The sequence below is a fragment of the Hyaena hyaena genome, unplaced genomic scaffold, assembly GCF_003009895.1.
Source record: "Hyaena hyaena isolate Hyena2069 unplaced genomic scaffold, ASM300989v1 scaffold_325, whole genome shotgun sequence".
NCBI classification, from domain to species: domain Eukaryota; kingdom Metazoa; phylum Chordata; class Mammalia; order Carnivora; family Hyaenidae; genus Hyaena; species Hyaena hyaena.
The window spans coordinates 357,126-428,957 of NW_024080957.1; the positions used below are offsets into that span (position 1 = coordinate 357,126).

The 71,832-nt window shown below is 38.2% G+C and overlaps 2 protein-coding genes across 4 annotated transcripts; both read left to right on the forward strand.

The window, feature by feature from the left end:
- Positions 1 to 8,277: 8,277 nt before the first annotated feature.
- Positions 8,278 to 12,067, forward strand: CUNH2orf66 (chromosome unknown C2orf66 homolog). Its single transcript, XM_039248949.1, has 3 exons — positions 8,278 to 8,403; positions 9,633 to 9,831; positions 12,011 to 12,067. Exons 1-2 carry the CDS (start codon positions 8,284 to 8,286, stop codon positions 9,810 to 9,812), a joined length of 300 nt encoding a protein of 99 aa, XP_039104880.1. The 5' UTR covers positions 8,278 to 8,283; the 3' UTR covers positions 9,813 to 9,831; positions 12,011 to 12,067.
- A 5,931-nt stretch (positions 12,068 to 17,998) lies between these two features.
- On the forward strand, positions 17,999 to 56,106 carry GTF3C3 (general transcription factor IIIC subunit 3). 3 transcript variants are annotated; one of them, XM_039248961.1, is made up of 18 exons: positions 17,999 to 18,172; positions 19,026 to 19,137; positions 22,448 to 22,638; positions 23,541 to 23,664; positions 27,075 to 27,266; positions 27,774 to 27,939; positions 30,735 to 30,882; positions 31,423 to 31,495; positions 35,981 to 36,084; positions 37,449 to 37,620; positions 39,872 to 40,074; positions 40,407 to 40,508; positions 41,549 to 41,684; positions 43,983 to 44,220; positions 44,828 to 45,018; positions 47,561 to 47,685; positions 52,640 to 52,792; positions 54,739 to 56,106. In XM_039248961.1, the coding sequence occupies exons 1-18, from the start codon at positions 18,071 to 18,073 to the stop codon at positions 54,859 to 54,861; spliced, it is 2,655 nt and encodes an 884-aa protein (XP_039104892.1). In that variant the 5' UTR covers positions 17,999 to 18,070; the 3' UTR covers positions 54,862 to 56,106. The 3 variants fall into 3 exon arrangements, 2 of the variants coding, with proteins under 2 accessions (XP_039104892.1, XP_039104893.1); XR_005531191.1 differs by lacking the exon at positions 54,739 to 56,106 and having other exon boundaries at positions 44,828 to 44,903; positions 52,640 to 52,727; XM_039248962.1 differs by lacking the exons at positions 52,640 to 52,792; positions 54,739 to 56,106 and adding an exon at positions 47,768 to 48,020.
- Positions 56,107 to 71,832: the final 15,726 nt, after the last annotated feature.

Consider the following 71,832-nt stretch of genomic DNA (forward strand, 5'->3'; position numbering starts at 1 on the left):
GTCGCATAGTCCAACAGAGATCATCGTAAAACCTCCTCCTGCCTCTTGCAATATCCTTTGTTTAGCGTCTTTTCCTCACCTTTAACATCATGTTGAATTCATAATCTATGTAAGCTTATAATTCAATCAGCACATGTTTATTGGATTTCTTTTATGTGTGTAGCCCTGTGCTGAGTACTCTATTTTCTCCTCAGTTTCAAATAGAGAAATGCCAGCAAAGACCTGCATTCAGATGCCTCTGGTTGTGGAAGAGCCTTTTTTGCCTAGAATATTCCAACTGCCTACTTTCATAAATGTTCTGTTTATTGAAGAGTCCAAATGGGATCATTTAGACCTGAAATTAATGGTTTGGGAACCTAGCCTCCGTCTCTCTCTCTCTCTCTCTCTTTCTCTCTCTCACAAAATAAATAAACTCATTGGAAAAAAAAGAAAAAAAACAGAAATAACGTGTTTCAAACAGAGAAAGGTATTTTTTCTTCTTTAAACGTCCCCGGGTTTTTTCTCCTCTCCCAATTGAATTCATTGACCAAATACTTGCAAAATATCTACTTAGTACTGTGCTGATACATTCTAAAGAAAATGCCATCATCAGCTTAATCAATAATGCATTCTGCTCTTAAAAGCAGAGCCTTAGGGATGCCTGGGTGGCTCAGTCAGTTAAACATCCAACTCTTGATTTCAGCTCAGGTCATGATCACATGCTTTATGAGATCTTGCCCCACATCAGGCTCTGCGCCAACAACCCAGAGTCTGCTTGGGATTCTCTCTCTCCCTCTCACACTGCCCCTCCCCTGCCCATGCTCTCTCTCAAAGTAAATAAATTGTAAATAGCTATAAAAATAAAACAAATTTAAAATTAATAAACAATTAAAAACACTAATTTTATTTAAATGTATTATCTCTTTTTTTTTAATGTTTATTTTTGAGAGAGAGAGAGAGACAGTGTGTGAGCCAGGGAAGGGTAGAAAGAGAGGGAGACACAGATTCTGAAGCCAGCTGCAGGCTCCAAGCTATCAACACAGAGCCTGATGCAGAGCTCAAACTCAAGAGCTGTGGGATCATGACCTGAGCCAAAGTCAGTCACTTAACCAAATAAGCCACCCATGCACCCCTATAATTTCTTTAAACAGTCAGGAAACCTCCAATCTTTTTTTTTTTTTTTTGGTAACTTATTTATTTAAAATTTTAAGTTATTATTTATTGTGAGAGAGAGAGCGCAAGCAGGAGATGGGCAGAGAGAGGAGGGAAAGAGAGAGAATCCCAAGCAGATTCCGCACTGTCAGTGCAGAGCCTGATGCAGGGCTCAAACTCACAAAGCCTGAGATCATGACCTGAGCTGAAATCAAGAATCAGACACTCAACCAACTGAGCCACCCAGGCTCCCCTTCCAGTCTTCATGAATAAGATGACAACATGTGTATGTTACCTTTAGTCCATTGCTCTACTGAGAAACTATACAGGCATAGTTCGTCGTGCTGTAATTCACTTTATTACACTTCACAGATACTTTGTTTTTTTACAAATTGTAGGTTTATGCCAATCCTGCATCTAGCAAGTCTATCAGTGCCATTCTCCCAACACATTTGTTCACTTTGTGTCTCTGAGTGACATTTTGGTAATTCTCACAAAATTTCAAACGTTATTATTATATTTGCTACAATGATCTGTGATCAGTGATTTTTGATGTTTCTATTTAATTGTTTTGGCACATCACAAACTGCACCCACATAAGACAGTGAACTCAATAAATGCGTGTGTTCTGATTGTTCAACTAATTGAATGTTCTTCTATCTCTCTCCTTCTTCTCAGGCCTCCTATTCTCTGAGACACAACTATATTGAAATTAGGTCAATTAACAATCTGCAATGGCCCTTAGTATTCAAATGGAAGGATCACATATCTCTCACTTAAAATCTAAAGCTAGAAATGATTAAGCTTAGTGAAGATGGCATGTTTAAAGCCATAAGCTAGGTTTCCTGTGCCAGTTAGCCAAGTTATAAAGGAAAGGAAACATTCTTGAAGGAAATTAAAAGTGCTACTCTAAGTGAACACACAAATGATAAGAAAGCAAAGCAGCCTTATTGCTGATATGGAGAAAGTTTGAGTGGTCTGGATGGAAGATCAAACCAGTCACAACATTGCCTTAAGCCAAAGCCTAACCCAGAGTGGGGTCCTTAATCTTGACAACTTTATGAAGGCTGAGAGAGGTGAGGAAACTGAATAAGAAGTTTGAACCTGGTAGAAGTTGATTCGTATGGTTTAAGGAAAGAAGCCATCTCCAGAGCATAAAACTGTAGGGTGAAGCAGCAAGGGCTGATGTAGAAGCTGCAGCAAGTTATCCAGAAGATCCAGCTAACATAATTAATTGATGGCTGGCTGCACTTAACATTTTTTTTAAATGTAAATGAAATAGCTTCCTATTAGAAGATGATGCTTTCTAGGACTTTCATAGCTAGAGAGAAGTCAATGCCTGGTTTCAAAGCTTCAAAGGACAGGTTGACTCTCTTATTTGGGGCTAAAGCAGCTGGTGACTTTAAGTTGAAGCCAATGCTCATTGAACATTTTGAAAGTCCCAGGACCTTTGAAAATTATGCTAAATCTACTCTTCCTGCATTCTATAAATGGAACCAAAAAGCCTGGATGACAGCACATCTGTTTACAACATGGCCCACTGAATATTTTAAGCCCACTGTTGATACCTACTACTCAGGAAAAAAGCTTCCTTTCAAAATATTACTGCCCATTGACAATGCACCTGGTCTCCCAAAGCTCTGGTAGAGATGTACAATGAGATTAATGTTGTTTTCATGCCTGCTAACACACATCCATTCTGAAGCCCACAGGCCAAGGAAATACCTTTCATAAGGCTATAGCTGCCATAGGTAGCAATTTCTCTGATGGATCTGAGCAAACTAAATTGAAAACCTTCTGGAAAGATCCACCATTCTAAATACCATTAAGAATTTCTGTGATTTATGGGAAGGGATCAAAATATCAACATTCACAGGAATTTGGAAGAAGTTGATTCCATCCCTCATGGTTGACCTTGAGGAGTTTAAGACTGGAGGAAGTTACTGCCGATGTGGTGGAAATAGCAAGAGAACTAGAATTAGAAGTGGAGCCTGAAGATGTGACTGAGCTGCTGCAATCTCATGATAAAACTTGAGAAGTGGGTAAAATGCTATCAAGTAGTGTCACATGCTATAGAGAAATTGTTCATGTTTGTTCACATCATTGATGTGATAAAGTTCATTTTTGTTCTATTTTAAGAAACTGCCACAGCCACCCAGCCTTCAGCAACCACCACCCAGATTGATCAGCAGCCATTGTTGTCAGGGAAAGACCTTCCAACAGCAAAAACATTATGACTCACTGAAAGCTCAGATGATGGTTAGTTGTTGTTTTTGTTGTTTTTTAGCAGTAAAGCATTTTTAAATTAAGGTATGTACATTGGTTTTTTAGACATAATGATCTTGCACACTTAATATACTATAGCATAGTGTAAACATAATTTTTATATGCACTGAGAAATCAATGAATTCACTTGACTCACTTTCTGGTGGTATTCACTTTATTGTCATGGTTTGGAACATAATATAATATCTAACCATAATATCTCTGAGGTAAGCCTATAAATATTTCTTAAATAGGAGCTCTTAAGGGGAGAAATTAGCTGTGTTTTTATACAGATGGGGATAAAGTTTAAAAATATTTACAGATATGGGGAGCCTGGGTGGCTTAGTCGGTTAAGCGTCCGACTTTCGCTTAGGTCATCGCTTAGGTCATGATCTCGCGGTTCATGGGTTCGAGCCCCGCTTCGGGCTCTGTGCTCACTGCCAGCTCAGAGCCTGGAGCCTGTTTCAGTCTGTGACTCCCTCTCTCTCTGACCCTCCCCTGCTCACGCTGTCTCTCTCTCTCTCCTAGAAATAAATAAAACATTAAAAAAAATTTTTAAAAATATTTACAGATAAATGAGTATGAAAGTCCAACTTATTCAATCTTTCTAAATTTAAAAAGTGTATCATCTAAGTATTGGGCCAATGTGCTCAGCATTGGGAATATAAGAGTGAGCACTGTCTTAAGGAGTTTACAATGTAGTGACTTTACTATAATCTCATTAACAATTTAATACTTCAGTATCATTAGGTGCTTTAAGTTCAAAGTCCTGGAATTTTAAGGAGGGACGATGCAATGGAATTCCAGGATATTCATTTTCTCACTTAGCCACTGGTGTTTAAACAAATTCAAGTCTCTCACCCTCAAAACTTGACGTTTTCCTTTCACTGCATTCCCCTTCCCTCTCCAGTTACTGCCTTTTTCTTCCTTCTCTCTCACAACTAAACTTCTCAAGCGCTTGAGGTACCATCATCTCTCCTCTTCATACGCTCGCTCCTAATCTTTTGCCTGCATCTACCAAAACAGCACTAATGTTCCCTGGACCCTTCTCAGTCTTCATTTTGCCCAATGTGTCCTTTCTTAAAAAAATTTTCCTCTCTTGTTTCAATACCATCCTGGTTTCCCCTCTATCTCCAGGGTCTTCTTTGTGTAGATTCCTGCATAGGACTGTTAGGTGTAAAAATTTCTCAAAGCTCAAGTCCTAGGTCACCTTTTCTTCTCATTTTCTAATTTTTAAATTATTTTATGTTTATTTATTTTTGAGAGAGGGATAGACAGAGAGCAAGTGGGTGAGGGGCAGAGAGAGAGGGAGACACAGAATCTGAAGCAGCCTCCAAGCTCTGAGCTGTCAGCACAGAGCCCAATGTGGGACTTGAACCCACGTGACCAGGAGATCATGACCTGAGCCGAAACTGGTTTATCACTAACTGAGCTCCCCAGGCGCTAATTTTCTAAATTTTACTGTGGTAATCTCATCCAACCTACATGGTAACAATTCCCACATTTACATTTTTTACCCAGACCTCCCCTCTGAGCTGCAGACCTATGTATCCAACAGTGTATTTTCCACCCTCCACCCCTTGGAGATTTTTTTTTTTAAGTAGGCTTCATGCCCAGCTCAGAGCCCAATGTGACCTGAGAGTAAGACCTGAGCTGAGGGGCACCTGGGTAACTCCATAGATTAAGCGTCCAACTTCAGCTCAGGTCATGATCTCACGTTTGGTGGGTTCGAGCCCCACATTGGGCTCTGTGCTGACAGCTAACTCAGAGCCTGGAGACTGTTTCAGATTCTTTATCTCCCTCTCTGTCTGACACTTCCCTGCTCACGCTGTCTCTCTCTGTCTCAGAAATAAATAAAAAACATTAAAAAAATTTTTTTTAATTAAAAAAAAAAAAAAAGACCTGAGCTGAGATCAGGACTGGGATGCTTGCTGTGCCTGGATGGCTAAATCAGTTAATCAAGACTATGACTTTTGATTTCAGTTTGGGTCATGATGTCATGGTCATGAGCTCGAGCACCTCTATCGACTCCAAGCTGGGTGTGGAGCTTGCCTGAGATTCTCTCTTTCCTTCCTCCTTTCCCCTCCCGAGCTCACACTTGTGTGTGTGTGCACAGGTGCATGCATACTCTCAAAATAATTAAATAGATAAAAAGAACCGGACACTTAGCTGACTGAGCCACCCAGGTGCCACTCCACCCCTTGGAGATCTTAAAGTCTCTTCAAACACAATATTATTGCCCCGAACAGAACTCATAATCTTTGTCCCTCTATGACAGTGTTTGATATCTCAGTGAATGGCCCTGGCATCCATTCAGCTACACAACCCTGATTGTTCTGGAAATTCTCTTCCCCTGAGCTCTGCCTTCCATAGTATTCAGTACATTGCCAGTACCTTCTAAAAACATCTCTCAGATCCAGCCACATCTCTGTATCTGTGATACTATCCTAATCCAATTTAACATCTTCCTGCCTGGATTACAGCAGTAGGCACCCAACTGGTCTCTCACATCCTTCTTGTCTAGCTCTATCTGTCCTCCTCACTACAATCAGGAAAATCTTTTAAAACTGAAAATCTGAGCAAGCTGTTTAGATACTTAAAACCCTTCAATCAGCATTGCTTGTGGCAGAAAGATCATGATCCAGCCCCATCTCGCAACACAGTCCTCCTCTCTCCCTGGCATACTAATTCATCTTCAGTTGCTCCAGTGTGCCATGTTGCTTTCAGCCAGGGTCTTATTTGAAACTCTTCTGCCTCTGTCCTCCCCAGGTTGCCTAGATAACTTCTACTCACCTACTAGATGTAAGGTCCCTTCTTCACTGAAGCCTTCCCTGACCCCTGAGACTGAATCACATCCCCCTCTTCTACACTCTCACGGCACTCAGTTTCTCTTCATAGATATTATCATCATTTGAGTTTAAACATTTTGTTGTTTAAAAATTTGATTATTCTCTGTCTTGCCCACTAACGTATTAGTTTAGTAAAGGCAGAGCCTATATTCATTATTCTTACCATTTTATCCTCAAAGCCTACTGGAACAGATGGTGACCACGCTCATCGTGGTGAGCATTTCATAATGTATGTACTTGTCAAATCACTGTGTGATACACCTGCAACCAATATAATGTTGTATGTCAACTATACCTTAATTTAAAAAATTTTTAATTTTTCTAACATTTATTCATTTTTGAGAGGGGGGAGGGGCAGAGGGAGAAGGAGACACAGAATCCAAAGCAGGCTCCAGGCTCTGAGCTGTCAGCATAGACCCGAGCTAAAGTTGGATGCTTAACCGACTGAGCCACCCAGGTGCCCCAAAACTTTTTAAAATAAACAAAGTCATTACATTAAAAAAAGACTATTGGAATGCCTGGCACATAGTAGGCACTCAATAAAAGCTATCTGAATTAATGAATAAAAGAATGAATAAATGAAGGTCATTAGTGACTTGCCCAAGGTCAGTATGGCAAGACACACTCTAGCCAGGTATTCTAAATTTTAGTCCATGCTTCTAGCCTTCTCACAATGACCTTGTCCTCTATTGTGAATTATTGCAACCAAAGCAACTTCACAACTCAAGTCCAGTTTCTCAATCCTACTGTTTTCTAAGGACAGCATTAATGCAGCAAGGAGATACGATAGGTATAGCAATATTTTTCCAAGAAATACATGATATCTTTTTACTGTATTTTGAAGGTTTTTTTTTTTATGATAAGCCATGCTGCTATTTAAAACTTGTAAAGCTTTTTTTAAGATTCCAAGAAGAAACATAAGGCGTAGGTCACAAAAAACAGTTTTATCTCTTGCAATAGGATTTCCTGTTCAAAAAATGATCTTAATTTGAAAAGCTGATATCTCCAAAAGAGCATTCTATTAGATGGGTAATCATCATCATATTGCCAGCTGCTGTGTATACCTTTCTCTTAAAAGTGAAAAAGTAAAAAGCCACTTTGCTATGTACAAGTACTTTGCATGTTTTATAAAATCCACATAAAATGGTCAGTAGTTAGAGGAGAGGCTGCTATATTTATAAGACAAATAAGTTCACTGTCACCCCTGAAGGAGCTTGAAGATGTGATTCTCAAGGGTGTTTGGTGCCTTGGATGAAAATGGAATCATTATTTTTCAACTTCCCCTGCTCACGTCATTGACTCCCACCTGCAGCCGGCCCATTGGTTATAAGTAGCCATAAATGGTCTTGCAGATTGTGAGCAAGGTAGCCAACCAGGACCAGCTAGAGCCAAACTCCTGGTAAGCTTTCCTAGCCCTTTCTGTGTTATTTCATTTCCATATCACATCTTGGAGTGAGAGACAATCCATACTTAGGCTGATGTGGTGTGTGTCGCAGATGTGTGTATAAGGTGCATTTCTCATTTTTTGGTATGTCTTTTCTTTTTTTGCCTCCTCTTCCACGTCCTTTGTTTATTGAAGACTGCTGTCTTAACACATACACATACTGTTTTTTTTTGTTTTTTGTTTTAAGGATCGCACTTTCTTTGGAGACAACAAAGTGCATTGTTTTCAAAGATGAAAAGTCATACTCAGACCTTCTGGGTTTTATTCATAATTGCTTTGCTCATCACTGTATAATATTCTCATCATCAGACTCCTTTAAGCTAATCACCTGGACTTGGGGGGCTTCACTTGCAAACGAACGTGAGGAAAAAGGGGCTGCAAAATTCAGGTGAACCAATATACTATTTCTTTCTCCTTGTCTCTCTTTAAAAATGTTTCCTCTTCTCTTTTTACTTTTGCCTTCCCTTCTCTTCTCCTCCCCCTTCCTTCATCTTCTTCCTCCCCTTCTAACTCCTGCTGCTTCTTTCTTTCTCTCTTCTCTCTCAGACCATTGACATCTCCCTGATCCTCCCTTCCCCTGAGCTTCATTCCACCATGCCCACAGCACTCCTGCTGCTGTGTGTTGCCCTAGTGCTACTTGGGCCTGTCCATGGAGCCACAGCGAGAAACGAAGAGAAATGGAAGTCGCTCAACAACCCCCGAAACCGAGAGCTGGTAAGAGCATACACTGGGGCTTGCTGGGCTGCAGGGTGAAATTGGCACATCTCTGGGGTTATGCACACTGCACTCTGCTAGAGCACAGTGGTGAGGAGGCTACCAAGTGCCAAGGAGATTCCTGCCAAGAAATGTGGTCAAGGGCTTCGCTAGTCTCGTGGCTGGTATCCTATTGTTCTTCTGGCCAATTTATATCTGTTCTGTAAGGAGAAACAAATTTATATTTAGAAATGATTTTATGTACACACAACACATAACAGTTGTAAATGATCTTACGTACACGTTGACTTTATAGCCTGGATTTCTCATACATATACAAAATCAAGAGCATGGTGGGGAATTGATTTTTGCATAGCTCAGATTGAACTGATAATAAAACCAATTCTCATATGACCAACCCATGTGAAGCTCAGTTATAAAAACTGAGCTTATCAATTTACCAAACATTCTTTTCTCTTCCTTTTTTTTTTAAGATTTACTTTTAAGTAATCGCTACACCCAATGTGAGGCTGAATCCCACATCCCTGAAACCCAGAGTTGTGTGCTCCACCAATTGAGTCAGCCAGTTGCTCCTCAAGCATTATTTCCAACATAAATTTATCTAGGAAATAGAATTCAAAACATCAGTAAAAATTCTCTTTTAAATATATGCCAAGTACAATAAACATGCTGACATTACTGTTTCAAAATACAGTTTCCCTACAGAAAATGATGTGAAATATAACAATATCGTGTTAAAACAACCAAGCAGCCCTTTGCAAGTTTCTGTGTATCCATTTTGTAAAGGAAAGCTGAAAAACCCATGCCTGAAAGAATCAGGGCAGCAGACAATGGCTAGGATCTCACCTTCAGAGAGGACGTGCAGAACTTGACCACTGTGAAGTTCAGTTTAATCTCCGGCCTAAGTGGTTCAGAGGTTGTTTACAATGAGCCCACTGACCGTGATGCTATTAAATAATTGATGCTCTTCTCTCAATCTCCACCAGGAATGTTGAATTATCTTGTTTAGGGTTGAAATGTCACAAAGAAGGCAGGGTAAAGGACAGTGGAGGGGAAGGAAAAGAAGTAGCCAAAGTTTGTATTTGTATTTCTGGATTTTCTAACTTCTGCCTCATAGATTAGCCCTAAAGTCAATTCATGGAGGAAAAAAGAGGGGGAAAGTATCTGTCTCTGAGTATTTTTTATATTTAATTTACATATCACATTGAACACTTTCTTTCTCGCTTCAGTTTTTCAGAACCCTTCAGGCATATCTTAAGGGAAGAGGTCTTGATGTTGGGAGCTTTCCGAACACTTTCTCCATGAATGAGGATCCTAGACCTCTTTCTTTCCAATCAGAACTTCTTGCTTCTGCATTTGCAGATTATGAAGAACAGAAAAACTCCTTTCCCAATAACCTCAAAGGCTGAATGTTTCCTCTGAACACAGGTAAGTTATCCCTTTATTCTCAGGATCTGTCCAATTGTAACAACTCAGTCATAAAGAGATTTTGAAAGTATTTATTTGAAAAATAATTTGATTTCCTCATTGAAATATGCGTTCCATTTTGATGATACTCATCACTGTTAGTATTTGGATTTGATTCATGTATTTCATTGTCTGGTTTTAAAAAGAAATGACAGTTTGTAATTTTATAAGCATAGTTTTCTGGAAGGAGATATATTAAAATAGAATGATCACTCCTTTTTTAAAATTTATTTAAAGTAATCTGTATGTCCAACTTGGGGCTTGAACTCACCAAGATTAAGAGTCACCTGCTCTACCAACTGAACAACCTAGGTGCCCCTAGAATTACCACTCTTTTTTAAAAATGTTTTATTATCATTTATTTCTGAGAGAGAGAGAAAAAGTATGAGTAGGGGAGGGACAGAGAGAGAAGGAGACACAGAATCTGAAGCAGCTGCAGGCTCTGAGCTGTCAGCACAGAGCTCAGCGCGGGGCGTGAACTCACGAACTGCAATATCATGACCCCAGCCGAAGTCAGAAGCTTAACTGACGGAGCCACTTATCACTCTTAATAGGATTAGTAAATAGAGTGGAAGACCACAAACTTTTACCTATCTTTTTTGAATACCAGGTCATATAGCTAGTTATGTAGAAATCATATAAAAAGAAATACGGTGGGGCACCTGAGTGGCTCAGTCAGTCTAACTGACTAGAGTTAGAGTCAATCTAACTCTTGATTTCAGCTCATTTCTTGATCTCACAGTTCATGAGATGGAGCCTGGAGTCAAGCTTTGAGCTGTCTGCTTGGATTTTCTCTCTCTCCCTCTCTCACTCACCCGTCCCCTCTTCTCTCAAAATAAGTAAATAAACTTAAAAACAGCATGTCAAATTGTGCAGTTGGATTTAATAGAAAGAAAATTTTTTAAAATTGTCTTCTTGGAAAAAAGTAATAAACCTATATTTGAGCTTGAACTTCCTCATCTGGAGGAAAAAAAGGTAAAATATTGTAAAGATGGCATTTTCTTCATGGGAAAAAAAACTGGAAATTTATTTGTGCTTAAAATTTGTGTTTTATTGTTCCTTTTTTTTTCTTTGAGAGAGAGAGTGAGAAAGAGAGAGAGAGTGCATGTGCACTAGCAAGCAGGGAAGGGGAAAAGGGAGAAGGAGACCGAGAATCTCAAGCAGGCTCACATTCAGTGTGGAGCCTGACTTAGGGCTCAATTTCATGACTGTGAGATCATGAACTGAGCTGAAATCAAGAGTTGATCACTTAACCAAAGGAACCCCCATGAGCCCCTATTCTTATTACTTTAGCATTCCTATCAAGTAAATATTTACCATTGGGAAAAAAAAAACAAGTATGGTGCATTCCAAAAAAATACAATGTGATTTCTAGTCTGTTAGCTTTTTGTTTGGCTGAATAATAAAGGGAACTGAATCATGATTAAAATCTACTCCCATTCTTCCAGTAGCTAGGGATGAAATTGTGAGGAAGCATGCATACTATTGCTGCACTTTATTGTTCATGGGAAAGCATTTGATTATTCGTTCCTTTAAATGTGATGACTTTTTAAAAATAATGATTGTTATTCTAAATGGAAGATGCAGTTTACTATGTGGCATACGCGCTTGAAATCTCCTACGATGAAATGAGAAAATAAAATAGAATGAACAGAAAGATGTTACGGGAGGGTTCCCTTGACTAATATTCACACTTGGGCCCTAGGCTATTAAACACTAAAATAGAGAATAGTTATTAATATCACATTAATAGCTGCTTTAGTATGAGAAGAATTGCATGCAAGTTGGCTGTGGGCCTTAGTTTCTTCATTTATAAATTGCAGATGCTGATCTCTAACTCACAGATACTATCAGAGAAAATATTAAATAAATAGTGTCAGGTAAGCATGGAATGGTTCAGGGCAGGAAATGGAGAAAACACCAAGTTGGTAGTATTGTAATGTGATAGGAATTGTTCAACTTTGTGAGAGAAGCTTAGCTTCTATTTGGAGAATATTTCATAATTACATGCACTCCTTTCCTAATATCTCTGATTAGAAAGAAAAAGAGTCTTTGTTGAAATATGTTGCTCTTTGGGTCATTGTGTTGCTTGAAGGGTCTTCACTTTCTATTTCATGATATCATTTTCTTGTTCTTTCAGATGTCTGGCTATTTTAAAAATACAAATGAAACTTCTCATTAGAAAAATTCAATCATGGTCATGGCTAAACCTTTTTCCTCTCCACTTTTGTCAATTTATAATGGTTTTATTCTACATGTCCAGATTTACATATAAGTAGGTTGAGCTTTGGGACATATGTGACTTATGTGCATATTTTTGGAGTCTTTTTTCCAGTCTATAAACCATAAACACCAATGTAGAGCCCCAGACATATTTGTAAAAGTTACAGAAACACTGTAGAGTCCAAAGAGATGATCTTTCAAAGACAAGCTTGTATGTTTATTACGTTTTATCAATAAACACTTTAAAAACTTTTAATGATTATTTATTTTTGAAAGAGAGAGATACAGAGCATGAGTAGGGGAGGGGAGCAAAGAGAGGGAGACACAGAATCCAAAGTAGGCTCCAGGCTCTGAGCTGGATGCGGGGCTCGAACTCATGGACCTCATGGACCACAAGACTATGACCTGAGCAGAAGTCGGATGCTTAACCAACTGAGCCACCTGGGGACCCCATCAATAAACATTTTTATTTGAAAGGGAGTCTGCTCATTTTTAGTATAGTTCATTATATGTAAGAAAGATTTGGGATAAAATTGGTCTTTTTCCTGAAAAGAAGCTGCATTCCCACATTCAGCATATGCCCCTGAAAGACCTCACAGTGTCAGTTTCACGGCAAGGGAGAGGAAGTGATAAATATCCACAGTTAAGCTGAAATGGAAAGTAAAGGCACTGGGAATTGTGGGAGTTGCTAGGGCCTCTAGGAGATGTTCCCTGGCATTGTATTCAGAGGTGGACGTTGTGTTACACCAAATATCCCTGCTGCACTCAGCTCTGGTTCTTCTGCACACAGCTCCTTAAGAAGGGTGAGTAGAAACAGGTGGAACTCCCTTCTCTTACAACCAACCGATCGTCTCATCTCTCCACCATCTCAGGATGAAATATTCTGACTCTCATATTTTCATTTGGAATAGCTGCTTTTCCTGTATCGTTATGGAGAGCCGCATCATTTTCTCTGTGATTCCTGAAAAGCAAACATTATACTAGAAGGCAAACACATTATACTAGAAGACAAACATCGGCGTCCTCGTAACATTAGTCTCTACATTCCATGATAGACTTCTGTGGCTTTTTTGTGGATGATTGATACTGAATATCAATAATAAAATATTTATGCAAAAATAGATTTCTGCATCTGGTTTAATTTGTTCTGTTTTAACTAGTTGTGTGTGTGTGTGTGTGTGTGTGTGTGTGTGTGTGTATGTCTTTTCTCTGGAGGGTCCTGAGGTTTTTGAGAGCAGAGATCATATCTAAGCCATTTTTATTTCTCCAGCACCTCGCACAATGCTCTACATGTAGCAAGTGTTTAATATGTGTTGAACTGAAGGTGTGCTATCCTGCTATATTCATATGGTAACAGAAGCTGCTTCTAGTTAATATCAAGATTATGTGGGGGTTTTTTTACCACTTGAATGTTTTTTTAAAGTTTATTTTTTTATTTTGAGAGAGAGAGAGAATGTGAGCAAGAGAGGGGCAAAGAGAAAGAGTGAGAGAGAGAATCCCAAGCAAATTCTGTCCTGTCAGAGCAGAACCCAATGCGGGGCCTGATCTCACGAACCATGAGGTCGTGACCTGAGCTGAAAAAATCAAAATCTGGGTGCTTAACTGACTGAGCCACCCAGATGCCCCTGGGGTTTTTTTTGCCATTTAAAAGATAGAAGTAGGGACACCTGGGTGGCTCAGTCAGCTAAGCATCCAACTCTTGATTTAGGCTCAGGTCATGATCTCAGGGTGGTGAGATCAAGCTCTGTGTTGGGCTCTGCTCTAGGTGTGCAGCCTGCTTAAGGTTCTCTCTCTCCCTACACCTCTCCCACTTCCGCCCTGTTCACATTCACTCACTAAAAAATAAATAAAAATTAAAGATATAAGTAATTATTGATGATGAACTATTCCTCATAAAAATATAAGGTATTCAAAAATTTTTTTGAATGTTTATTTTTGAGAGAGAGAGAGAGAGAGAGAGACAGTGTGAGCAGGGGAGGGGCAGAGAGAGAGAGGGAGACACGGAATTGGAAGCAGGCTCCGGGGTCTGAGCTGTCAGCACAGGGTCTGATGCGGGGCTTGAATTCACGAGCCTTCAAGCTGTGAGATCATGACCTGAGCCGAAGTCAGACGCTTAACTGACTGAGCCACTCAGGTGCCCCCAAAATAAGGTATTCAAATAAAGGGTCAAGTTATAAGGAGTGTTGTATCACTGTCAGGTTCTACTCAACTGGCAGTGGCTGGTTCTCCCTTCCTTTTTCCAGTCCTCCTCTGGGTGTCAGGACTGCCACAAAGTGAATGCTTATTCATTTCATGGCCTTTGAAAAGGAAGAGCATCCACACGGACTTTTAACTATGAACCTGCAAAGTCTCAGGGCAGGAGCATGCATCCTTCTGCTGGAAAACTCCTCACATCGGCAGAGAGTTGTTGATGGAAGGCCTATACTCCATACTGACAAGAGTTTCTTGGTGGTGATGCTGTTGGCCATTGGGGAAAGGAAAGTCTCCATTTGTATGGCCATTTAGCACATCTGGTGCTCAGACATTGTATGTCAGTCATTTCCCCACCCCTACCCTATTATTTTGACAACGAAAACTTCCCGACACGCATTTCTAAAAGCCCACTTGGGAAGTGGGCTTTTTTTTAGATTTTTTTTTTTTTTTTTGGCCTGAGAACCATAGTGAGGAAAACAACAGAAGTGTGGTGTTTCTTCCAACAAAAATCAATGTTTTACAAGTGATCGAGATTCTCCGGGGGCCCATGGTAATTCTCTACATAGTTTTCTGACAGCCTTTCAACACTGACTCTGCTCCTCTTTGATGAGTATCACATTCCCAGACCATGACCCTGTTGTCCCTACCCCAGAACTAGCGTAGTCAAGAACTGTTAAGAGTGTGGCTTCTAAGTCACACTTACAAGTGTAATTTGTAAGCCACACAGTACCCTCCAGTTTCATAGATTCTGACATGTGAGACTCCTGGGTCGGAGGCAGCAGACTTTATTACTCACGGTGCTGCAGGCATCATGAGTTTTACATCCACACTGATTCTCCTTATCCCCCAAGTATCACGGGAGCCACATGGAGGTGAATCCAAGTATATGCTGTGCACAAAAGGGTTTGTGATGAAGAACCCCAAACAGGATATCCCCACTTTTACACGGGGCTCCTAACAAACATGCCCAATCTTCGCCCCAGAGGGAAGCATTAATATCGATTGTACTGGTCAGAAAACAAATCTGTCCTCTGCCCCAGAGAAAGACAATATGTCTGTCTTTCAAGGTTGTTTGTTCTACAGACATCTTTGGAAATATAGCCCAGATGGAAGGTTGTCACAATCTTTTGCAGAAAAGTGAGGGAACTATGGAAAAATTGTCTCCCCAAAAGGGTCACACCTCATTGTGTTCTCTCCCCTTGAAAAGGAGAGAGGATGGAGTCATTTCCTCCCTGTGTACTCTTAATTCTATTGTCACGGCACACATTCAATGTTCTGCTTCCTTCAAACATTCCATTTTGATTCTCAAAAATCAACTAGAAAGTCTGAAAAGTTTCTTCTTGCTATTTTCATTGTGACTACAACAATTTCACTTCATCTCAAGGTAATGCAGAGACCTTTGACTCACCAGGGTACAAATTACTTTCAAGGAAGTGTTTTTCAAAAAAAAAAAAAACCCAGAAAGATAACAATTTTAAGATATATTGCTACAGTCTGACCTGTAAAAGGACTTTCGTGTCAACAAGGTGTTCCATATCAGTGTTAAAAACCAAATTCAAATTTTAAAGTAGATTTTAAAGATCTTACTGGCTTTATTTAATGAAGCATGAATTGCATATCATCTAACAAATAGAAAGGAGCTCCAAAGAGCTGTACAAAATGAGACACGGTAGCTAGAAGAAGGTGGGACAAGGAAGATACTAGCAGAGAGTGGCTTGTTTGTGGCAAGGTAACTTCCCTTTAGGGGACAGCAGAGGTCTATCATGCAGTAATGTCTATTACCTCACTAGAGCTAACCACATAATTCCAGATTGACTAAGATTCCACTCCTGAGAGAGGTTGAAACTGTACCTAAAGTATGTAGTAAGTCTTGGTTCCTTATGTGGGTGTAGCACAAGTGATTTTGAGTCTGTTGTCTCTTTAATAACGGCATAAAAACTATCCTTCTGTCTCTTGCTGCCTCTTCCCTATTCTCTGCAACATCAATGGATATCTGCACTATTGTTATTCCATATTCCAGGCAGTTAATAATGAAACAACCTAGTCTAAGCCATCTGGGTCTTAGGGGAGAGTTCTCCTTATGAGGTACCATCTTTCCTGCCTTTGATTTTCCCCCTAAGAGACTTAGGACCAGACTTTAGAATTCTCCTTAGATGCAGTTCCCTGACTGCCCGGAGAAATTCAAAGAATTTTTGTGATTTACAAGTGATTTTTGTTGAGTTCCTTAATCCAACCTACCCTACTAGCCCCCATATTTTATACCCAGGTAGAGTCCCGAAGATCCTTCATCACGAGAAAAGGGTAATTTCTAGCTGTGAGATTCCTCCCCCCACTCTTATCTGGAAGTTTTGGGGTCACGGTTCTCATTCTGACATTCTCCTGTACTTATCCTCATCTGGATTGTAACAAAGAGGTACCAATGGCTAAATGATAGTCACCATGTAACTTGCCTCTAACCTTAGCTTTATATCAAGCTGCATTCTCTTGCCCATTTCTAAGGCACTTTCAATTCCACCTAGTTTAATTCATAAATGTGTTTTAAGCACAGATTACTAGAATTCATGAAGATGCATCAGGTACTACTGTTTTCAAGATGTTGAAAGATAGTATCTCTAGAATAGGACAGCAGAGAAATATTTATAATACAAGGTAAAATATAAACCACAGGAGTGTGCAGGAAGTGAAGAATAGTTCCTTTGAGGGGATGCCATATATCATATTAATTTCACACATGGAATTCGGGGTCAAATAGACCAGGGTTCACATCCTGGTTCTGCTACTTATTAGCTATAGGACTTTGGCACTAATAATAGCAACATTCTCAGGTGCTTGGGTGGCTCTTGATCTCAGCTCAGGTAGTGATCTCACAGTTTGTAGGATCCAGCCCCAGGCAGCAGGGGGAGCTTGCTTGGAATTCTCTCTTCCTTTCTCTCTGTCACCCTCCCACTCCCACCCCCACACAAGCACGAGTTCACTCTCTCAAAAAAATAAAAATAAAACCAACATTGGATTTTAAGGATTATTTTGAGCTATGTATGTAGTATGTAAAAACCAGTTCATGACCTATACTAAGTGGGCAAGGGTGTATAGTAACCACATCAAGCATTTGATTCTTTCTAAAAGTTTGACTGTTAAGAAAAGAAAACTTGGGTGGGAGTGATAGGTGCAACATGAAGTCCCAATAAACTTATTTACAGACTGAGAAGGAGCCCTGAGGAAAGGGAGAGTTTGAGGATTTGTGAAGATGGGAAAACTCCACTAATGGTGGAGGTGATGAGATTTAGAGCACAAATTGGGAGAGGACTTTCGCTTTCTGTGGCAGGAGAAAAATGGTAAAAGAAACATGCACGTGGCAGTGCAGTTGGTTAAATCAAGAAAATAATGCACCCCAGCAAAGATCAAATTAATTTAAAGAACAAACATTCAGAAAAGGAAGTGGATTAGGAGAACACTAATAAAGAATTGCGAGAAACGATGTAGATTAAGGGAAATTTGTTTAAAGCTCTTTTTTTTTTTTTTTTTTTTTTTTTTAACTCCCTAATCCTCTTTAACAGCAAGCCTTGAGCCAGGACAGGTCCCGCTCTCTCTGTTTGGAAGGAGGCCGGACCATATGCGCCAGCGGAACCTGAGCGCAGCGGCTGCGGCACCGACCGGACCCGTTTCCCAGGAGGACGCCGGGTCGCTTTTCTCGGCGCCCGGGAGCTGGGTAAAATCTAGGAAGTCTTGCTTTTTCCGGTTCTCTGTCCAGGTTTCTGTTGCTGCGTATCCGCACCTCGAAGCAGACATGTCGGGTTTCAGCCCGGAGCTCATCGACTACCTGGAAGGGAAGATCTCCTTTGAGGAGTTCGAAAGGCGGAGAGAAGAGAGAAAAACCCGCGAGAAGAAAGTGAGGCGACAGCTAGGCCAGGATGCCCCTGTCTTGTCCCCCTAAATAGCTAGATGTGGGGGACCCAGATGACCCCATTCGCTGTGATGGAGGGGGCCAGGAATTCCTAGCAGCTTCTTCCGCTTCTTACCTAAATCTGGGTTCTCACTTCTCAGTCCTGTGCTAAGCTCCTCTTAAGAAATTTCTCCCACCAAAAAGCTTGTCTCGGTGGTAACCCCACCTTCCCCCTTCTTCATTCCCCTTCCTCCTCTACCCTGTCAGAGTTTCTGATTCTAATACTAGTTTTGCCACTAATTCTTTTGTGTGCGGGTGAGCAGTTCACCTCCCTTCCTTAGGCCTCAGTTTCTTTATTTCTAAACCTAGGGGTTGGAGCTCCCATTTTTGAAGAGTCTCCCAGTGGTGTGATGTGCTCTACTTCAGGAAAGCGAGTTTTCTTTTCTGATAACAAAATCTTCACTCACGTATTTTTCATACTTTAGAATATCTGAACTTCACATATCCTCTTACTTATATGAAGTCCGAGGGAAAACAAATATAATCGCACCCTTTTAAATTGATTGGTGGATTCGTTCCTAATTCATACAACTAATAATGACCCATCTCTTTTCATTTAAAAAGCTAGGATATAATGTGTAGATTCATGAAATAATCCAGATGTATTAAATTATTTTTTACAAGTGACTGATTCAGACAGTCGTAAGGGATGAGACCTAAGTACTCTGAAATGCTTTGACAGTTTTCAAACTTGTGCAGAGCTCAGGTTTTATAGAAATAAAAATGAGGCAAATGCCCTGTTCACTACTGTAGAGAACTAAATGTGTCTTATTTTTTGAAATTATTAATTTTCCATCAGAGTATTCAGGAAAAAGGAAAGTTATCAGTTGAAGAAAATCCACATGACAATGAAGTTCCATCATCATCGGGAATTGACTCCACAAAATCGCCTGACAATGAGGCCAATGAAGGTATGTTGAAGTCATTTGCTACTTGCATTACATGTTAAGAATAGCTAGTAATTTAGTGAAAAATTTTTCATTGCAGTGGTGTTCTGTTGTTGATTACCTGGTTTATCAGTAGTGTAATAATAGTGTATGGCATATAATACGTGTTCAATAAATATTTGTTGAGATTTTGAATATGGTGATGGTTAGTTTGTGGGTTATTTTTGTGGAAAAGTATTTCAAATTGAAATCAGTGTTTGGGAGCCTTTTTAGAGTCATTGTTTTTTAAATTGGCCCTTTTGGTTACTAATCAGTTCCAGACTATACTCCCCCGAATTGTAATGGTTTATACTTCTAAACAAAGTGGCTTCCAAACCACTGCCTTACTTACTGGAGATAAGATAAAAAATGCCAGTGTGGAAGTCCAGTTAGCTGCCCCCGACGGTCCTCACACACAGTAGAGGTCTCTTGGTATATTGCCCCATCTAGGATCCAGTCCTCAGCTCTGCAAATGTAGATGCTAGATTTGGTTAGTCCCAACTGATTAAACCTATCAGAGTCTAATTGATGAACTAGAATGCAAATTCATTAATTTCCAGTGATTGATATACCTTCCTAGTGAACAGAATACTGATAACAGTGGATAGTGTCCATTAACTCATGACAAGTTATGTGGGGTACTGAACTGTCAGTTAGAATATAGCTTTGTATATAGTATCTGAAATGAGAACTAAATTAAACATTTTAGTTCTAAGGGGTAGAAGGAGAGGCTGGTTCTTTTCCCTGTGAACAGCTGTCTTTACAAAGAGTTTACATACTAATTGGATAGACAGAAAATAAGCTTTATTCCTGCCTCCTTGGACCCAGTGGAGAAGAAAGGGCAAAGAGGAGCACAAATTGGGGTTACGGTTTCTTACCTTATCAGGCAAGTCAGGTGGAAAAGGGAGCGAAACTTGTTCTAACAACTTGTGGGTCTTTCCTTATCTGCTTAGGGGAGGGGTAGCTCTTCCATCGTCAGATCTTTGAGGTGCATTGTAGTAGCAGGCATCCAGTGGTGCATGGTTGGCTATAGCTTCCCTGGGAGAGGTGGCCATCAGGTCCTCCCTAAAAAAAAAAATAGGATTAACTGAGCAGTCAGGCATACTGGTACTGGATTGCCTCAGCTCAGATAATCCCATCAGTCCATTTGAGAAATAAAACTCCCAATTTCCCAGGAAGCAATCATCCCAGAACTCTACTGAGACCATTGGTTAGTGAGTTTGAACATATATTCAAAACAAAAGGTGGGTCAGTTTTGAACAAGTTTAGCAAAGTCTGCTAATTGGAATATATGGCCACCAGAGTTAATAGTCTTTTTCTTCCTATACATTGTTGAATACCCCTGGCACATTCTTGCTCTTAAGCACCTTTCCTACATGCCATGCAGCTAGGACCTTCTTTTATTTCATTTTTAGTTCATTAGTGCTGGTAGAAAAACTACAATTAATTTTTGTATATTAACCTTGTATCCAGGAACCTTGCTTAATTATGTATTCTGGCAGTACGTATGCACATTTTTTCAGATCTGCTACGTACATATTCTTATATTTATTTTGGATGTTCACAATTCTTGAAGCTGATCATTGTGATTTCATGAGAACGATTATTATTTGTTGCTCAGAGTATGTGGGTTTTTAAAAATTTTTGCCCTTCCTTACATGTATTTAACTATCTTGTTTATCCAGCGTCTTTGGGGTTTGAAGTATTTCACATAAGTGAATAAGCTTGCAAGTTTTGAATACAATTATGTAAAATTATATAAAATATATATAAAGTTTTAACTGTTTCATTGGAGTTTTTCTAAAATATGTTACATGTCTCTGCTTTAACAGAAAATTGGCTTCAGACTTAACCGTTACTTGGTCATTTAAGGTTATCATTATGAACTTGCAAAAATCACTGTACGCTACTGGCATCCTCAGATACAAATAAATTATGTCTTATTATTTTGTTTCTGGAATGATAATACTATTTTAATTTTAATAATAGCATTTATTAAGGTTTTACTATATCCTGAGCATTATTCTAAGTACATGTATATAAAAACTCACCTCGTTCTTAGGGTAAGCCTATAAGGCAGACATTATTATTATACTGTATTTATTTATCTACCTCTTGAAATGGTACAACCACTGTTTATGTATGTTTGTGTGTGTGTATGTATGTAAGCTCTGTGCTCAGTATGGGACTTGAACTTACAACTTCAGGATCAAGAGTTGCATGCTCTTTCCGACCAAGCTAGCCAGGCGCCCTGTTAGACATTATTATTAAAAAAAATTTTTTTAATCCTTATTATTATATTTTAAATGTTTATTTATTTTAGAGAGACACTGAGTGTGAGTGGGGGAGGGGCAGAGAGAGAGGGAGACACAGAATCTGAAGCAGGCTCTAGGCTCTGAGTTGTCAGCACAGAGCCCGATGTGGGGCTTGAACTCACGAACCCCGAGATTGTGACCTGAGCCTAAGTCAGACGTTCAACCAACTGAGCCAACCAGGCGCCCCTAATCTTTATTTCTGAAAGAGAGAGAGAGAGAGGGAGACAGACAGACAAAGTTCAAGCAGGGGAGGAACAGAGAGAGACACACACACAGAATCTGAAGCAGGTTCCAGGCTCTGAGCTGTCAGTACAGAGCCTGACGCGGGACTTGAACTCATGGACTGTGAGATCATGACCTGAGCTGAAGTTGGACACTTAACTGACTGAGCCCCCCAGGTGCCCCTGTCAGATATTATTAACCTCTTTTACAAATGAGGAAACTGAGGTTCAATTTTTTTCTTTCATTTTCCAGATTAGGCAGAGCTAGATTATTTCAATCTACTTTTTGGTAAAAGACATAATTTATACATCATCATTTAGTAATTTACCCAAGGTTACACAGTTAGTGATAATTGGAGATAAAGTTTGAAATCAAACAGCTTGACTCTGGAGGCCTTATCTCTAACCACTATGCTTGCCACCTGGTTTCTGTACCACCAGAATTGTTTAGTTTTCAGGTCTACGTCTTACACTTATTTAATTTTTTTCTCTCTGCTTTTAAATGTTACTATGTACACTTCCGATTTCCCACTTAGTCTTCCTGTATATCTTAAAGAGGCCTAAACGGTGAGTCAGCACTTCCTACAGAGTAAAATACATGACTTTGACAGCTTTCTTCTTTGGGTTGCGTTTTGGAATGTTTGTTGTCTACTTTTACTTTCAGAAAATACTGGATTATTTTTTTTCCTTTTGACTACTGAGTGTTTGTTCTAATGGGTTTTAATTGTTTGTTGGCAACCTCCATGTGTCTTTTTTCAGGAGAAACGTCAGATGGAGTCAGCAAATCAGTTCACAAGGTCTTTGCTTCCATGCTTGGAGAGAATGAAGATGATGAGGAGGAAGAGGAAGAGGAAGAAGAGGAGGAAGAAGAAACACCTGAGCAACCCACTGCAGGCGATGTGTTTGTATTGGAGATGGTTCTCAATCGTGAAACCAAGAAAATGATGAAAGTAAATATTTATTTAGTCCTAATAAACAGAATATAAAAATGTAACATAGTAATTGAAAAAGAAATCTTTAAATTATTCGTATATTCAGAGAGAATCCAAGCTGTAAGAAAGGAAGTATCATGAGACAACTGTTGTTGTTGTTTTTTTTTTTAAATTTTATTTTTAATTTTATTTTTTTGAGAGAGAGAGAGAGAGAGCCTGTAAATACGAGCAGGGGAGGGGCAGAAAGAGAGGATCCCAAGGAGGCCCATGAGATCATGACCTGAGCTGAAACCAAGAGTCAGACACTTACCTGAATGAGCCACCCACTTTCGTGTAGTTCATCTTAGAGATTTATAAAATGTAAAGCCTTAATTATTGCATATATCAAAATGTACTATAGTTTTGCTATTAAAAGATCCATATTATAACTTTTTAACCAATTTTATTCTGAGTTGATAAATTGAAGGAAGAAGGATCTTCAGTAGGTTATATTATAATAAGTTGACTGGCACATAAATCCATTCTGAGCATCAGGTTCTACATTTGTTATTCTAATTATTAATTAGTAATTCTTGACCACTTTGGTTTTTGTTTTCTTTATATATTTCACTGTGGTTTGAACTTTGTACTGTAGGAGGTTTGTTCTTATTTTTTGTCTTAGATTTCTGATGTGTTCCTTTTTGAAAATGTTATAGAATATTTCTTTTTCTTCTTAAGATTAGTTTTAGCCTTTTTCCTGAAATGCAGACTTTAATAATAATGGATCAGAATTAGTCATTTGGTCCTTAGTTCTCAATTTAGAATATTGAGAAGTTTTAAAGGGAAATTTCAGTTTCATTATGTTCTGCATTTATTAATTTGAAATTGAAATCTAAGACGCTACTGTATTTTAGTCTAAATGTCATTTTTTTTCTATACAGGAGAAAAGGCCCCGAAGTAAACTTCCCAGAGCTCTGAGGGGTCTCATGGGTGAAGCCAACATTCGCTTTGCTCGAGGAGAACGGGAAGAGGCGATACTGATGTGCATGGAAATCATAAGACAAGGTGTCTTCTGTGGGGAGTTATTGACAATAGCAGTTTAATAGTGTGTCTTAAAACATTGGAGGAGCACTTCACTGTACTCTTTGGAAAAAATATTCAGAAGCTTGGAGATGATTGTGATAACAGTGATTTGCCACTTTTCATATTCAGTAGAAATCATTACCAAGAAAGTGAAAATCTTAGAGTATGACTTAATGACATATTAATATTTATTGAACTCTTATAGCCATTTTTGTTTGATTTTTAATGTTTCATTTTGGGGTTTTAGACTTTTGTAGCAGTAGTCTTTTTTAAATATGACACCTTGTGTTAAAACCACTTAAAAAGTATTTTTTTATTTCATTTTCCAGCAGAGCTATATTATTTTAATCTACTTTTTGGTAAAAGACACAATTTATACATATCATCTTTCATTAAACTGCAGATCTTGGGCATATTGAAGGATATCTTCAGAAGTGACTTTTTGACTAATCGCTTATATTTATCATTTTGGTTTCCTGACATGTTGCCAAATGATGACCTGCATAGTGGCTTGGATAGTTGTAATACAGTGAACTGTTAATTTAGCTTTTCACTATTTTGGCATTTGATATTATCTGGGCTAGGGTCCTTTTAGTGGTCTTTTTTTTTTTTCTTTGTTAATTTTATTTCTTTCATCATGGTAAATGTACTCTTTAATCCTTATACCCTCTTACTTCCATCCCCTGACCCACTCCTTTCTGGTAACCATCAATTTGTTCTCTACAGTTAAGAGTCTGTTCTTTAATTTCTCTCTCTCTCTCTTTTGCTTATTTGCTTTGTTTCTTAAATTCCACATGTGAGTGAAATCATACGGTATTTTTCTTTTTCTGACTGACTTATTTCACCTAGCATTATATTCTCTAGCTCTATCCGTGTTGCAAATGAAAAGGTTTCATTCTTTTTTATGGCCAAATAATATTCCATTGTGCGCGCGTGTGCACGCGCACACACACACATACACACACACACACCATCTTTATCCAGTCATCTATCGATGGACATTTGGGCTGTTTCCGTGGTTTGGCTGTTATAGATAATGCTGCTATAAACATTGATATGCATGTATCCCTTCAGATTAGTGTTTTTGTATTTTTTGGGTTAATACCCAATAGTATGATTACAGAATTGTAGGTTAGTTCTGCTTTTATTTTTAAAGTTTATTTATTTATTTTGAGAGAATGGGGACGGGCAGAGAGCAAATCCCAAGCAGGCTCTGCACTGTCAACATAGAGCCTGATGGGGGGTTCAAATTCACGAACTGTGAAATCATGATCTGAACTGAAATCAAGAGTCAGACACTTAACTGACTGAGCCACCCAAGCACCCCATCTATTTATATATTTTTTTTAGTGTTTGTTTATTTTTGAGAGAGAGAGTGCAAACAGGGGAGGGACAGAGAGAGAGAGGGGCACACACACACAGAATATGAAGCAGGCTCCAGGCTTTGAGCTATCAGCACAGATCCTGGTGTGGGCTTGAACTCACAAACTGAGATCGTGACCTGAGTCCAAGTTGGACGCCCAACTGATGGAGCCACCTAGGCGCCCCCTTTTTTATTTTATTAAATTTTTTTTTAATGTTTGTTTATTTTTGAGAGAAAGAGAGCATGAGCATGGAAGGGTCAGAGAGAGAGGGAGATACAGAATCTGAAGCAGGCTCCAGGCTCTGAGCTGTCAGCACAGACCCTGATGTGAGGCTCAAACTCACGAACTGAGATCATGACCTTAGCCAAAGTCAGACGCTTAACTAAGCACCAAGGTGCCCCTGTATCAGTTCTTTATGTTTTAGATACTAACCTTTATCAGATATGTCCTTTGCAAATATCTTCTCCCATTGAGTAGGTTACCTTTTAGTTCTGTTGATTATTCCCTTCTCTGTGCAGAAGCTTTTTATTTTGATGTAGTCCCAGTAGTTTGTTTTTGCTTTTATTTCCCTTGCCTCAGAAGACTTACCTAGAAAAAATGTTGCTCCAGCTGATGTCAGAGAGGTTACTGCCTGAGCTTTAAGGATTTTAATGGTTTCAGGTCTCACATTTAGGTGTTTAATTGATTTTGAGTTTATTTTTGCCTATGGTGAAAGTAAGTCGCCAGTTTCATTCTTTTGCATGTAGCTATCCAGTTTTCCCAGTACCATTTGCTAAAGAGACTGTCTTTCTCACACTGTGTATTCATTTCTCCTTTGCTGAAGATTAGTTGACCTTATTATTGTGTTTATTTCTGGGTTTTCTCTCCTATTCAGTTGATCTTTGTGTCTATTTTTATGCAACTATCATACTGTTTTAATTACTAGTGCTTTGTAATATAACCTGAAACCTGTAATTGTAATAGCTCCAGCCTTGTTTTTCTTTTTCAAGATTACTTTGGCCATTTGAGGTCTTTTGTGGTTCCATATAAATTTCAAGATTGTTTGTTCTAGTTCTATGAAAAATGCTGTTGCTATTATTTTTTTAAGTTTATTTATTTATTTCGAGAGCCTGAGTGAGTCGAGGAGGGGCAGAGAGAGAGGGAGAGATAATTGCAAGCAGGCTCCATGCCTAGCGCAGAGCCCTGTGCGGGGTTTGATCCCACAACTGCAAGATCTTGGCCTGAGTCAATAGAGTTGGTTGCCCAACTGACTGAGCCACCCAGGTGCCCGCCCCCTGCTTTCTTTTTTTAAAGTAAGCTCTATACAGATTGGGGAAATTTTCAGCTGTTATACCTTCAAATAAAATTTCTGCCCCCTTGTCTCTATTCTTCTAAGATCACTGTAATGTGCATGTTGATTATAGTTGATGGAGTCACTGAGTTTCCTAATACTTCCCAATTTGCACAGTTTTCTTTCCTGTCCTTTGCTCAGTTTGAGGTTGCTCCTTTTTCTTTTCTTTCCAAGAAACAAGATTAACCACACTTTTTTCTTGAGAATATTTTATTTGGTTTCTACTTTGCAATATTATCTTTTCCTTTGTATCAGTTTATAGTTGTTTATTTTTGACAGTAATCTTTACTGTAATCCCTTGTGATCTTAGAACTTTATTTCAGAAACATTTCAGAAATGCAGATTAACTGTTCACTTTGATACCCTGGATTTAGGTGCAGTCTACTCAGTCCATTCATTCCATACCCTGTGGTTGTCAGATCATGAAGATTCAACACTGATGTGCTGATGCTCATTGGGATGAACTTGCTGAGCTATTAAGCCATGTTTAGCCTTAGCAAAGGGGGATTTTCATGAGGGGCACATGGTGGAGAGTAGAGTTTTTCATGAAATGACACAAGTAGTTTGTATAGTTCTGCTAGAGTGTTTAAAAGAGTTTAATTATTTAAAAAAGGATCTGTAATTTGAACCATGGGATTATATCATCTCATACCTCTTTCCTCAGTCAGTGGAATTTGGTTTTTTTTAATTCATTTTAGCTCCTCTGGCTTATGAGCCATTCTCTACCCTTGCCATGATATATGAGGACCAAGGTGACATGGAGAAATCTCTGCAGTTTGAGTTGATTGCTGCACATTTAAATCCCAGTGACACTGAAGAGTGGGTTAGATTGGCAGAAATGTCTCTGGAGCAAGATAATATTAAGCAGGCTATTTTTTGCTACACAAAAGGTAATTAAAATGTTCTTCTTATTTTGTTTGATAAAATGTTACATAATAGATTCTTTTGATAATTGTACTTACTAGTTTGGGGTGATGTTAGGGGAAATCTATTTATTCCTGATATTCTGTCATCCCAGGGTTAAGTATTTGGGGCCTGTCTGCTTTCATGTTTATCAGCAACTTTATATCGTGAGCTAATATAGCACAAAAGTTGGTAGAACACTACCTTCAGTTTCCTACTGAGAGGTAGGTTGGTTCTAAGCTGTTCCTTGAGGGTTAACATCACACTAGAGTTACCAAATGAAGATTAATGTAGAAATTCAGGTTCTATCTGGTCTCAGAGTAAACCTAGCTAGAGTGAAGGTAGATTTGTTCCAGAATAACCCACTTAGTTCTATTAGACAATTAGTTTAGAGTGTTTATTTAATTTTGTGAAAAGAGAATCAGTCATATCCAAGTATCATGAACCCCTTTTTGTGATAAATCCATAATTTGTATTCTCTTTTTTCTTCTTAGCTCTTAAATATGAACCTACTAATGTCCGTTATCTGTGGGAGCGATCGAGCCTTTATGAACAGATGGGAGATCATAAAATGGCAATGGATGGTTATAGGCGTATTTTAAACCTTTTATCTCCCTCTGATGGAGAACGTTTTATGCAGTTGACTAGAGATATGGCAAAGTAAGTTTGGAGGGAAGTGTATATAGATGCTTCTAATAATCATCTTATTTTATAAGTCAAAGCACATATTTGAACTAGAATATATTTTTTATTGAGGTTCAAAGAAGTGTTTTATTTTATGTATCTTATATTTTACTTAAATATAGAGGTGGGGTTTTTTTTCAGTACTTTTCTGTTTCCAAGTCAACTGTGTGATTACTTAGAAAAATTTGTATATACATTACCTTCAAGTGTTCTGAAGTTTAAAAATGGGGCATGTTCTAAAAAGATGATTAGGCTCCTAAATTTCCATAACTTAGTTGATGTACATTTGCAGTAATATTAAATTATTTGTTGTAAATACGCTGTTGAAATGTTTGTAATCTGGGGTTTTCTATAATCATTCTACCTTTAGTCAGTACTAGAATACCATCTTAAGACAAAAATTTTTCCTTATAGTTGACATATGGCACTGACTGTGGTATAGATTTTATTTAAAAAAATATCCCATTTGCAACGTCGTGGATGGAACTATAGTGTATTATGATAAGTGAAATAAGTTAGTCAGGGAAAGACAAATACCATATGATTTCACTCCTGTGGAATGTAAAAAACAAAACAGATTAACAAAGGGGAAGGGGAAACGAGAGGGAAGTAAACCATAAGAGCCTTAATGATAGACAACAAACTGAGGGTTGATGGAGGGAGGTTGGTGGGGAATGGGTTAGATGGGTGATGAGTATTAAGGAGGCACTTGTTGTGTTGAGCACTGGGTGTTATATGTGTGATGAATCACTAAATTCTTCTCAAACCAGTATTACACTATACATTAACTCACTAGGATTTAAATAAAAATTTGAAAATAAATATTATATGCTACCGTACTTCTCTGATATGCTGTACATCAAAGCAACGTAGAGCACATTTTGGCTAAATAATGTCTTGTTGTAAGCTCTCTTTTCTGGGTTTATCTGTAAATGGTAATTTCAGCCTAGGGTCAGCCATCTTGATCTGGTTATGGCAGTAATCTATGGAAGGGATAATAGTAGCTTGGACCAGTCAAGTGCAGGAGATGGTGAGAAGTAATCAGATTCTGGATGTATTTTGAAGGCTGAGCTCAGGATTTTCTGATAGGAGATGTGTGTGTGTGTGTGTGTGTGTGTGAGTGAGTGTGTGAGTGTGTGTGAGTGAAAGAGACACACAGACAAGGGAAGAGTTCTGAGGACTAAATCCTGAGGCACTCCAGTGTTTAGAAGTCAGGAAAATAAGGAGGAAGTATCAGGGAGACTGAAAGGAAATGGGCACTGAAGTAGGAAGAAACTAAGAGAACATGATATTCTAGAAATGTATTGAAGAAAGCACTTCAAGGAGGAGGGATGACCATCTATGTGAAATAGTCCAAATAGAGTATTTAAAATGAGGAGAGTATTGACATTGGAGATAGGGTGGGGGGTTCCTGGATTGGCAGCTCTGGAGAAATTTATAAGGGGAGCAGAGGAATGAGAGGATTTTATTAGAATGGGTTGTAGGGGAAAGAGATAATTTTTTGTTTGTCTGTTTTATTTATTTCTAGGAGAGAGAGAGAGAGAGACAGCGTGAGCAGGGGAGGGTCAGAGATAGAGGGAGTCACAGACTGAAACAGGCTCCAGGCTCTGAGCTGGCAGTCAGCACAGAGCCCGACGCGGGGCCTGAACCCACGAACCGCGAGATCATGACCCAAGCGAAAGTCGGATGCTTAACCGACTAAGCCACCCAGGTGCCCCAAAGAGATAATTTTTAAGTTGGGAAAAATTACAATGTATTTGTATTCAGATGGTATAATCCACAGTTGAGAAACACATTGAAGATTCATGAGAGAAGGGACAGTTGCTTAATTGATGTTCTTGAGTAGGTGGAGAGAATGGGATCTAGTTGGGGGTTTGCCGTATAGGTGGAGAATGTGGAATATACGGCAATGGGTATGCATAAGTAGGAAGATGTATTGGGAGTGTGAGGGATGTCATGATCCGGTTCTCTGCAAACTAAGAAGGAAGGTCATCAGCTGAGAGTGGGGATCAGAGAGTTTGGGAGGTTTGAAGGGAGAGATGAGGAACAGTTGTCTAGGTCCTTGGCCTTGCTACAGCATTTGTATCACCTGGGAGCCTGTCATAAATGTAGACTCTCAGCCTTACCTCAGCTCTACTGAATCAGAACATGCCTTTTTACAAGACTTTGTATGCACATTCAAGCTTGAGAAACAACGGACAAGGTAACTGTAGCAAGACTGCTGACAGCACCGTGGGCCCACTTCCGTCTAGTGATCATTAATTTAGAGTGAGTCCAGTAAGCCTGGTCAGCTGGACAGGTGGTTGTGAAGAGTAGGCATATTTGGATTAAAAAGGGTTGGGATTTTATCATATGACTTTATCAGAAGGACAGGAGAAGTGAGGAGATGTGCCAGGGAGTAAATTCAATGTTGGTCTATGGAGAAGGACAAAAGTGAAGTCAAGAGGCTGCAGGACAGTGAAACAAGTAGATCAGTGCTTTGTAGATCCCACTGAGGGAGGAAGAGTTGTTGGAATTGGGTGAGAGGGAGAATGAGCCAGAATGATAGGAGGTAGCTTTTAGAGAGAGATGCTTGACATGATGACACTGTTATACTGACGTTGCCCATTTTTCTCTGGATCGGCTGTGATTATGATTTTAAAGAAAAGTTTTTTTCTCCTCTCTGATTTTAAGAAAATGAAAATCAGTTAATAGATGGTCTAAGCAAGGATATGTGAGTTTTATAATGAACTAAATAAGTATTCGTCCATTTTGTCATTTATTTTTTTCAGGAGTTACTATGAAGCCAATGATGTTACTTCAGCTATTAACATAATTGAAGAAGCTTTCTCAAAACATCAGAGTCTTGTTTCCATGGAAGATGTTAATGTAGCAGCTGAACTATATATTTCTAACAAACAGTATGACAGAGCTTTGGAGGTAGGAATGTAATGTGTTTCTCTCTTAGATTTTGGACACATGTCTGCATTTTAGAAATTCTTACAAATTGACAATTCCTCACTTTAGTTATTTTTGTTAAATTACTTATATACTAAATTATATTTTTAAAGTTTGTATGGAAACAGATTTCTAGATTCTGTAGCAATTCCATATAAAATGTAAAGTATAATTTGATAAATGCTGTCACCATTATCACAGGTGCCAGATATGTCTGTACTTGAGGGTAGCAGGACTGAGCAGCGGACGAATTGCTCTGATTCCGTTCCTAAGTTGTTGGAAACAGTAGTTTGGTTTGATATAGAGGAATTATGTATCTTGCATTAAACGTTTAGTTAATATGATACAAAAATGTTAATATATCACAGTGGTTCCTTATTTTAAAGAGATTTGTTGTTGCTTTTTATAGTTCATTTGTATGTTGTAAGGATTATTTGAATTAACTGTACAAATCTTTGCATTGTGAAAGGGTTTTTCATACATACCTATTATATCATTTCCCTTTTTTCTCCATTCTTTTAGGTAATAACAGATTTTTCTGGAATTGTGTTGGAAAAAAAAACTACAGAAGAAGGCACTTCAGAAGAGAATAAAGGTTGTAGTTTCTTCTGCATAGGTTGGATTGTATACATAATCCTCTCTTTTTTTATAATGTAGCATTTAGAAATTGATAGTTAATGTTCCCCTAACAAGTTGTCCCAGAAGTATTTTTTTCTTTACAGAGATTTCATATTTTTTTCTTATGGATATTTGCTTACAAGAACTCTTTTATTTGTTTATTTATTTATTTATTTATTTTTAATGTTTTATTTATTTCTGAGAGAGAGAGAGAGGGAGAGAGAGCGATCAAGCAGGGGAGGGTCAGAGAGAGAGGGAGACACAGAATCTGAAGCAGGCTCCAGGCTCTGAGCTGGCTGTCAGCACAGAGCCCGACGCGGGGCTCAAACCCACAAACAGTGAGATCATGACCTGAGCCGAAGCCAGACGCTTAACCGACTGAGCCACCCAGGCGCCCCAAGAGCTCTTTTCAAAAAATTGTTTCCGGTCCCTTTTTATTTCTCAATGTATCCATTTGAACATGGCATTTCTCATTATCCAGGTCTTTTTAGTGATATGTGAACAAAGAATGGATTACTGAACAGCTATCAAAAACATTTAGATATAAAGCAATTTAATTTTTAGAAAGGACTTAAAATACTCTCATTGAAAAAAAATCTACTTCAAACTTAAGCATTCACATAAAATGTAGAAACTAATATGATTACTGTGTTTGAAAACTTAAAATATGTAGTTAGGGATCTGGTTAGAAAGTCGTACCTGAAGTGTAGCTTGCAGTATCGCTTTTAGCTTTTTTCATCATCCCCACTTTTTTCTTTGTATCATACCCGTTAACCTGTTCTGTGAAAATACTGGCATGCAAGTCCCTATATGAGGTTGTAACAAAATTGAAGTCTCTGGGCAAAATAGATGTCCCTCTTCTTGTGAGGAAATTCCTACATCATAACTTCCACATCTACCCCATGAAGCTTTGGTGGTGGTGGGGTAGTGGGGAGACATGTGTTATTTGAGTACTGCCTGCTTCAAAATACTTCCCTCCCTGGCAAACCATGAGAGACTCTTGAATGCTGACAAAAACTGAGGACTGATGGATGTGGGGGGGAGGGGGGGATGGGCATGGAGGAGGGCACTTTGGGGATGAGCACTGAGTGTTATGTAGAAACTAATTTGACAATAAACTATTTGTAAAAAAAAAAAAAAAATACTTCCCTCCCTGGCTTCTCAGGATGCTGAAAAATTCCATCATTATATAATCCTTTGGGTTAAGGCGTAATTATTCAAAAACAAAACATTATTTTTTTAAAGATCTATCCTAATGGAAAGTAGTAATTCATTTTTACAGTCAATTCATAGAGAACAAGGCACAAGATAAGACATGGGAAAGATAAGTAGTGAAGTGGAGAGTTGTTGGGGAATGAAAAGCCCAGTCCAATAAGAGTTTCTTTTAAGGTCCTATGCTGGATGTGTGGGGAATATACAGCGGATGAGTATGACATTTCCTGCCCTTAAGGACATTGGGGAGTGGGGTTCAACTGAAGTGTATACAGTTTGATTTTAATAGGAACAGTGTGATCATCTCTGTAGTAAACCTGACATTATGGAAAAACAGAGAAGAGCAATATACTAAGATCAGAGGAGGATTCTAGAAGCATAATTTAAGCAAACACCCAAGAGGAGGTGCATATCAGACTGAGGTCACAGGGTGTAGGAGCATTGCTTGGTATGGGCAGGATTACATAAGATGCTGTGGCTGACAGTCTTGGGTAATAAATGAGTAGTGGATGAATCATAAAGAGTAGGAATTGTAGTGCCTTGGGGGCATGAATAAGGTATCTGAAGGACTCTGTCAATTTTGATAGTTTTCTTGGACCTGGCCTAAACTAGAGTTCAGTCTCAAGTTGTCTTGTAGCCATAATTTCTTTTTCTTAAGTTTATTTATTTATTTTGAGAGAAAGCACGAGTAGGGGAGGGGTAGAGAGAGAGGGGGAGAAAGAGAGTCCCAGGGCTCCATGCTGTCAGTGCAGAGCCCAACACGGAACCAAGCATGAACTGTGAGATCATGACCTGAGCCAAAATCAAGAGTCACATGCTCAACTGACTGAGCCACCCAGGCACCCCTGTAATTTCTATTTAAGGTCTTTCTTCTAAAAAATTACATTCATGTTGAAAAAAGCTGCTGTCCGTTATTTTAAAAATATTAAGGAAAAATAGAGTTATGTTCAATTTTTAATTGTAGATATGTTGTTTAGTATAGTTTGCTGTGTTTCCTTGATCATCCCTTCTTCCTTCCTTCCTTCCTTTCTTAATAACTTAGCGTATCTGAATTCAGTAAATATCTTAACATAAATCAACAGCATGTCACAGTTTAGGTAGTGGTGTTTTTCTTAGTATATAAAATAGTAGTGCATCTGGAAGCTGGCATCTTGGAGTTGATAAAATAAAAAAGATATGTCCACATGACTAGAACATTAAAACACTTTTAATGGAGCAAAGATAGTTACTTTTTTACACATTTTTGAAAATGAGAACATTTATTGGTGGATTAATAGGCATTTCTGTTGAGGTTCACAATAAAATGAGGTTTAAAAGATACTGCTGTTAGTACGGAGCCTGCTTGAGATTTTCTCTCTCCCCCTCTCTCTCTGCTCCTCCCCTGTTCATGCTCACTCACTCTTGCTCTCTTTCTCTCTCAAAATACATAAATAAACTAAAAAAAAAAAAAAAAAAAAGGATACTACTCTTATATGTTAGTTAATAAACTGTTATCCAAACTGGAAGGGCTATAAATAATATCTACTGCCTTTGTTAGCATGGTCAAATTGCCACTAAAATGTCTAAGTAATTATTCTCAGTCTCCTATACTTACCTGATTGAACTGGTAACCGCTTGTGGACCAGTACAGGTTCCAGACTTCCCTTCAAGTGGCACTGTCTTATAGCATTATAAAGGATCCCTTTTATGGCTACTAAAATATAGTTGACCCAAATTCTACCTTGCCTGATGAGATTGTGACCCCTACTTTCTTTTTGTTTTCATTTGCCTACTGTGTCTTTGGTTTGCCTTTTTTTTCAACCTTCCTGAGTTATATGATTTTAGGTGTATAGTCTTATTTTCAACATAAAATTGAGTTTTACTTTGTGATTATACGAGAAATCGAATTTTTTATTTATATACCTGTACACACTGTATCTTTAATAGGTATGCCATAGCCACTGTGTACAGAAGAGACAGGCTGCAGATATAGTCTACGTCAGATAGACTAGTCCTTATCCTCATGGAGCTTATGGTCTAGTGTAGGTCAATTTAAATGTTAGGACTGTGGGTTTTTTTTGTTGTTTTTTTTTTAATTTCTAGGAGAGAGAGAGAGAGACAGCGTGAGCAGGGGAGGGTCAGAGAGAGAGGGAGTCACAGACTGAAACAGGCTTCAGGCTCTGAGCTGGCAGTCAGCACAGAGTCCGACGCGGGGCCCGAACCCACGAACCGCGAGATCATGACCCAAGTGAAAGTCGGACGCCTAACCGACTAAGCCACCCAGGCGCCCCAGGACTGTGTTTGAGGAGAATAAATTTAAGTTGGCTTTCTGTATCAGTTCTTGTATTGGAGCTTGGAGATAAAGTTGTCCAAATCCTTCCATGAATTTGCAGTTTTAGGGAGTTCTATATGACAAATTCTATAAAACACGAAGTTATTTCATTTTCATATAATTTTAGGTTTTATTCCACCACTAAGATAAATCTCTGATGTTCTCTATGCTTTTTTTTTTTTTCTGAGATGGAAACTAGTTTGGAATTTACTAGACTTTACAAAATACAAAACATTTTAAATGTGGATAAAAATTCCTTTGACTAATTTCTCAGGGCTTTAAAAATTGTTTTACCTTGGGGCACCTGGGTGGCTCAGTCGGTTGAGTGTCCGACTTCAGCTCAGGTCATGATCTCACAGTTTGTGGGTTCAAGCCCCACATCAGGCTTGCTCTGTGTTGACAACTCAGAGCCTGGAGCCTGCTTCAGATTCTCTGTCTCCTTCTCTTTCTGCCCTTTCCCGGGTCAAAAATGAATAAACATTAAAAAAAAATTTTTTTGTTTTACCTTAGTGAGGTTTTAGAAAACCACACAGTAATTTATCCCTTTCTTAGCCTCTTTGTCATAAAGACTGAAAAAAGGCTTTTGAATTCAAAACAAAGGAGTTTATATATACTTGGTCATTTTTGTCTCTCTCTCCCTCTCTCTCTCTCTTTTTTCCTCTGTAGATTTGATAGAAGGTGTGGGAGTTTTTATAGGTTTCAGATAAGTGGATAAAGCATTAGGAAAAGAATAGGAAAGATAATTACTACCAAAGGACAGACTGAAGAGAATATAAAAACCTAGTAATAAAAGTTGCCCCAACTTAGAGTTGGCTACAGAATCATTTGCTCTGAATGAAGTAAATGAGATCTTATGTAGAAAATAGAACTTGCTTCATTTGCCATACATTCTCAGCTTGCATATAGGAACTGCTTTTTGCCTGTCTGTCTTCTCCACAGCTGGTGAAAATGTTACCTGCACTATACCTGATGGTGTGCCAATAGATATCACCGTGAAGTTGATGGTCTGCCTTGTACATCTCAACATCCTCGAACCACTTAATGTAAGTAACATTAAGATCTGCATTTGAGATACATTAGATCAAATCCACATATTTTTTTAGATGACAAGAAATTGTAAGTTTAACCTAGATGTCACATTTTTCAGTAACCGAGGAAGTCTCCATAAGCATCAAATTATTTGTGTGTGAATATCTTATAAAAGGTAAACTGGGCTTGTAATAATGTTTTTCTTTAAGTTTATTTATTTTGGGAGAGGAGAGAGAGAGAGCACATGTGAGCTCAGGGGCAGAAAGAGAGAAGGGAGAGAGAGAATCCTAAGCAGGCTCTGCACTGACATTGCAGAGCTCATTTGCGGGGCTCGAACCTACAAAATGTGAGATCATGACCCGAGCCACAACAAAGAGTTGGATGCTTAACCGACTTAGCCACACAGGTGCCCCTTGTTTTTCTTTTTAAATAAGAACAATCCAGAGATCAGAATTTGAGATTAGGGTTTTTAAACAGTTGGTAAATTCTAAAAGTTCTTCCCTTTGCCAGCTTTGGACTAAGTATTTCGTTGAATAAAAGAATTTATTGGGCCTCTACTTTGCAGACCTTAGGATAAGGTATTGAATATAATATACAAATCCCTGCCCTCATGGATCTTTTATTCTAATGGGAGTAAATAGATAACAAAATAAATATGTAAACTATAGGATGTTAGTTGGCGATAAATACTCTGGAAAAAATCAAACAGAGAATAGAGAATATTGGAGGTAGAAGGAATTTCAGTATTAAATAGGGTGGTCAGGAAAGCCCTCTTTGAAAAGGTGACCTTTGAATAATGACAGAAATATCAGCAAACACAGAAGCCCTGAAGCTTGGGTATATTTGTCTTGGCAGAGGAAGAGCACAAGTCACGTTATTTTAGCTCTTGCCGTGTCTGCTTATAACAGGCCTTCTAAAGTAAGTGCGGAGGGGCACCTCGTGGCTCATTCAGTTGAGCATCTGACTTCAGCTCAGATCATGATCTCACAGTTTGTGAGCTCAGGCCTCACATTGGGATCTCTGCTGTCAGTGCACAGCCTGCTTCGGGTCCTCCATCCCCCCCCCCCCCCCCCCCCCCCCCCCCCCCCCCCCCCCCCCGCCTCTCTGTCCCTCTCCCACTCATGCTTGATCTCGCCAAAATAAATAAATGTTATAAAAAAATTTAAAGTAGTATGTTGAATGAGTGGTGGTAGTATGAATTGTTTCTAATAGAGTTATAGAAATGAATAGGAAAATGGTTATTTAAAGCTGTTTTCATTTAACCTTGTTCCTTTTAGGCTTGCTTCAAATAACTGATAGACCTGTGAAAAGAGAAATACACATAGATGTCCATATTTGTAATGATTGTTTGACTTCAGCCTTTTATTTTGGGGTCTAGCCTCTCTTGACAACACTAGTGGAACAGAATCCTGAAGATATGGGAGACCTCTATCTAGATGTTGCTGAAGCTTTTCTGGATGTTGGTGAATATAATTCTGCACTTCCCCTCCTCAGTGCACTAGTCTGCTCTGAAAGGTACAACCTCGCAGTAGTTTGGCTTCGGCATGCAGGTAATACTTTTTAGTGGGATGGAGAAACTTTAATCATAAGCAGGCGAGAACTTACTTTACCAAGATGGTAATAATTATTTAAAATATTAATGTTTTGGTAAAAGTGAAAGTGTTTCTAGTTTCAGGGCAGTTTTTGAATATCAAGTTTTTTTGTTTGCTTGTTTTTTGAGTATAGTTGACAAAGTGTTACATTAGTTTTAGGTGTACAACATGGTGATTCAGCAACCCTATGAATGTTAGTATTTCAAATTGTAATGGCATGCCACTGTGTGATTTCCCCTACATTAATGCTTTGGAAGAATGATTTACTTAATGGTACCAGAATGAAGTAGGACTAACATGTCCCCGATAAAAATATACAAGTCTTTTACCTCTCTTAACCATAGGCTCTGATTTCTAGTAATAGATTGTCAGACTTGGTGTGCTATCTAGTTTTGAAAGAGTTTTTATGCATTTATATTTAATGTTATTTTGAGGAAAACAGTTAATGTATTTTCACTGTTCTTTGAGATGCAAATATATGCTCAAGATTAGGTTTTATGTATCATTTCATTTTATTGTATCTAAATTTATAATAATCTGAAATAAATTATTTAAAAAATTATTTTTTAATTTTTAAAATGTTTTATTTATTTCTGAGAGACAGAAAGAGCCTGGGCAGGGGAGGGTCAGAGAGAGGCAGACACAGAATCTGAAACAGGCTCCAGGCTCTGAGCTGGCTGTCAGCACAGAGCCCGATGCTGGGCTCAAACCCACGAACCGTGAGATCATGACCTGAGCCAAAGTCAGATGCTTAAACAACTGAGCCACCCAGGTGCCACTAAAAAGTAATTTAAAGTAAATTAAATTAAAAGTAAAAAAATAGCTTAAGAAAAACAACTAAATTTCTTAAATGTTTGAAATCCAAAACTATTCTAATAGGATTTTGTATTGAATCAATATAAAAGATTCATTAAAAGTTGAATAGTTTTTGTCTAAAATATTGCATGATGGCAAAAAGTTCTAATAGTTCTTAGAATATTATATGATGGTAGAAAGGTTTCTATAACTGGAGAAGCATTGATTGACAATTTGGGTTAGTTATTTTGAGACCTATCACAATATGAAATTGCTAAGAATACTTAAAGATAACTCTTTACTGTTTGGATCAGCAAACATGAGTACAAATGTAACATCATCATAAAAACATATTCTTTTTGATATTTGAATTTTAAAGACATGAGCAGGGAGTTGGAGTTTTTACTGCTTATTATCAAAGCTTAACCTAAAGATGATACTCAGGAGAAAGTTGAGAAATATGAGATTTGAGAATGCATTTGGAAGCAAAAGAACCATTTTAGGAGGTAATTGTAGTGAAAAGGGAATGAGATGAAAAAGGCCTAGATTAGTTTTGTCACTGGAGAGTTCAACTGGCAGGATTTAATGACTGACTGGCATAAAGTTTGAGGAATAGAGCCCAGTAACTTCCCTTCTGAGAACTTATCCTGAGGAAATAATTGAGTGAGATGAGGGGGGGTGGTTTATATTGGGGATCGCAATACTCAGGAGCCTGGCAAATAAATGAGTGAAGTGGGCAAGTGAAGGGGCCCAGGGGTTGGGGTGAGAACTGGAAAGCCCTCCCCAGAGGATGCTTCTGTTTCTCAGCATAGGTGATGTGCCCTGTGGGAACAGGGGAGTGTTGCCAATTCCGATTTTTCAAAAGAATCCGGTAACTTGGAGTTCATAAAAATCTGAAGTTTAAAAAATGTAGACCATGTATTGTTTTAAAAGCACTGTGGCCTAACAAAACATCTGTGGGTTAAATTGGTTTGCCAGTTTCTAAACATGGCTTATCTACATGAAAATGTTTACTGCATTGTTATTTATTAGAGTATAAATTCAGAAATAACCTAAAAATCAGATAATATGGTTAAACAAAAATGTTGAATGTTATAACCATTCAAAATGCTAAAGAATATGTGGGAAATGCTGAAAGCATAATGCTCAGTAAATAGAGGAGAACCTCATAGTGTATGTATGTGCTGATTACATCCTTGTAGCAATTTGGATTTAGTTGAATCGATAGATCAATCAATCAATAGATGGAGATTAGAAGGGATGATTGTTTTAAAGCATTAGAAATATGCATACATTTCAATTTTGTTATAATTCTTTTTATATTGCTATAATATTTCTTTAAAGTGGAAAAGTAATTTTGGCAAGCTTACTAATCTGTAGATCATATTTATGCTTTATTTTAACATCATTTTAGAATGCTTAAAGGCCTTAGGCTATATGGAACGTGCTGCGGAAAGCTATGGCAAAGTGGTTGATCTGGCTCCTCTTCATTTGGATGCAAGAATTTCACTTTCCACCCTTCAGCAGCAGCTGGGCCGTCCTGAGAAAGCCCTGGAAGCTCTGGAACCAATGTATGATCCAGATACTTTAGCACAGGATGCAAATGCTGCACAGCAGGTAGGCCATGTCACGTGAAAGGAAGTTTTCTTTGGTAGATTATGTTTTTGAACTTTTTCCTCTATGAAGGATGTGTATACAGTTTGTACCCAAAAGATTTATTTTAGTGTATTAAATTCACTGTTTTTGAAAAGTAATTTTGAAATTTAAGTTTCCACCTCTTGTTAGACACTATAAGTTATGTTTCTAAAATATTGGCTCTTAAGTTGTGAAAGATCATAAAGCAAATGTCGTTAAGGTTTGGTTTCTAAAACAAAACTCTTCTCTGCGAACAAGACAAGTTGCAGCAAAAGAATCTTGTCATATTCATTATCATGTGTTTATTTATTTAGGAACTGAAGTTACTGCTTCATCGCTCTACTCTGTTGTTTTCCCAAGGCAAAACATATGGTTATGTGGATACGTTACTTACCATGTTAGCCATGCTTTTAAAGGTGGGTAATTGCCTTTCCTTATGTTAGTGTTGTTGACTGTTTAAATGTTTAGAATTTGATTTAAACATAGATTATAGCTATTTTATAACTGTTCTACTCTCAAACTTTTAAAAATGAAAGTCAGATGCAGACAAAAGACTTAGAGGTGACTGGTATGTACAGTTGACCTTTGAACAACATGGGAATTCGGGCATCAACTCTAACACAGTTGAAATTCATGTATAACTTTTAACTTCCCCAAAACTTAACTGCTAATAGCTGACTGTTGACTGGAAACCTTACTGATAATGTGAACAGGTGATTAACACATATTTTGTGTGTTAAGTGTATTGTATACTGTATTCTTCCAATAAAGGAAGCTAGAGAAAAGAAAATGTTAAGAAAATTATAAGGAAGAGAAAATATATTTATAGTACTGTACTGTATAAAAATCCATGTATAAGTGAACCTGTGTGTTGTTCAAGGGTTGACTGTAATTGAAAGTTCTATATTAAAAAAGTATAAACTTGACTATAGGTAGAGTAAGTGAAATAAAATCTTTGCTAGTACAAATTTAGAAAAGTGAGAACCATAGTATTATCAATTATTGGCTTTGTAGACACTGTTATATGCCAAAATTGTTCATTTTGCAAAAATGTTTTCCTCGTGACATCATTTCCTTTCCAAGTCTAGCTTTTTCTCAAGGAAGTGGTTATGTGTGCATGTACATATGTTATAAGTTAATGTGAATTGCCTTCTTTTTCCCTGCTAAGGTAAGCATTATGATCTAAATTCCCCTGGGAAGAAAAAAAAATAAGTCTATTCTCTTTTAGGTGTTTAAATACACAATAATGTGGGCTCTTTTTCCCCTACCAAAGAAGATTTCAGGTACACCTATGGTACTTGTGACCCATAGATTTTCTTTTTAAAAAATGGCTCATTTGGAGGGGCTTGAGACTCTTTATCTTGAGGTTGTGAGTTTCAGTACCATGTTGGGTAAGGAGATTACTTAAAAATAAAATATTATATGACTAAAAATTCTCAAATTATTTTTAATTCAGGTAGCAATGAATAGAGCTCAAGTTTGTTTGATATCTAGTTCCAAATCTGGAGAGAGGCATCTCTACCTTATTAAAGTATCAAGAGACAAAATATCAGACAATAGTGACCAAGAGACAGCAAATTGTGATGCAAAAGGTAATTACTTTCATTTCCATAAAATGTGGCAGAGTTCAAAAAATACTCAAAGTAATACAGTAATACTTGATAGTAACTTAATTGAAAATATACCCTTTTCTGGGGCGCCTGGGTGGCTCAGTCAGTTGGGTCTCTGACTCTTGATTTTGGCTCACATCATGATTTAGGTTGTGGGATGGAGCGCCATGTCCTGCTCCCTGCTGAACATAGATCCTGCCTAAGATTCTTTTTCTCTTTTGCTTTCTCTCTCCCTCTACTTCTGCCTTTCTCCCCTGCTCTTTCTTTCTTATAGAAAAAAAAAAAATATATATATATATATATATACCTCTTTCAAATAAAATGAAATTTCTAATCCAGATCTTTAAGTTGAATAAACTCATTTGATGTTAAAAGAAGAAAAGGAAGGCTACATGTATATACTTTACTTTTTAAAAATTAAAATGAAGACATCTGCTTGGATCTTCCTGTGAGAAAACTGAACAGAACTTTTGACTTTTTAAGAAGAAAATATACCTTAGTTTAAGGTGTATTTAATGTGAAGATTAGATGGCAGTGTAAATTACTGTATTTGTCCAGTCATTTCAATTACATGTATTTCATTCTCTGTTAAATTCATCTTTGATAAATGTAGCACTAGTCATAGAAACTCTGAAATAAATTCCTTTGACCTAGTCTTAAGTAATATGACTCTAAAAGGCATCTATATTTAGCTAGTAATGCCTCAGGCATGTTTGAGTGAGGTTGAAAAGAGATTAAACTGGAGGTATCAGTCTATCAAAAAATTATTTCATTGTTAATTAATTGAACAGACATTTACTAAATAGGCCTTGCAGGCATAGCAGTGTGCAATGGGACAGGGTTTTAGAATCCAGAAGAGCTGAATCTCTGTAAGTACATTATAAGGACCTAACATAGTAGGTTTTGCAGGGGAAGAGAGTCAGGAAAGGAATGAGGGTTGGCTGCTCATAATCTAAATACAGACGCCTCAGAGCCCCATCTCTCTAGCTCATGGATTCTGGGCCTATCCGAAAGGTAGACTCTGCTTCATGTCTTTAAGACTGTATTTCTTTAACTTATATTTTTTTCCATTTGTGATTCTGTCCATTTTTCTCTTTCAGTATTTTCTCACTTCAGGTCCATTATTGGTTTTTCCTAGGTTCATAAAAGTTTTTTGTTAATTTCATCATGGTAGGGATCCTGTTACATTTGTGCACCAGGATAGGAAGAACAAGGTCTCTTCATGTTACATGCATCATTGTGCTGTGTTTTTTGGTTTTTTTTTTTTTTAAGTTTATTTATTTATTTGGAGAGAGAGTGAGAGAGAGAGAGGGAGCACGAGTGAGGGAGAGGCAGAGAGAGCAGGAGAGAGAGAATTCCAAGCAGTCTCTGCCCTGTCAGCACAAAGCCCAGTATGGGGCTTCTACAGACAAACTATGAGCTGAAATCAAAGAGCCAGATGCTTAACTGATGGAGCCACACAGGCACCCCTGAACTCTGATTGTTTCACTCAGCATTTTCTCACATATGTTTTCTCATGTTGCTTTCTTCATAGCTGTTATCATTAAGGAATGTGTAATACTCCATTGGATAGCAGTCCCATAATTTATTTAATTATTCTCTTTTTGATACATGGTCATGAATAATACTGTAGTGAACATCTTTATGCCTATACCTTTATCCATATTTTTGACTACTTGTATAGGATAGATTATCAGGAGAATTACTGGATCAAAGACTTAAAAAATTTTTATGGCTTTTGATATTTCTCGAGTTATAAATTTATAAAAGGGACACTCTTGCAGACAAATAAGAAAGATTTTGAAGGAAAAGAAATTTTGAGGCAGAGAAAATTAAGATTATAAAAAGATCAAGAACAGTCTGAATCTTGAAGTCCTCTGCTAAGCAAACATTTGAATTCCTTGTATGCACAGAATCCTGTATCTGACCCCAGTCATGGAACACACCCTTACACTTGTTCTGCCCTGAGGGAGGACCACATATCCTAGCAGCACTGACAGATACAGATGACATAGCTGGACTTTGTTGAGGGCAGATCAGAAGTAAGAATTACCTAGGATTGCAAATTGTTAGGCGGAGCAGAAGGGCTGGTGTTGAAGTAGTGTAAACAAGCAACTAACTGTCCACTTCTCGTCATTGTCTAAAGAGTGTTGGCAAGAATTCAGGCCTATAGGAGTGTGGTTATTAAATTCAGCATTAAAATGGATCATAGGGATTTTCCTAATACTGTTATTTCTGAAAATGCAGTGTCCTAACTGATTTTCCCTGGTATCATTTTAGCAATATTTGCTGTACTCACGAGTGTCTTGACAAAAGATGACTGGTGGAACCTTCTGTTGAAGGCTATATACTCCTTATGTGACCTATCCCGATTTCAAGAGGCTGAGTTACTTGTGGATTCTTCACTGGAATATTATTCATTTTATGATGACAGGCAAAAACGCAAAGAATTAGAATATTTTGGTCTCTCTGCTGCAATTCTGGACAAAAATTTCAGAAAGGCATACAACTATATCAGGTGATTTTCCAGTAACTTATTTTAGATTCTTTGAAAGAGGATGTATTTACTTTGATTTAGTCTCTCATGCTCAAGAATTAATAAGTTGTTTTAATTCTCTTGTAGCTTGCTGGTAAATTCAACTCATTGATGATTCTCAGAGGCATGCCCTCTCATATATTTAACCTCTTGTACCTCAGTCTCCCCATTTTTAAGATGAATATTATAATACTACCTTCTTGTAGGATTATTGTGGGAGTTGAATGAATTATTATAGATAAGGCCTTTTAACAGTGTCTGGCACACACCATTATTAGCTGTTACTCACAGTTTGTTGTCCTGCGGCTAAAGTGGGCTGGGGGAGAATAGGTGGAACTTAAATTACTTGATTCTTTTTTTTGGTTTAAAGCTTTTGTTGAAAAGAACAAACAAGATGTAGTAATACTAACTTAAGCAGCATCTTCTGAGAAAAATCTCTCACTGTGTGAGTGTTTGTGCTTAAATATGTTGAAACAGTCTACTTCTCATTGTTGGAGGATGTTGCTACACTGAAGTATTTCATTCTTAGAAATCAGAAGTTTTTCCTTTTACATTATTTTTTACTCTCCCTCTCTTTCTGCAATTTTAGGGTAATGGTAATGGAAAATGTCAATAAACCTCAGCTCTGGAACATTTTCAATCAGGTTACCATGCACTCGCAAGAGGTACGACATCATCGCTTCTGTCTTCGCCTAATGCTGAAAAACCCAGATAATCATGCCCTGTGCGTCTTAAATGGACACAATGCATTTGTATCTGGTAGTTTTAAGCATGCGCTTGGTAAGTGTCCTGTACGTGACTTTGTCAAGTGTGGATGGTGTGGTGGTTAACACCTAGGCCTCAAGCAAAACCACCTGTGTTTAAATAACAGCTCCCTCATGGCAAGTTATTCTACCTCCCAGTGCCTCGGTTTCTTTATCTCTGAAATGGAGGTAAAAATTGGACCTACCTTATAAATTATTGTGAAAATGAAATGAGTTAATATAAAACATTTAAAAAAAATGCCTGGCACATACAGTAAATAGCTATAAGTGTTAGCAATAATGATAACAATGAATATGAATATTTATTTTTCTTATGAAGCTTGGTTCAAAAGGCTAAAGTAAGTTTTATAATTCATTCTAAAGGTCAGTAATTCTCCTGCTTAGGCTTGTTCATTTTTTAAATAATTTTCATTAATTATGAATACTTTGCAGGGTGCCTGGGTGGCTCAGTTGGTTGAGCATCTGATTCTTGGTTTCTGCTGAGATCGTTATCCCAAGGTCATGGGACTGAGCCCTGTGTCAGGCTCTGTGCTGAGCGTGAAGCCTGCTTGAGACTTTCTCTCTCCTCTCTCTGCCCCTCTCCCTGGCTTGCACGGTCATTCTCTCTAAAAAAAAAAAAAAAAAATTATATATATATATATGGATAGATGCTTTGGTACCTGATTTTAATTTGCTATAGTACAAAAATGGATTTAAGATTTGCTGATAGTTTGTTCCTTTAGGAGACAGGCCTTTATATCAAGATTTATTTATATCATGCTTGCTAATTCTAATTAAACTTGGGGAAAATTAATCACTTGAAATATTCTTTAATAAGAAATCAGAAGTATACTAGAAAAATACGTGGTGAAATGCTTAAATTTAAAATGAGGCATGTATCTCTTGCTGCCTAAAAGCTAGTGTTTCCCAGTTCACTTCTAAATAAAATGGGATGTTGACTATTTACACCTTCATGTATTTTCATATTTGGCTGGTATTTTTTTTTTTAATATTTTTATTTATTTCTAGAGAGAGAGAGAGACAGCGTGAGCAGGGGAGGGTCAGAGAGAGAGGGAGATACAGACTCTGAAATAGGCTCCAGGCTCTGAGTTGGCAGTCAGCACAGAGCCCGATGCGGGGCTCGAACCCACGAACCGCGAGATCATGACCTAAGCGTAAGTCAGACGCTTAACCGACTAAGCCACCCAGGCGCCCCTGGCTGGTATTTTTATAATTGTTCAACCAGTAACCTTGAACATCAGATGTTGAAACTTACCTCTACTGTGTGTGTTTTGGAATTGTTTCTTTAATGGCAAGAAAATATAAAATAGAAATTTATGTTGTTTCTTATATTTAGGACCTTTTGCAGAAGGTAAAAATAGAAAGTCCAAATGGCAGTCTACCATCTGTGCTGCTAGAGATTCTCTGGTGCCATTTCTTCTGGCATAGAAGCTGGAAAGAATAGGAGTTTTTATCTATGTATGATAAATTATAGGTTGTCCCTTTATAAGAAAAGTTTGCTTAAAAATTTGCTTAAATTCCCCTGTCTTGTGTGGATAAGCTTTTGACATGAAGCAGTTACATATGTAAATACATGGGAACAAAGAAAACATGTTTTTCTCAGGAAAAAGAAAGTAGTGTTACGTTTGGGAAACAATGCCTGTACTCCCAAAAAACAAAACAGAGCTGTCTTTCTTTTTCTCACCTTCATGATATATCACATTTGAATTTATAACAAAAGAATTCACCAAAGACACATTCCCTTATTTTTTTAAAATAGATTTAAGATCTTAAAGTAGATTTATGATCAGAATTGATAAATTGTTTATTTGGGAAGTATTACTCTACATGGAAATGTATAGCTGTACCTAAAGAAAGTTTTAGTTGTAGAGGCGCCTGGGTGGCTCAGTCGGTTGAGTGTCTGACTTTAGCTCAGGTCATGATCTCATGGTTTGTGAGTTGGAACCTTATGTTGGACTCTGTGCTGACCGCTCAGAGCCTGGAGCCTGCTTTAGATGTGTGTCTCCCTCGGGGCGCCTGGGTGGCTTAGTCAGTTAAGCGTCTGACTTTCGCTTAGGTCATGATCTCGCGGTTCGTGGGTTCGAGCCCCGCGTCGGGCTCTGTGCTGACTGCCAGCTCAGAGCCTGGAGCCTGTTTCAGTCTGTGACTCCCTCTCTCTCTGACCCTCCCCTGCTCACGCTGTCTCTCTCTCTCTCCTAGAAATAAATAAAAACATTTAAAAAAAAAAAAGATGTGTGTCTCCCTCTTTCTGCCCCTCCCCCACTCATGCTCTATCTCTGTCTCAAAAATAAATGTTGAAAAAAATTTTTTAAACTTTAGTTGCTCATATTTAATCTTGGTGGTCAGGACATAACTTATAGGTAAATCCTCCTACCTTTGTTATATTTTGTACATTGTTTTAAAATTCAAATTAATGTGCATCTGATTGATATTTTAAAATGTATACCTTGCATATGTTAAAAATCAGTACTATTCAGCAATAAAATATCTTTGAATAAGTGAAGAAATAGAGAACTATGCTCTTGTCACACCATCTAACACCACTGTTCCTTTTTCAGGCCAGTATGTGCAGGCCTTTCGCACCCATCCCCATGAGCCTCTCTATAGCCTCTGTATAGGCCTGACGTTTATTCACATGGCCTCTCAGAAGTATGTGCTAAGGAGACATGCTCTTACTGTGCAGGTAATTCGTTGGGATTTCTCATTACTTGGTTTTATGTTCTGTAAAAATGAATATACTTAATGCTTTTGTTGTCCTGCTTTAGAAGTAATACCTACTTAGTATACGTGTTGGGAGTTCCAACACCTGTCCATCTGTTCTGCACTCAGCATGGACTCAGCATCTAGTGGCGGTGCTCCTGGCCAAGACCTATGTAGCTGTATGGAAAGGGCACAGCCAGGCCGTAAAGAAGACGGCAGAGTCTGAAGGCTTCCTTATACTCTGGAGCCCCTAAGACCTCCGGCCTTCTAGGTCCTGAAGACTGATTTATTATAAATCAGTTTTCAAAATACATAATATATATTATTTAATTATTAATTACATATTAATAATATGTATTGTTTAAAAATACATAATATATATAAAGTAATGTATGAATATGTGACTGTATTTGCTGTTTCCTTACATCATCTCCAACAAATTCCTCTTTTAAAGTTTTCTTGGTTCTAGCCCATTTATTTTCTTGTTTACTTTTTTATATAGTTTGTCTTCTCTAATAAATATATAAACCCCAAGAGATCAGGGATTCTGTCTGTCTTATTTACCACTGTATCTTTAATACTTTTATGTTGTTTTTATGTTTATATGTTTGACTCTTGTAAAGACATGGTTTTTAAGTAGTGATGGGATGAAAACAATGTTGACTTGAATGGAGTAGCAGGATTTAGTAAAATAATTTTTTGGGCGGGTTTGGTTTTTAAAGTAAAATGGCCTAAATTCAAATGATGATAATTGTTAAACTAGGTATTGGGGTTCATTATAATATTCTCTTTATTTTTGTATATTTGAAAACTTTCATAATAAAAAGTAAAACCACAACCAAAAAACCTATTTGGATATTTGTCCACCTCTTGCTCTTTTTTTTTCCTCTCTTAATGGATACTTTTGCTGTTTTAAGTAATATAGGATTGTTTATAAATTAAACATATTATTTAATGAGCACCCACTGTGCTAGGAACTGGGAATATAGTAGGGAATGAGTATACAGGCAGAATTCCTTGTCCTCATGAAGCTTATATTCTGGTATGGATTGACTCGTTACTAAATAGTTAAAATAGGGTTGCCTGGGTGGCTCAGTCAGTTGAGCATCTGACTCTTATTTCAGCTCAGGTCATGATCCCAGGGTTGTGAGATCGAGCCCCACATTGGGCTCCGTGCTGAGTATGGAGCCTGTTTAAGATTCTCTCTCTCTCTCTCTCTCTCTCTCTCTGTGTCTCACTCTCTCTCTCTCTCTCTCTGTGCCCCTCTCTCTCTCTCTCTCTCTACAAAAATAAATTTAAAAAATAGTTAAAATATGTTGGTTTTTGTTGGTAGGGAAAAAATATATGTACTGCAAAGTAATTTAGAAGCTAACTTCAAATCACTTTTATATTTAAAGAGCAGTGTTTAATTGGTTGGAGATTGAGATAAAACAAGAAATGATGGTTATATGGGATTTTGTTCTCCTGATCTCTCTACTTTTGTGTATGTTAAAGATTTTCCATTAAAGTTTCTAAAAACAAGTTTTATTGTAAATACCATGATTCTTAAATTGTTTTAATTTCTTGTGAATCTGTTTCTTAATGCTGCATGATCATAAGTAGTTTTCCTTTAGAGTAGTTAAAAACAAACTAATTTCATATTTTTTACTATCTTTCCTACCTTTTTATTATATTATGAAAGTAAAATCTTTTATTTCTTATTTCTGCCTGTATTTAATATTTTATGTACAGTGTATACTTGGACCCTTTAGGGAATAATGTGACAAAAATGTTTGAAAGTAACATAGTTAATGTAAAAAGGACTCTCTTATTTCTATCCCATTAAATTTTTTTGTTTGTCAAAACTCTTAGCACCTAAGAGATCAAGTGGCTATCTCTATTACCTGGATTTTAAATCACTAATTATTTGAATAGTGTTTCAGTGGTCTCCTAAATTTGTTAAAAATTTCTTAAAATGCAGCAGGTAATTCAAATCCTGTTACTATATCAGAAGACCTGTAAGTTTATTTGGGTTGCAGTAATTCATCTGGGATTACTATTCTTTCTCAAATTTTTATCTTTAAATTTGTCATTTTAAAATAGGAAGATTTGATATTTCTCTGAGACTGTCTGCTTTACCTAACAGAAGCATGATTTTCAGTGGATACAAATGGGTTCCTTTATTGTGCAGGAAGTATGAGTTGTTTAGTGAATGTAGTTATTTTTATTCCTAAAATGCACTTATTCTAAAGAATTCATTAATTTTTATTATTTTTTTGTGACCATTTATTAGAAAGCAGATCACCCAGGGAAGAGTTGCATTTTTATATTCTATACTCATAGTTGGAGATTGTATTTATTTAATTACTTAACATAGGATACTTGCACTTTTGCAGTTTATAACTTTCTGTGGCTGGTAACTTGAAGCTGCATTAAAAGGGAAAATGAATACAGGAGGAGGTGAAGCAAGTGTTTTTTGGGCACTGTGACACACATGGAACCTACATTATTATATCTGTGTCCTGATATTTTTTTCCATAAAGTCTTTGAGTCAGAAGCTTTCGGGGGCGGGAAAATCCAGTTTTTGGTCCTGAGAGGTAACGTACAAAAAAGGTATCATTGAACCAGAAAGGATAAGTATACCTAAATGACTTTGTCCCTGAGAAGAAACCTTTCTAAAAATTATTATTTTAAGAGCTTAGATTTTATATTTTGATCAAGCTTTTAGACATTTTTTTTATGTTTTATTTATTTCTAGGAGAGAGAGACAGCGTGAGCAGGGGAGGGTCAGAGAGAGAGGGAGTCACAGACTGAAACAGGCTCCAGGCTCTGAGCTGGCAGTCAGCACAGAGCCCGACGTGGGCCCCGAACCCATGAACCGCGAGATCATGACCTAAGTGAAAGTCGGACGCTTAACCGACTAAGCCACCCAGGCGCCCCAGCTTTTAGACATTTTGAATCAAGAAGTTTATTGGCTTCAGCGCACATGGGTGGCTCAGTTGGTTGGGCAGCTGACTTTGGCTCAGGTCATGATCTTGCAGTGATGGTGCAAAGGCTGCTTGGGATTCTCTCTCTTTCCTTCTTTCTGCCCCTTCCCTGCTTGTGTGTGCTTGCTCTTTCGCCTCCTCCCCACAAAAAAAGTTTATTGGCTTCTAATGTCACAAAAGCCAACTTGGAACCTTAAAAAAAGTCCTATGTTCTTATAGATTGTGGGACTTTGACAATTTTAACATTCAGCTTTGTTTTCAATGAATATTTTTGTCCTTAGCTTAAAAAACAACAAATCGTTCCTTTATTAAATCTTCAGAAGAGCTCTTGACTAGAGCAAAAGTAAACTATTAGGACCTCATCAAGATTAAAAGCTTCTGCACGGCAAAGGAAGCAATCCACAAAACTAATAGGCAACCAACAGAATGGGAAAAGATAGTTGCAAATGACATATCAGATAAAGGGTTAATATCCAAAATCTATAAGGAACTCACCAAACTCCACACCCGAAAAACAACCCAGTAAAGAAATGCGCAGAAGATATGAACAGACACTTTTCCAAAGAGGACATCCAGATGGCCAACAGACCCATGAAACGATGCTCAGCATCCCTCCTCATCGGGGAAATACAAATCAAAACCACACTGAGATACCACCTCACGCCAGTCAGAGTGGCTAAAATGAGCAAATCCGAGAACTCTAGATGCTGGCAAGGATGTGGAGAAACGGGCACCCTCATACACTGTTGGTGGTAATGTAAACTGGTGCAGCCCCTCTGGAAAACAGTGTGGAGGTTCCTGAGGAAACTAACAATAGAACTCCCCTAGGACCCAGCAATAGCACTGCTAGGAATTTACCCAAGGGATATAGGAATGCTGATGCATAGGAGCACATGTACCTCAATGTTCATAGCAGCACTTTCAACAATAGCCAAAACATGGAAAGAGCCTCAGTGTCCGTCAACGGGCAAATGGATCAAGAAGATGTGGTTCATCTATACCATGGAATACTACATGGCAATGAGAAAGAATGAAATCTGGCCATGTGTAGCAACATGGATGGACCTTGAGGGTGTTATGCTGAGCGAAATAAGTCAGAGAAGGACAAATACCATATGTTTACACGTATAGGAGGATTAGGAGGAACTTAACGGAGGACCATGGGGGAGAAGAAGAGGGTAAATGGAGAGGGAGAAAGGCAAACCATGAGAGACTCTTGAATGATGAGAACAAACAGGACTGATGGGTGTGGTAGGGGGAGGCAGGGGGGAGATGGGCATGGAGGAGGGCACTTGTGGGGATGAGCACTGGGTGTTATATGGAAACCAACTTGACAATAAACTATTGGTAAAAAATAAGAGCTCTTGACTACCTTGTGATATGACACTATGCTACAGACATATGTTCTTTCAGGATGAAATTGTGTCTCTTTTTGAGAGAGCACAAGCGGGGAGGGGCAGTGGGAGAGGGAGAGAGAGAATCTCAAGCAGGTTCCACTCCCAGCACAGTAGCCCTACATAGGACTCAATCTCATGACCATGGGATCATGACCTGACCTAAAATCAAGAGTTGGACACTTAACTGACTGAGCCATCCAGGTGCCCTTTTTAAAATATTTGTATTCTGGGGGTGCCTGGGTGGCTCAGTTGGTTGAGCGTCTGACCTCAGCTCAGGTCATGATCTCACAGTCTGTGAGTTCGAGCCCCACATCGGGCTCTGTTCTGTCAGCTCAGAGCCTGGAGCCTGCTTCAGGTTCTGCATCTCCCACTCTCTCTGTCCCTTCCCCACTCGTGCTGTCTCTCTGTCTCTAAAATGAATAAAGGTTAAAAAAAAAAAAAGACTTAAAAATATATTTAAAAAAATAAAATAAAATATTTGTATTCTGTACAGAATATACCTGGCACATATAGTGGTTCAAATACATACCAGTCAAATGAGTATAACACTGAATTATCTTTTTCTTTTTGGTAGGGCTTTTCCTTTCTCAACCGATACCTCAGTATACGTGGGCCTTGCCAGGAATCATTCTACAATTTGGGCCGTGGCCTTCACCAGCTGGGGTTGAATCATCTTGCAATCCACTATTATCAGAAGGCCTTGGATCTCCCTCCACTTGTGGTAGAGGTATTGTATGATTTACTTTAAAAACTGAGGAGTCATTTCATTTCATTTCATCTATAGATAAGTGCAATTAGATCATGTTGTGGTCCACACAGTGAAATAAATTACATATTAGAATGTATTTTTTCCAGGGACGCCTGGGTGGCTCAGTCAGCTGTGTCCTGTCTGACTCTTGACTTTGGCTCAGGTCATGATCTCCTGGTCGTGAGATCAAGCCCTGTGTCAGGTTTTGCACTGACAGTGTGGAGCCTGCTTGAGATTCTTCCTGTCCCTCTCTATCTGCCCCTCCCCTGCTTCTGCATGTGCTTGCTGTCTCTCACACATTAAGAGGAAAAATAAAAAGAATGCATTTCGTCCATATTGAGTGTGTTTATGGAGTTGTGTTCAGCAACAAGTAGGTCTTTGGCATTCTTACCTTGTGACCTGATTGGCAGCCATGTAGACTTATATGACTGATGGTGACCATTTCAGTTACCCTAAGGTCATCTCTGTGGTTATAGGTATGAGCCGGGACACACAAAGCCTTAATATTAGGTAATATAGCCATTGTTCGTTTCCAAGTTCAAGTGTAACTAACATATTTCTTTATAAAGATGAAAGGCCAATATAAATGTAATTTTAAGATAATGTAGTATAGGGCAAAGTGTTGCCAATACTATGATAATCTGTGTTTAAAGTCTAATTTTTATTTAAATTTCTGAAGAAAAGTTTTGTTTTCATTGTTAATATATTTTTTAATGTTTTTATTTATTTTTGAGACACAGAGTGAGAGTGGGGGAGAGGCAGAGAGAGAGGGAGACACAGAATTTGAAGTAGGCTCCAGTCTCCGAGCCCAGCTTGGGGCCCAAGCTCCTGAACTGTGAGATCGTGACACAACTGTTTTCTATTACCCTTGTTCATCATTAGTCATTAAACAAATGAATACATACTTTTATAGTTATGCTGATGGAATATATACACTTTTGTATTCTTTATTTCATAAATGCCTTTAGGTATTGCTCCTTTAGGTATCATTTTTCATTATTGCAGATATTTTTACAGTTGACTCCAAAACTTTGTACTGGGGAAGATTAGAATAGATCTGACTTACTCCACTGAGTTCATTGCTTTGCTATTTAAGTAGTAAAAAAGGTAATAACACCCCTAGGGTGATTATTATTAACTTGGTGTATGCCTTCCTAGACCTATTCTTTATATGGCTTTCTGTTACATAGTACAGGTATTTCCCATCCTGTCATTTGTGTTATAATTTCTTTGTTAGATGCATAAGATTTACATTTTTAATGAAATCACATCTTTTCCTTTAGAGTTTCTACTTTTGCCATTATACTTAGAAGGGCCTTTCTGGGGTGCCTGGTTGGCCCAGTTGGTTTAGGCGTCCGACGTCAGCTGAGGTCATGATCTTGTGGTTCGTGGGTTCAAACCCCACATGGGCCTATGTGCTGACGGCTCAGAGCTTGGAGCCTGCTTCAGATTCTGTGTTTCCCTCTCTCTCTGTCCCTCCTCTGCTCGCACTCTGTCTCTCAGAAATAAATAAACATTAAAGATTAAAAAAAAAAAAGGCTTTTCCTACCCAAGATTATATTATTATTCAACTATATATTTTATATTATTATTCAACTATATATTTTTCTCTTTTATGGTTTTATTTTTTTATCCTTAAATTCTTAATTTATTTGGAATTTTATTCTGTGGCTTGTGGATGAGACATTTTAACTTATTGGTTAGACATTTAAAATAATTTAATTCTATAATTGTTATAGTGATTAACTGAATCAACATTACCTAATAAAAATTTAGATCCAAGGTATATATGCCTAGTTTTATACCTTTTTTTTTTAAGTGTCATGAATTTTAAGTTTTTTGAATACTTACACTTATTAAGTTATTTGCCATAAAGTTGTCCTGTCAGTTTGCAGTATAACTCATTCATGTATTTTTCCTCCTAGGGTATAGAAGTTGACCAGTTAGACCTACGAAGAGATATTGCTTACAACTTGTCTCTCATTTATCAAAGCAGTGGGAATATTGGAATGGCTCAAAAGCTTTTGTATACCTATTGTTGTATATGAAGTACGTTAGCTGGGAAGGAAGCATTGGTGCTGTGTGGGGGCCAGTATTTTCTGTCTAAGGGCTTAGTATTAACTAAGTATTAACCCCAAAATGGAAATGACAGTTTCAGAATTATCTCTGTATTTAATTTTTAACATGTGATAATGATCTTTTGATAGATATGCAAAAGTATCATTCCAAGAGGTTGTACATTGTTCTACCATTGTCTTTTTGCTTTTTTTTTTTTTTAGTAAAATTGTCCCCAAGGGTGAAATGGAGAATGTTAGCCTTTAAGCCAGCTTGGATTTAAATGTGCTCATTTTTTACTCATACCATTTATTCATTTGCGCATTCACTACTATATATTAAACACCTTCTGTACCAGGCACTGTGACAGTGCTTGGAATATAGTAAGACAGATGTGACTGCTCAGTACAGTTCTCTAAATACAGAACTTGAGCAGTATATCCATTTGAAAAAAATGTGTGCTACATTGCTACCTACATTATCATTGACCCATCCATTGCTTAGTGCTGTTACTATTGCATGGGAGGGTTTTCAGGTACATAGAAAAGGTTATTAAAGGAAAGATGAATTGGGACTCTTTCTCATATCAACACAAGTATGTAGTTGACTTAGCTCCTAAGAAAATTATTTGAAACAGTTATGTAGTTGGAAGACATAATTGAGTTAATCTTTTACTTTTCACCTACATGTATCTTAGTTGTATGGCTTGCTGGGCATAACTCAAAACACCCTGTTCCAAGGCAGATTAAAAATGCATACAAATGTTTGTGGCTTTCTGACCAAATAAAGTAGAAAAGTGACCTAGTTTGCATTTCAAGATCACTAGGCATGTAGGAAGATTAGAGAATTGTATGTATGGAGTGAAGTATTGCTGTGATAAAGTTAAAAAAAATAGATTGAAATTTTTTTACTTAGGTATGTTATGTTCTCGAATCTAAGAAAATAGTACTTTTAAGATATACTATTGGTTTACTAACAGCTTTTGAGAGTTTCTTTTAGGGGAAAAATGTTGTAATAAGTAAGTGTGTTTGGATTATAAGACCTGTTCTCATTATGAGAGGGAAACATGTATGAGACTTAGGATCAAAGAAATAGTATGAGGGCTTTTTAGGAATTCCTACCACTATAAAGTAGTTGAAAAGCAAAATTTGTATATAATAAGCAATGCATCATGCATTCTGTATGTGTGTATTTAAATGTGTATATAATTTAAATAAATTTTATTTTTATAATTGTTTCACATGCTTATATATTTTATTTCATGCCATTTGCAGGTAATGATAAAGTTAACTGATGGAGTTTAAGTTATATTTGCATCTTGGAATCTTGTGGAATTGAGTATTCTGTGTTCTGAGTTTTTCTCTCAAATTAAACGCACTGGGCTGTGACTCCAGTTGATCTGCTAAACAGCCTTGGAGGAAATAATACATCTCTCTAGCAGTCTTCTAAGAAAAAAAGTTAATATTGCATGAATTTTTTTAGCATTTAAAATCACAGTTACCATGTGCTGCGTGTTTGCTACTGTGCCACATGTAGTGCTGGGCACCCTAGATGCATTATCTCTGGTCCTCGCAGAGAATCGCCTGCACGGCGGGTGGTTGGTGTTGGTCTTGCTGGTCTCATACTCCTGCCTTATGTATGAGGAATTGAGTAGCATGTCGAAGACCACTAGCAAGCTGCTTGCTCAGAGATGTTCCTTCATGAGAACACAATTCCAGTTCAGAGTAACAACATAAAAATTGAGCATAAATTTAGTTTAGAAAGGAAAAGGAGAATGGTAGTTATTTTTTCTATCCTCCAGGACTTCAGCCTATTTAAAGCCCCAGTGGTAAACACCTTTGGGGGTCTTTTTAAAAGATGATACTCACTTTCTTATCTACCATCCGCACTCCAGCCATGGGGTTCTGACAGCTGGGAGTCTGCTCCTCCATCAAGCTGGGCCAATCAAGAGTTTCCTCACACCTTCCCCGGGAATTTTAGAATTGAGATGGAGTCTTGCCGTAGGCTTGGAACATGAAAGCTATGAGGACATTATCTGCTTTCCCTGTGAGCCAACTAGCTGTTAACCCCTTCTGTTGAGAAAGAAAAATAGAGTCTATGCATTAAGAGAAGCAGAGATGAGAGATGGAGAGAACATCAGGTTCCTAGAGATTTTCCAGTTTCCCATTCCCATGCTTTCTCAAGTTGTGTTCTACCCTGGGGCTCTTTCTGTTAGATACATCCAGTTCTACAATTCCACTTTATACTGGCTGGAGTTCTGTTATTTGCACCAAAAATAGTCCTGATAAATGATCATTCTGTCTTTGTTTTCACTGAGCATTCATGCCTTCTAGCTATTTTCACAAGAAGTAAGGGCATATAGCAACCAGAGACAATGTCCCAGAGTTGTATAAGCAGTGTCATGAAGTCTAGTCCACAATAAAGAGGCTTTTTTTTTTTTTTAATGTTTTATTTATTTCTAGGAGAGAGAGAGAGAGAGACAGCGTGAGCAGGGGAGGGTCAGAGAGGGAGGGAGTCACAGACTGAAACAGGCTCCAGGCTCTGAGCTGGCAGTCAGCACAGAGCCCGACGCGGGGCCCGAACCCACGAACCGCGAGATCATGACCCAAGCGAAAGTCGGACGCTTAACCGACTAAGCCACCCAGGCGCCCCAATAAAGAGGCTTTTAAAAACTTCAAGAACGGTAGGAATGTGTCTACATTCTGGTGGGGTAAAGTCAACAGTAAGACCATAGAATTGTTCAATCTCTGTGCTTAGAATAGTTAACACTACAAAAGCACAATGCTCAAACAAGATGAGGTAGAAAAGCATGCAAAAGAAGGGGTTAAATTCTGAGGTGATGATAAGGGAGAACTATAAATGTTTCATCTCCAGGTCCATAGCCCCAAATCCAGTTGCTGTTATGTTATGAAATTGAAAATTATAATTTTTGAGGCCTTCTAAAGAAAATTATAAACAATATTTGAAGTGGGAAAAGGGTGGGTCTTGGGAACCACTTGGAGTATGTTCCTGACATGATTCTAGCTGACTCGTGTGCACATAGAACTGATATTCCTTAGGAGACCTACTCCTTTTCCTTGGAAGGGGACTTGGTAACCCAGAGGACTACTACAGTTTGAATGTGTCTGGATTTCAGCAGAGTATTTGAGGAAGTCTGTTGTGCTATGCTTGTGGGTTGAGTGGAGAAACATGGCTTTTTGATCTGCAGTGGACCAAAGGCTGCCTACTGCAGGAGTCCCATCATGGCAGTAATGGCCAGGCCCTTGTATTCCAGACTTGCTCAGAAGCTGAGGCATAGCTTACAGTTGCTAATGGCTGAAGGCGGTCAACTAACCACATCCCTGTTTACAGAGATACCACAGAAGTTTCAAGACCAAAAAACTGTCCAAAAACCAAAAACAGGAAGATGACAAAATTTTAGAAGTTGGGGCACCTTGACTGGCTCCATCAGGAGAACGTGAGTCTTGATCTTGGGTTTGTGAGTTTGAGCCCCACGTTGGGCGTAGAGATGACTTAAATATTTTAAAAAAATTTTTTAGAAGCTAAAAAGCAAATGGGCAATTAGCAACTAAATCAGAAGAATGAAAGGTAAGCGCCCACAGGTGGCGGTGGTAGGCAGCCAGAAGCTAGCTGATTCAAGCTCAGAGAGGTTCATGCATAAGAGACATTAGGTGTCTCCAAAGGCAGCTGAGGTGGAGCTAAAATCAGGTGAAGCGGTTGAAAGTCTGTTAAGCAGTCAGGAGGAGCCTGGGTAGCTCAGTCCGTGAAGAGTCTGACTTGATTTTGGCTCCGGTCATGATCTCAGAGTTGGTGAGTTTGAGCCCCAGGTTGAGTTCTGTGTTGAAAATGTGGAGCCTGCTTGGGATTCTCTCTCCCTGCCTGCCCCTCCTCTGCTCTTTCTCTCAAAATAAATAAACATTAAAAAAAGAAAAACGAAAAAGCATGCCAGCGTTAAAAAAAAAAAAAAAAGGCAGATCCTTGAAGTCATCCTCTGCACTTAGAGCATGTTACCCCTTCGCCCCTGCCCTACAGAACACCGGTGGGTGTTGGGGTTGTATCAGGATCTCTGGATTCAGGAATACCAGGCATAGCTGAAGGCAGAGTGTTCGGGTTAGGAGTAAGTGAAAGTCTGCACACTGAACAGTGACCTTGGCCTCCTCCAATTTAACTCCCAGAAAAGTGGCAGCCAAGCAGGGGTTTTAAAGAGGGTTCTTCTCTGAGGAAAACCCGGCCCAGGAAAAAAGACTTATTAGAGACTTCTAGTGGCAGGTCCCCAGTGAAACAGCCTGGTCCTGGCAAGGAGGCTGCCAGTGGGTGAACCCTCCCCCTCCCACCGAGCCCCAGGCAGCTTGGTGGAACCCTGCTATCTGAGGAACAGACAGCTCATGAGCGTTAGCCTCTGAAATGCAGAGATCCATATGAGCAAATGGGCAGGGGAGAGGGGGACTCAAAGAAAACAATGCAGGAAGTAGAGAAGTAAAGAAAATGTAATTAATATCCCCAGATGATGGAGTGTCTGGGTGGCTCAGTTGGCTAAGCGACCAACTCTTGATTCAGCTCCTGTTATGATCTCACACTATGGGACATTGAGCCTTGTGATGGGCTCTGTATTGACAATGCAGAGGCAGCTTGGGATCTTTCTTTCCCTCTCTCTCTGCCCCTCCCCAGCGCATGTGCACATAGCACACACATGTACTCGCTCTCATTCAAAAAAAAGAAAATATATACATGAAAGACATATTCAAAGGTTAAGAAAGCTTTACGAATGACATCAAAAATGTAGCTGCTGAGATTAATTCAGTGAAAAGATTGGGAAAATTGAATTCTAAGAAGAAAAAAAGGGAAAATTTAAGAGATGAGAGATTTTCAGATAAGAAAATTAAAGCCTACAAAACAGTCTAAATGAGAAGTTCTTTGTGGCAGTTACCGTATCTTATAAATTCATTTATATTTCAAGGTGTTTGCTTGGTTATAAGTAATTTCTATAGGAGGAAGAAAGTCCTGCAATGATTTTTTTAGTCTTATTTAGTTTTTAGTAGGCTCTATGCCCAATGTGGGGCTCCAACTCACAACTCTAAGATCAAGAGTCGAGTGCTCTTCTGAGTCAGCCAGGTGTCCCTGCAATGATTTTTTTTTTTATACACAGCACATTGCAGTATATTTCTATAAATTTAGAAGTGTACCTCATCATTTCATTGTCTTAATACAGGTATGCCAGCTTTTAACATTTTCCTCCAAAAAGCTTAAATTTCTTATTTGGATAGGGAAAATTCAGTATTCTTTTCAAAGTTTTGGCCATCACATCCAAAACTGTCCCTTTGCACTACTCTCCGTCAGCATGGAAAGGACAGTTGGAACCCTATTGTGTATTTCTCGTCCATTTTTTGGCCTTGACCCCCCCCCCAATGTCTAGCAGATATCAGGGTAACCTCTTCATGCACTAAAAGTTTCTAATAATAACGCTGAAGATGATACCCAGCATTTACCCTGTTTGTGGACTCAAGGTAAAGCAAGCACAGAATGCGAATTAGCAGGACCGCGTGGCAGGTCAGTAAAGAGAGTCAGGTGTTTGTATTCAGCAAAAAGAGTTCAGACAAGTGAAGAGAGGAAAGAGAAGGCCAATCAACAGATCCCTCTGACTCAGCACCCCGCAGCTGCGTAGGACAGGTGGAAGTCAGTTCTAAAGCAGCCACTTCTGGGGCTGTCGATTCCCTCTCTCAAGCTAGTGTTGTAACAAAACAAGTTTTCTTATTGAAGCATATCTTCATGCCTGTAGACAGCGGAAAGAAGTATTTTTGTAAGAACTTGCTTTACAGAATTAGTTCTGTCTTGCCTGGACAGAGCCTCGCTAAGTTTAAGATGTGAGTGAGGCTGATCCTGCATTTTCTCCATCTCAGGTGCTTCCCTGATTGGACGAAAAGGGGGGAAGGTAGCGGCTCTGACCGCTAGAGGGAGTATGCTAGTCACAGAACTCGCCACCGCACGCAGGAAGTCTCGAGGCGGGGAGCAGTCAGGATCACCTCCATCGGGCGATGCTCCAAGGATGTGTAAGTCTTGTAGGATCTGATTTAACCCTCCCAGATGAAAAAGAAAAGATCTGTGTATAGTCAGAATTACTGGATTGTAGGCACCAGCACATTTTTTAAAAAATATTTTTTAATGTTTTATTTATTTCTAGGAGAGAGAGAGACAGTGTGAGCAGGGGAGGGTCAGAGAGAGAGGGAGTCACAGACTGAAACAGGCTCCAGGCTCTGAGCTGGCAGTCAGCACAGAGCCCGACGCGGGGCTCGAACCCACGAACCACGAGATCATGACCTAAGCGAGAGTCGGACGCTTAACCGACTAAGCCACCCAGGCGCCCCATAATATGGGTACCAAGTTGCTCTCCCAGACGGCTCTACCTGTTGTGTGAGGATACCTGTCTCCCCATATCCAGTTCAAACATATTCCGCGTCCCCCCCCGCCCTGACTGACTGGTGGAAAATAGATGTTGCAGTCACACACTGGTAGAGTTGAAACCTATCTTCTCAGACGCTTCTAGACCTTTCGGAATTCTTTTCTTCTTTGAATTGCTTTTGTTGTATCCTTTGCCCATAAAATTTTTTTTTAATGTTTGTTTATTTTTGAGAGAGAGAGGGCATGAGCAGGGGACGGGCAGGGAGAGACGGAGACACAAAATCCCAAGCAGGCTGGAACACACGAAGCTCGAACTCACAAAGCGGTGAGATCATGACCTGAGCTGAAGTCAGACATTCAACGGACTGAGCCACACAAGCGCCCCTCCTATGCTCATTTAAAAAAAAAAAAAATACTGGTTCCTATTTTTCTTATTGAATTGTAGGCACTCGTTATTTAATCTGGAATGAAGTCTTTGTCACTTGTTTTTCACTTTATTTATGGTGTCTTTTTGTAAGTCTCAAAATTTTTTCTCTTATGGCCAATATGAAACTTCAAAAGAAAGTGGTTAGCAAAGTAAGGAAGATCTTTTTTTTTTTTTCTCCCCCCTCCCCCCCCCCAAGTAAGGAAGATCTTGAAAAAGCAGAGTTTTCAGGAAGATCATAGTAGAAGGTGGACCAGCCCCAGCCCCATCTCCATCTGAACTGACAGAAAGAAGGAGACAAAGACTAGGACCATTGAAGTAGCCTGCGGGGAAAGCTAACAGGTTCTGGGAGCGGAAAGTGGATGCTGGGGGACAGAGAAACAGCTATAGAAAGAAATATGTCTAGACTTCTCAGAGACGAAGAGGCAGAGGTAGATTCTGAAGGATTTGCAAGGTTCTCCTTTGAGATGTTGTAAAGATTAAAAATACAGACAGGGTATCTGGTCCATGTGCTCGACTGCTCAAGAGCTTCATGTAGTGAACTTTGGCTTTGCTTTACAACACAAATGACTCTAATTTCATGATGAAGCCAGAAATTTCTCTAGGACGAATCAAGAAGTTACTTATATGTTGTTAAAGGCACTAGATGAACACCTGGGTGGCTCAGTCGGTTGAGCGTCCTACTTTGGCTCAGGTCATGATCTCATGGTTTGTGAGTTCAAGCCCCACATTGGGCTTGCTGCTGTCAGCAGAGCCTGCTTCGGATCCTCTGTCCAGCTTTCTCTGCTGCTCCCCCACTTGCGCTCTCCCAAAAATAAATAGTTTTAAAAATTAAAAAAATAAAGGCAGTGGAGATAGGCATCAATTAAATCCTGACAGCTGTGGGTCAACTTCAGGTATCTCAAGAGGCAAAAGAAACTCCTGAGAATTTTCATTTTTTAAAAAATATATTATTTTAGGGCTATCTGGCTGGCTCAGTCAGTGGAGCATGCGACTCTTGATCTCAGGGTTGTGAGTTTGAGTCCCTTGTCTGGTGTAGAGATTACTTAAAAATAACAACATGCAAATTTTAAGATTGTATGTTTATTTCTATAAAAATGCCATTGGGATTTTGATAGGGATTGCACTGGGTCTGTAGATTGCTTTGGGCAGTCTGGACGGATATTTTAACAGTATTCTTCTAATCCATGGACATGGAATATCTTTCCATTTATTTGTGCTGTCTTCAGTTTCTTTAATTAGCATCTTATAGGTTTCAGTATACAGATCTTTCACCTCCTTGGTCAAATTTATTCCTAGGTATTTTATTCTTTCTGATGCACTTGTAAATGGGATCATTTTCTTAATTTCTCTTTCTGATATTTTTAAATCAATATTTTTATCCTGCAACTTTACTGAATTTATTAGTTCTATTAGATTTCTAGTGGAGTGTTTAGGATTTTTATATATATCATGTCATCAGCACACAGTGACAGTTTTACCCCTTCCTTCCCAATTCGGATGACTTTTATTTCTTTTTTTTTTTTAATTTTTTTTTTTTTTTTTGAGAAAGAGAGTGTGTGACTGGTGGAGAGGCAGAGAGAGAGAGAGAGGGAGACACAGAATCCGAAGCAGGATCCAGGCTCTGAGCTGTCAGCACAGAGCCAGACATGGAACTCGAACTCCTGAATTGTGAGGTCATGACCTGAGCCATAACAAAGAGACACTTAACCAGCTGAGCCACCCAGGTCACCCTGGATGCGTTTTATTTCTTACCTAATTGCTCTGTCTAGGACTTCTAATGCTATGTCAATTAAAAGTGGCAAGAATAAGTATCCTTGTTTTGTTTGTAATCTTAAAGGAAAAGCTTATAGCTTTTCACTGTTGAGTATGATGTTAGACTTAGGTTTGTCACATGTGGCTTTTATTATGTTGAGATGCATTCCCTCTGTACCCTCTTTTTTGAAAATTTTATTGTAAATGAATTTTATCAAAAGTTTTCTCTTCATCTATTGAGATGATTGTAAGATTTTTATCCTTCATTTCTTAATGTGGTATATCACATTGACTTATTTGCAGATAATAAACCATCTTTGCATTCCTGGAATAAATCCCACTTGATTATGATTAATGTATTGTTGAATTCACTTTGCTATAATTGGCATCCATGTTGCATCTATGTTCATCAGGGATACTGGCCTAGAATTTTCTTGTGGCAACTTTGTCAGGTTTTGGGGTCAGGGTAATATTGGCCTTATAAAGTGAGTACAGAAGAGTTCTTCTTGTGGGTTTTTTTTTTTTTTTTTAAGATTTTAAGAAAGATTGGTATTCTTTGAATGTTTAGTAGAATTCATCAGTGAAGCCATCTGATCCTGGACTTTTGTTTATTAAAATGTATTCAGTTCCTGATTTAATTTTCATACCAGTATGGGTCTACTCAGTTTTTTTTATTTCTTCATGATATTTGTTGTATCAGTTGAAACAGCTCCTCTCTCACTTCTGAAAATTTTTTTCTATTCTTTCTTTCTTTCATTTTTTTTTTTTTTTTAGTCTTTATCTTTTCAAAAAACCAGCTCTTAGGTTCATTGATCTTTTTCACTGGTCTTTTTAAAACTGTTTCATTTATTTCTGCTCTGATCTTTGTTTATATTCTTCTGTGAACTTTGGGTTTGGTTTGTTCTCTTTTTTCTAGTTTTTGAGGTGTAGTGTTAGGTTGAGATTTTTATAATTTCTTGTTTCTTGAGTTCATTTATTATGAGCTTCCTTTTTAGAAATCATACTGCATCCCATCACTTTTGGTGTGCTATTTCCACTTTCATTTGTCTCAAGGTATTTTATTTCTATTGATTTCTTTGTTGAGTCCTTGGTGGTTCTGTAGCATGTTTGCTAACTACCACGTATTTGTGAATTTTCAAGTTTCCTTCTTGTAATGACTTCTAGTGTCCTACCATTTGGTGGAAAAGATGCCTAATATGGTGTCAGTCCTCTTAAATAAATTAAGACCTGTTTTGTGGACTAACCGTTGACCTATCCTGGAGAATATTCCATGTGTACTTCAGAAAAATGTATATTCTGTTGCTTTTGGATGGCATGTTCTCTAAATATCAAGTCCATTTGGTCTAATGTGTTATTTACCAATATTTCCTTACTGATTTTCTGATCTCCATTGATGTAAGTAAGTGGGATATTAAAATCCCCTACTTACTACTGTACTGCCAATTTCTTCCATTTGGTCTCTTGATATTTGTTATAGATATTTAATACTCCTATATTAGGTGTATAAATATTTCCACATTATATCTTTTTAAGTGAGCTTGACCCCTTATTTTACAATGCTTTGTCTCTTAATACAGTCTTTGTTTTAAAGTCTATTTTGCCTAATATACATAAAGCTACCCCAGCTTTCTTCTGGTTTCTATTTACATGGAGTGTCTTTGTTCATCCCCTCACTTTTTGTGTTCTTACAGCTGAAGTGATTATCTTGTAGGGAGCATATGGATGGGTCTTGATTGTCTTTTAAATCCAACTATGCTTTTCTTTTTTTTTAATTGGAGAATTTAGTCCATTTACATTTAAAGTAAGTATTGATAGGTACTGTTGGTCTTATTTTCATTTTAATTTTCTGGCTGCTTCTTAGTATCTCTTTGTTCCTTTTTCTTCTCTTGGTCTCTTCCTTGTGGTTTGATGACTTGCTTTAGTGGTATGCTTTGATTCCTGATGCTATCTACCTGATGTTGTTTTGTGGTTACCATGAGGCTTATATATATAACAGTCTATTTTAAGTTGAAAAGTTAGAATACATTCTAAATCTCTATATTTTTATCCCCCCCCCCCACTGCATTCTATGGTTTTGATGTCACATTTTACATATTTTTATCCTTGTATCCCTCAACTAATTATTGTAATTTTAGTTTTTTACTATCTTTTTTTTTCTTTTAATCTTCCTTTTAGCTTTATAAGTGATTAATCCACCACCTTTACTACATAACTTTACCAGTGTGAGTTACATTTTCATATTTTCTTGTTACTAATTAGTACCACCTTTTTTTTCAACTTTAAGTAGTCTGACATTTCTTGTAAGACTAATTTAGTGGTGAACTCCTTTAGCTTTTGTCTGTGAAATTCTTTATCTTTCCTTCTACTCTGATCAACTTTGCCAGGTAGACATTCTTGGTTGGGAATTTGTTCTTCTTTTAGCACTTTGAATATATTGTGGCGCTCCCTTCTGGTCTACTAAATTTATTCTAAAAAATCTGATAGTTTTGGGGTGCCTGGGTGGTTCAGTCTGTTAAGCTTCTGACTTCAGCTCAGGACATGATCTCACAGTTCATGGGGACAAGCCCCACATCTGACTCTGTGCTGACAGCTCAGAGCCTACAACCTGCTTTGGATTCTGTGTCTCTTTCTCTCTCTGCCCCTCCCCTGCTCAGGCACTGTCTCTCTCTCAAAAATAAATAACATTAAAAACATAAAAAATCTGATAGTTTTATGGGGCTTCCTTTGTATGTAACAAATTGTTTTTCTCTGGATTTTAAAATTCTCTCCTTTAACTTTTGACATTTTGATTATGTGTCTCAGGTCTCATTGAGTTCATCTTATTTGGAACTCTCTGGTCTTCTGGATCTAAATGTCTGTTTTCTTTCACAGGTTAGAGAAGTTTTCAGTTTTATTTCTCCAAATGAGCTTCCTGCCACTTTGTCTCTTTCTTCTCCTTCTGGGATCTGTATAATGTTAATATTAGTGTGCTTAATGTTGTCCCTAAGTTCCTTAAAGCTATTTTTACTTTTTAAAATTGTTTTCTCTTTGTTACTCTAGTGGGGTGAGTTGTGTTGCCCTGACTTAGAGTTAACTAATCCTTTCTTCTGCCCAAGTAGTCTGCAATTCAACCCCTTTACTGTATTTATCAGTACAGTTTTTGTATTTTTTTGCTCTGTGACTTCTATTTGATATTTTTTTTACAATTTTTCTCGTTTGAAGTTCCCACTGTACAGTCTTTCAGTTTGGATGAACATGTGTTTTTTTTTTTTTAATAATTTATTTTTGAGAAAGAGAGAGACAGAATGTGAGCAGGGGAAGGGCAAAGAGAGGGAGACACAGAATTTGAAGTAGGCTCCAGGCTTTGAAATGTCAGCTCAGAGCCCAACGTGGGGTTCCACTCACAAGGTATGAAATCATGACCTGAGCCAAAGTCAGATGCTTAACCAACTGAGATACCTTGGTGCTCATTGATGAGCATCTTTATGATCATTACTTTGAACTCTGTATCACTTAGGTTACTTATCTTCTTTATTTTTTTTCTGAGGTTTTGTCTTGTTCATTTGGAACATATTCGTCAGTTTCCTTATTTTGCTTCCCTCTCTGTGTTGGTTTCTATGCAATAGGTGTAACAGCCACCTCTTTTCAATTCTGAAGGAGTGGTCTCATGTAGGTGATGAACCTTCTTGTTCATCCTTGCTGTAACTCTTGTCTCTCAGACTTTTATGCTTACTCAGGCAGCCTATTGTATGCTTAACACCTCTGAGTTGTTGAGAGTGTGTCCCTACTGTGAGTGCCATGTAGTATTCCATTGTATAGATAAACCACATCTTCTTGATCCATTCGTCCGTTGATGGACACTTAGGCTCTTTCCATGTTTTAGCTATTGTGGAGAGTGCTGCTATGAACATTGGAGTACATGTGCTCCTATGCATCAGCACTGCTGTGTCCCTTGGGTAAATTCCTAGCAGTGCTATTGCTGGGTCATAGGGGAGTTCTAGTGTTAGTTTACTTAGGAACCTCCACACTGTTTTCCAGAGGGGCTGCACCAGTTTACATTCCCACCAACAATGGACGAGGGTGCCTGTTTCTCCACATCCTTGCCAGCATCTAGAGTCCTCTGATTTGCTCATTTTAGCCACTCTGACCGGTGTGAGGTGCTATCTTAGTGTGGTTTTGATTTGTATTTCCCTGATGAGTAGGGATGCTGAGCATCGTTTCATGTGTCTGTTGGCCATCTGGATGTCCTCTTTGGAGAAGTGTCTGTTCATGTCTTCTGCCCATTTCTTCACTGGGTTGTTTGTTTTTCGGGTGTGGAGTTTGGTGAGTTCCTTATAGATTTTGGATACTAGCCCTTTATCTGATATGTCATTTGCAACTATCTTTTCCCATTCCCTCGGTTGCCTATTAGTTTTCTGGATTGTTTCCTTTGCCATGCAGAAGCTTTTTATCTTGATGAGGTCCCAATAGTTCATTTTTGCTCTTGATTCCCTTGCCTTTGGGGATGTGTCAAGTAAGAAGTTGCTGCGGTGGAGGTCAAGGAGGTTGTTTCTTGCTTTCTCCTCTAGGGTTTTGATGGTTTCCTATCTCACATTCAGGTCCTTTATCCATTTTTAGTTTATTTTTGTGTATGGTGTGAGAAAATGATCTAGTTTCATTCTTCTGCATGTTTCTGTCCAGTTCTCCCAACACCATCGGTTAAAGAGGCTGTCGTTTTTCCATTGGATACTCTTTCCTGCTTTGTCAGATTAGTTGGCCATACATTTGTGGGTCCAGTTCTAGGTTCTCTATTCCATTGGTCTATGTGTCTGTTTTTGTGCCAATACCATACTGTCTTGATGATGACAGCTTTGTAGTAGAGGCTAAAGTCTGGGATGGTGATGCCTCCCGTTTTGGTTTTCTTCTTCAGTATTACTTTGGCTATTCGAGGTCTTTTGTGGTTCCATACAAATTTTAGGACAGTTTGTTCTAGCTTTGAGAAGAATGCTGGTGCAATTTTGATTTTGATTGCATTGAATGTGTAGATTGCTTTGGGTAGTAATGACATTTTAACTATGTTTATTCTTCCTATCCATGAGCATGGAATGTTTTTCCATTTCTTTGTGTCTTCTTCAGTTTCCTTCATAAGCTTTCTATAGTTTTCATCATACAGATCTCTTGTATCCTTGGTTAGGTTTATTCCTAGGTATTTTATGGTTTTTTGTGCAATTGTGAATGGGATCAGTTTCTTGATTTCTCTTTCTGTTGCTTCATTGTTGGTGTATAAAAATGCAACCGATTTCTGTATGTTGATTTTCTATCCTGCTACTTGGCTGAATTCATAGATCAGTTCTAGTAGGCTTCTGATGGTGTCTGTCAGGTTATCTATGTAAAGTATCATGTCATCTGCGAAAAGTGAGAGTTTGAGTTCTTTGCCAATTCTGATGCCTTTGATTTCCTTTTGTTGTCTGATGGCTGATGCTAGGACTTCCAGCACTATGTTAAACAACAGTGGTGAGAGTGGACATCCCTGTCATGTTCCTGATCTCAGGGGGGGAAGCTCTCAATTTTTCCCCGTTGAGGATGATGTTAGCTGAGGGCTTCTCATAGATGGCTTTTATGAAGTTTAAGTAAGTTCCTTCTATCCCGATTTTCTCGAGGGTCTTTATTAAGAAGGGATGCTGTATTTTGTCAAATGCTTTTTCTGCATCTATCGACAGGATCATATGGTTTTTTATCTTTTCTTTTGTTGATGTGATGTATTACACTGTTTGATTTGCGAATATTGAACCAGCCCTGTAGCCCAGGAATGAATCCCACTTGATATTGGTGGATAATTCTTTTTATGTGCTGTTGGATTCGATTTGAAAGCATCTTCTTGAGGATTTTTGCATCCGCATTCATCAAGGTTATTGGCCTGTAGTTCTCTTTTTTTGCTGGGTCTCTGGCTTGGGAATCAAAGTGATGCTGGCTTCATAAAATGAGTCTGGAAGTTTTCCTTCGATTTCTCTTTTTGGAATAACTTGAGAAGAATGGGTATTAATTCTGTTATAAACGTCTGGTAGAATTCCCCAGGGAAGCCATCTGGCCCAGGGCTCTTATTCGTTGGGGGATTTTTGATAACTGATTCAATTTCTTCACTAGTTATGTGTCTGTTCAGATTTTCTATCTCTTCCTGTGTGAATTTTGGTAGTGCATGTCTGTTTAGGAATTTGTCCATTTCTTCTAAGTTGTCCAGTTTGTTAGCATATAATTTTTCATAGTATTCCCTGACAATTGCTTGTACTTCTGAGGGTTTGGTTGTAATAAGTCCATTTTCATTCATGATTTTGTCTATTTGAGTGCTCTCTCTTTTCTTTTTGAGAAGCCATTTTGTTTCTTTTTTCAAAAAAACCATCTCTTGATTTCACTGATCTGTTCGACTGTTTCTTTGGTTTCTATATTGTTTATTTCTGCTCTGATTTTTATTATTTCTCTTTCCTACTAGGTTTGGGGTGCTATTGTTGCTCTCCCTCTAGTTCCTTTAGATGAGCTGTTAGATTTTGTACTTGCGCTTTTTCTGATTTCCTGAGATAGGCCTGGAGTGCAATGTACTTTCCTCTTAGGACTGCCTTTGCCATATCCCATAGAGTTTGGATTGTTGTATTTTCATTTTCATTTGTTTCCATATATTTTTTAATTTCGTCTCTAATTGCCTGATTAGCCCATTCTTTAGTAGGGTGTTCTTTAACCTCCATGTTTTTGGAGGTTTTCCAGACTGCTTCCTGTGATTGATTGGAAATTTCATAGCATTGTGATCTGAAAGTGTGCATGGTATGATCTTAATTCTTTTATATTTATTGAAGGCTGCTTTATGTCCCAGGATGTGATCTATCTTGGAGAATGTACCATGCATACTTAAGAAGAAAGTGAATTCCATGGCCTCAGGATGTAGAGTTCTAAATATATATGTCAGATCCATCTGGTCGAATGTGTCGTTCAAGTCCATTGTTTCTTTAGCGATTTTTCTGTCTAGTTGATCTATCCATTGCTGAAGTGGTGTATTAAAGCCCCTGCTATTAGCACATTCTTATCTATAAGATTGTTTCTGTTTGTGATTGTTTTACATATTTAGGTACTTCAATATTAAGTGAATAGAAATTTATAATTGTTAGATCTTCCAAAAGGATAGACCCTGTAATTAATATATAATGCCCTTCTTCATCCCTTGTTACTGCCTTTACTTTAAAGTCCAGTTTGTCTGATATAAGTGTAGCTATTCCAGCTTTCTTTTGACTTCCAGTAACATGACATGTATTTCTCCGTCCCCTAACTTTTAATCTGAAGGTATCCTCCAGTCTAAAATGTGTTTCCTGTATACAGCAGATAGATGGATTTTGTTTTTTTCATCCATTCTGCTACACTATGTGTTTTGGGGCATTCAGCCCATTTACTTTCAGTGTTATTATTGAAATATATGGGTTTAGAGTCATTGTGTCATTTGTGGGATTCATTCTTGTGGTAGTGTCTCTAGCGATTAATTTTTTTATTGCTCTAAATTCTTGTTCAGTTTTGTTGCTTACATCTGTTTTGAGCAGTTCTTTAGCTGTGATTTCTTCCTGGAATTTCTTTGACTATTCAGGGACTGTCCATTCAGGAAGTGTTCTTTGAACGGTGTCTCTTGGTTTCTCTTGTTGAGAGTTTGGTTATTTTCTTTCCTTACCGGTAGCGTTATTTTGGACTCTCCACCATGTATACTTTGGCTTGTTTCTTGAGGTAGCCCAGGAAAAAGAAAACAGACACAGGGAACAAAGGTACACACATGCACAAACAAAAGCAATAAACACGCAAACTGAAACGGAAAAAGAAAAAGCAAAGAAAGGAGGGGACAAAATATAAAACAATACAAAAAAGAAAAAAAGAGAAAGAAGGGGATATAAATAATAAAAATTCAAATTTAATAAAAAATTGAAAAAAGAAGAAAAGAAAAAAGAAAAAACTCAAAAGACAAAGAACAGTCTAAAGGCATAAAACTAGAATTCCCAGGTACAAATAAAGAGCCAGGTGTATGCAGTGTTGATGGAAGAGCATGTACAAAGAGAGAAATAACAGGGCGGGGAGGCAGTGAAATTGGAAATGAAATGAGCAGGCAGAGAGACTAAGAAGCACTGAGAGAAACTATATAGTCTGATTACTCCAGAGGAGAGAAAAAGGTAGCGGTGGAGGTGTAGTGTGTACATCTAGAGAGTGGATTAAATGTGAATGTTTAAGCAAACCAATGACCAGAGTACCCCGACCAGCAGAGAGGAGGGTTACGAATGAGAAAAGGGAGATTGTGTCTGAATCAAAAGGACTCTCTAGGATTAATCATGGCAGTGCATCCATATTGGTCTTGCCCCAGGTTCAGGTAAAAACAACAACAACAACACAGCTCTCTGGAGGGGATGACCTG

Bases quoted from the DNA above. Each gene is read 5' to 3' on its own strand.
- CUNH2orf66 (XM_039248949.1), top strand. From the start codon at position 8,284: ATGCCCACAGCACTCCTGCTGCTGTGTGTTGCCCTAGTGCTACTTGGG. The intron at 8,404-9,632 runs GTAAGAGCATAC...TTCTCGCTTCAG, and splicing joins ACCCCCGAAACCGAGAGCTG to TTTTTCAGAACCCTTCAGGC.
- GTF3C3 (XM_039248961.1), top strand. From the start codon at position 18,071: ATGTCGGGTTTCAGCCCGGAGCTCATCGACTACCTGGAAGGGAAGATC. The intron at 37,621-39,871 runs GTAATACTTTTT...ACATCATTTTAG, and splicing joins AGTTTGGCTTCGGCATGCAG to AATGCTTAAAGGCCTTAGGC. The intron at 45,019-47,560 runs GTAAGTGTCCTG...TTCCTTTTTCAG, and splicing joins TAGTTTTAAGCATGCGCTTG to GCCAGTATGTGCAGGCCTTT.